The 72,089-nt window shown below is 33.8% G+C and overlaps 3 pseudogenes; 1 reads left to right on the top strand and 2 right to left on the bottom strand.

Annotated features, from left to right (window-relative positions):
* Nucleotides 1–27,647: 27,647 nt before the first annotated feature.
* LOC149533403 (taxane 9-alpha-oxidase-like) lies at nucleotides 27,648–36,560 on the bottom strand (annotated as a pseudogene).
* Nucleotides 36,561–36,587: 27 nt separating this feature from the next.
* On the bottom strand, nucleotides 36,588–38,362 carry LOC149533402 (C4-beta,C20-epoxidase-like; annotated as a pseudogene).
* Nucleotides 38,363–41,512: 3,150 nt separating this feature from the next.
* Nucleotides 41,513–42,608, top strand: LOC149533401 (putative E3 ubiquitin-protein ligase ARI8 pseudogene; annotated as a pseudogene).
* Nucleotides 42,609–72,089: the final 29,481 nt, after the last annotated feature.

The raw sequence follows: 72,089 nt of genomic DNA, 5'->3' as shown, positions 1-72,089 counted from the left end.
ACTTTTGCATGTTTTGTGATGTAGTTTTTGTTTCAAGTTTTAATCTAGGGTTTTCTCTATTTAAAAAAAAATCATTTCTAGTTTCTTTGGCATTGGAGATAGTTGCGTAGGTATCACCATGGGTAGAGCTCTGAAAAGGAGGGAGTCGGGGAACTCCAAACATTGGAAAGATGAATTAGAACTTTGCGAGAAATTGAACAAAAGTGGTCTAGTGTCGTATATGACTAGAATGAAGGATGCTAAGCCAAAAATTATTGAAGCTTTCATCAATGGCTAGGAGGAAGACAATGTGACTCTTGTTATGGATGGCATGTCAAACCATATATTGATATTACGGTTCTTATTATGAGTCTTAATAGAAAAGGTATGAACTACTACCACAACAAAGAAATTGTCAAAGAATTGGTTTATAAATTTCCTAAGGTTGAGGATGGGGTTTTGGTTAGGGAAAGTGTGGGGGTTGTGGTTGCTTCTTCCATCAAGAAAATGTGGAAACAATTGTGGAAAGTGAAGGTTTCCCCTGAAGAGTCTAAAGAGTAAATTGAGGAAATAGAGATAGGCAGTTCCCTATTGCAAACACTATAAGTGTGAAAGAGGTCCACATCAAGTTAGTAAAGGAAGATTTGAAAGGCATTGATATCCAGCCTCTACTTGGACTACTCCAAATGGAAAAATTGATTTCAATGTACACTTTCAACATGAAGTAGTGGACTTTCAACTACATTAAAAAATTCAATATTAATTACAGAGCCCTGAATGCTAAAATGGAGAAAATTGAGAATAAGTTGAATGGGGAGGTAGGGAATGGTAATGCAAGTGATAATGTAGAAGAGAAGATTCATGGCTTGGTGAAAAGAATTGAGAATTTGGAAAGAAATACCAAAAATTGATGGAAGCCTTGGTGAAAAATATGGGCAAAATTGCTAGAAATGTGGATATGTAGGTGGACAACATTATGGTATTAGACTTGGATGAGGAAAAGGTCACAGAAGAGCCTTCAGGTAAGAAGAGAACTAGGTCTTCTACCAAAAACTTGAAGGTGAAGACAAAGAAAAGAATTAAAGAGGATGTCAAACCAATTGCCGAGAAGATTAAAGAAAAGGAGGAGATGACATTGGAGCTAGCATAATGCTGGTTTTTTTATCTGGTCTCTGGTTTTTTGGCTTTTTGTTACTTATTCACATCGGTAGTATTTTGGTTTTGGTGTTGGTTGATTTTTTTTGTTTTCACTAGTTGATTAGGGGTGTTGGTTGTTGTTACAACATTGTTATTTATGCTAACTTTAAATCTTATTTTGTAATGACATTTGGAGTTCTAGGCCATATAAAAAACCTATTTTAACCCTTAAGCGAAAGCAAAAATGAAACTACCATGCAGTTTACATTGCACTTCCATACCTAGCTACATAGAAGCCTAGAATTAGATGTAATTTTATGTGAACATGGAGCTTACGTGGAAAACTAATCTAATCATTAAAAAAAAAAATTAATAAACTACAACATACAACTAGATATATATCTATGCCTGCAACTTATTGTAATTTGATTTGAATATAGATTTTACATGAGGAAAAAAACAAATCAAGAAACAAGAAATAACAAGAGAAAAATATCATTTGTATATTTCAACTAAAATTGCAATCTACAAGCAAATATCGTACATAATAATTGTATGCACTACCACCCAAGTTCAACTTTTAGTATAGTAAATTGTAATCTACAATGAAAAGTCCATATCTAAAATTCTACTTAAACTACTAATCATGGCTAACTTATAATTTCTAAATTGCACCTACTTCCACCAACTAGAACACACTAGCAACAATTTAAAAAATTTGTATTTCTGCCATAAAAATTATCACATACCTCTTGAATATTCCAACACCCAACTAATAGCCTTATTAAATAAATAAAAGTTGTAATCAAATAGAAACTTGAAGTGGATATGCAAAATATTCTAGTGGAAGTAATCTGTAGGTCATTTTGAAAACAATCAAAGATTCCATCGAGATACTCATGCTTGTCTTGTCTTTGATATGAATTCATGGCATCTAGTTCCTCCTAGCTACCACATTCTCCATGAGCAAGCTAAAAAACATCATCTTTTCAATATCATCCACCAATCACTTAACTCAATGAATATTTTTCACACAATGGCAGGCCAGAATGAGGATGAACAAGTACCTGTCATAGATCTTTCCCTTCTCAATGATGAACCCAACTCAGAAAGTTTGTGTGTTGAAGTGAGAAAGTCTTGTGAAGAATGGGGATGTTTTGTGGTGGTGAATCATGGAATGAAAAAGGAGATAATTGATAAGATGAAATCAACTACTAGAGATGTCTTTGTACTCCCAAAGGAAAGCAAATAGAAAAACATTTTTCAAAGAAGGAACTTGGGTTACATTTCAGATTTGCTTGTGATGCCCTTTTATGAGAGCTTTGGTGTACCTGGAGCCCTAGATCCAGATGTCATTCAGAAGTTTTTAGATCAACTATGGCCTCAAGGAAACCCACAGATCTAGTAATTGTTAAATGATACTTTCCTTATAGATTTTTTATTATTTTTTTTATGATCTTTACTTCTTTGTCAGTAGATTTCTACAATCTATTAACAATGATGAATAGTTTTTGGAATATGATTATGTGTAAATTTTTATATCAGTGTTTGGAATCACATTCTATGATCTATTGCCACAGTAAAAAGAATTGAAATAATTATGAATCAGAAAAGGTGAGTAGAAATAGTGACTCTATGTAGAACTAGGATACCTTCTCATGAAGACGAGGAAACTAGTCATACCTCTCAAGGTATCATCTTTATCTCATCCTTTGTCTATACAAGCACTGAAGGCTTGGACGAAGAAAAATCTCTAATTTATCTTTTTAATGTATATCAAGAAAAAGGGCTAGGCAAGATATTTTAATTACTATGTTATCACTTATTACACAACTTACAATGAGTTACCCTGGTAGCCATTTTGGGCCCTGGCCCACATTGCAAGCCACTCCCATAGACATGTACCTAGACTACCTTTCCAAAATTTGCAAACCACAATAGTGTCCCATACCACAAAAAGTAATATTGATCGAATTTGGTTCCTTAACAAGCAACCCAAAAAATAACATTGGTTCTCAAAACCCAAGTTCTCATAATTTCTCAATAGCATAAAACTCATAAAACACAAATCTCAATTCAAATAATAAAGTGCATCATGACATCCAGTCAAATAATCATTAAAGAAATCTCAAAAACCACCTCTAGTGCACATCCTAACTTGGCCAACTAAACAACCCACAAAGAAAAACCATCACAAAAATAAACATCACATGACTATAGATAGAGTATTAGAAAACACATAGTTTTTAGCCACATGATTTAATTCCACCAATTTCTCTTGTTTAGTTTGGGTCATAAGGATGTGTTTAGAAATAAAGAAGAATATATATGTTAATATAAATTGCTATGTTGATATACTTATTTAAAATAATAAGTATTTATATATACAATCATTTTGTGCATATAAAATATCATGTTATTAATTTAAATAATTTTAAATCTTAAATGATTTAATTAATAACATAAATGTATGTAAGTAGATTAAATATTAATATTAATTTCATTTCTAAAATATTAATTTGACTTTTATTTAAGTCTAATATTAATATTTACTTTTCCTTTAATTCATAATGCAACTAGAGATAAAATTATAAATTTAATTTAATTATTGATAATTTCTCTCATAAAGTCAAATAGTTATTAACTAAATTATTACAAAATGAACTCTACCACAACTTTTCTTAAAATATAATAAAATTCTAAATATTTATTTATTAACCTCCCTCTTGCATTAATAATTATAAAATCATTTATATGCAACTAAAATTTTAATTAAACTTAAATGATCATTAATACTAACATTCACTTTATAACTAAATGGACAATATTTATTTCATTTAGAAATTAATAAATTATTATTATTATTTTTAAATAAATAAATCTAAAAATTATATTATATTTTTATAAAATAAAAATAAATATGTAATTAGTATTTTCACATGTCTTTGATCTCTCAAATCATGCAAGCATTCTATACTCTCTTTTCTATTTTTAGCATATTTGTTTTCACATGCATGTAACCATACTATACTTAATTTTCTATTTTTAGTTTATTTGTTTTCACATGCATGCAACCATACTATACTTAGTTTCTATTTTTAGCATGTTTGTTGTCACATACAGGCATAAGTTCAGTTACAACATGTTTTCCTCTCAATTAATCATTTTCCTTTTTTTCAATAAATTTTGTGATTAAATTATTTTAAATATAAGAATAATATTTATCTATATTTAGAAAATTCATGATAATCTTATGATTCTAATGAAAAATTTAAAGTTGAAAACCTAACTGTTCAATTTATTATTTTCTTCCAAATTTCCATAATCAAATATTCCCTATATTATCTAAATGGGTTTAAAAGAATTCAGTCATAATAATTTTCTATAGTTTTTTCGCAGTCAAGTTATCTTGAATAATAAGTTTCCCTTTTTCAAAATCTGCAGCATAATTCTTTATTCAACAATCAATACAGTAAATTAATAAGCAATATGCAAACACCCAAAAAGACACGAAGTAGATGAATCTTTCAATAAAATTATACAATGAGTTTTCAAACCCTACCTCAAAATTACAGCTAAAATTTGAGACGATCTATGAATGCATACAAATCCAAAACCTTTGAAACTTTCAACAATTCTTTTGATCTCATTCTAAATTTTTCTCCCCAAAACTTGTGTAATTGCAAAATGAGCTCTAAATCCCTAATAAAGAGTTCTCCCTTAAATTGGGGCTATAATTGTGCAATCATGAGAGGGAACTCACTAATCAATTATTGTTTATTACTTTATTACCTTTTACCTTTTCATGCACAACTCTTTTAGATATTTAATTACAAAAGCTCTTAGTTTAAATAATTAGCTTTCTCTCTTTAATTCATTTTTGAAGCAATTATAATAATATATTTATTAAGTAATAATAATATTTAACATTTATTTAAAAATGAACTCCTAAATTGTATTTTATTTTATTTTTTGGTGAAAGGTGGCAAGCCACCACATATATATATATATATATATATATATATATATATATATATATATTCAACAAAACTGATTTGTTTGTTAAAAATTTAAATTTGTGAATAATATGGATTCACACGAAGAACAAAATAGTGAAATTGACAACTTAATGCTCCAACAGCCATAGCCTCAAATTGGCATGCAAAAGAGGATTACCTAGCCAAAAAAAAAATCACCTCGACTATACCAACATGTTATATCCATTACTATGCTCACCAAAAAACCAGCTAAACAAGTATGTATTCGATCAATATGGTTCCCACTCCATCTGAGAAGGTTCGTGATCTACTAAAAGGTCCAACCTGCCCAATGGGTTATCAATCTACATAATGTTGATAGGTTGTCAAACTGAAGACCCCACCCTTCCAAATTTTGCCAATACATCATGATCATGCATAATAATTTCATCAACTACACTAGCCTTAACTTTTAGTTGTTCACAAGCCTTAGGCAATAAATTACCTCTATAGCACTAGATTAAATGCTCCACTTGTCCTAAATTACCCGTACCCAAAGATTTGGAAAAGGATACCACAAAATTTTAGAAGTCTAAATTAGTTTTATCATGCAAAAAACCACTCACCTCTATATAGGGTAACACTCCCATTGTTAAGACATACTTACGAAGAGCACTCCTAATATCTTCCATTCCAAGTAGATTATCAAAACCAAGTCTATCTGCAATATGCTCCACTAGACTCAAATCTTGGAAGAGGTTGACAACATAAGTTAAGAAATGAGATAAAATATGTGATGGGAGAAATACTTGCAGCTACATTGAACACAAAGTTGCTGAACCCATAATTTCTCTGAAACAATGTAAGAAAACATCACAAATGATATGCAAATCTTCCTTTACCTTGTTTACTGGCACACTACTGAACCATGGGAGTTCATGTTCTCTACCCGAGATGAACACCCTATAATATCTGCACACACTTTCCTGAATCACCATGGCCCCAAATTCATAAAACACCAAGAAAACTCTAGGAAAAGCTATGTATTTAACAAGTTACATCGTGATAGTAATTAATGAAAATACATACTAAAGCCACCTTTTTCTATCTTACATAGAAGCTAGCTAATGTACCATAACTATCAACTTGCAATACGTAAATCTCCAAATCCACTACCAAATCTTGAGTTAACTTATGCCAAATTAAACACATCAAGTCTATACTGACCTTATTAAATATTGGCATGAACATCCTATTAATATTTTGTACCTAGATATAAGTAAAACCTAAGCAATTCAACCAGCGTTAACCAACTAACTCGGTAATCACTATTCCCATTCACACTTGGGAAACAATACATGTTACTTGGTGATCAGTGAACCAAACCTAACTTGGTCAACACTACATCCAGTCATTCAGACAATTCTCTAAGTCACTTAGTAATCAATAAACTTGACTAAACTCAGCAAACTCTACATTGGGTCATTCAGCCAGCTTTATACCGAGTCACTCAATAATCAATGAGCCTGACCTCACTCAGTCAACACTACATGGGGTCATTCGACCAGCTTTGTACTGAGTCACTTAATAATCAATGAACCCAACCATGTTTGGTCAACACTACATGGAGGCAATCAGCTTGCTTTGTTCTGAGACACTCAATAATTACTAAGGTCACTCAAAAAATGCTAAACCCAAGCATCTCCAAAAACTTCTAACTCAGTAGATTATGTGCAACCATCATGAAATGATAAATGGATGAAGCTGGTATTAAAAAAATTGCTTTTGCTGGATTAAGGTAAATACAGTGGGAAAGTTGGCAAGTATAAACTCTATAATATTTACCTCAGTAGCCTTCAAGTCATAGCTAATATTAGATAACTTATCTGCAACCTAGTTTCCCTCCCTAAGGGTATGAGAGAAGGACACCTCTTTAAATTTATTAATCATTTCCTAAACTTTTTCCAGAATATAACCAAATTTTCAATTCTCTAATTTTTTCTTTACACATGAGTTGATAACCACTGAAGAATCCCCCTCAATGTGAATATTAACTATGGTTAGTTGAAGTGCCAGTTCTAAACCAAGTAAGAGTGCCACGGCTTCAGCTTTTTTATTTGTACCAATCAAAAATTTTTAAGCCAACATACCCAACACCTACCCATTATGATCTCTTATACACACTCTAGCTCCCAATTCACCAGGATTGCCTCTCAAGTAGCCATCAAAGTTTAACTTACAAATTCCCCTAGAAAGGGGAGTCCATTTAGCCATCTTTCTATTAAGTTTCTCACAAGGACCTCCTAAAGTAATTATTTGGTAAGATGGAGAGGGTAAAGAAGCCCGTCTATTGGCCAAAGCAATATCCTAACCTATAACAATAAGATTTTCAGAAGTTCTTTTGATATAGGCTACCACAACTTTCCCAACTACAACTTTTAATGCTGACAACATAGATTCAAATGTCAAAGGTTGATTTCTAAAAATCCTTTTATTCCTTTCCCACCAAATAGCCCAGATAACTATTACTGGGATACACTTCCAAATACATGAATAATAAGAGTGGTTAATTAGGGTTGGCTAGTCTTGAAACATATCCCATAAGGTGTTAGGAAGGGGCATGCTGAAATTTAACTTTTGAAGAATGAAGATCTAGCATTGATATGCCAATTTACACTGCACAAAGAGATGATCAACATTCTCCTCTTCCTCCATGCATATTACACATTGTATATTATGAACAATATTCAATTTTGATAGCTTTTCTCATGTCAAGATTCTCTTTTTTAAAGCTAACCAAGAAAAATTTCCTACCTTTGGTAAGACTACCAGGTTCCAACAAAATTTGAATGCCTAAAATGACTTGTAACTAATTTTTATGTTCTTGGTAGCTAAGTAACCCAATTTTACTGAGTATCTACCCTCTTGGAGTGGGGCCCAGATCAGTGTATCTAGGAGATTAGTTACTAGAACAGTCTGTGATTTACAAATACTAACAAATTCTTTTTTGATCTAATCACGAATTGGTAACTTGTCTAGGTTTTCCCAAGTAACCCTTCCTGACATTGGATCAACAAACTAGAAATAATCAGCTACATAGGGGCCCCATTCAACACAAAAAAAAATTTATCCAGTTGTCAAAAGATTGAGAGCATGCCAAAAAAGTGCCTTGAAACCATTATTAATTTTCCAAGTCAAACAGATCTAGCAACTAAATCTTGGGATTCCACTGAGAAGTTCCAAATAGCTTACCCTTTAGGCAAGTGATCCTTAGTAAAAATTCTGGAGGGCTCAAAAGAATCTAAATATTTTCTTTAAAAAAAACTTGCATCATTTAGCCTTAGCTTTCTCGTACAAAGACCAAACTAATTTACCACCAAAAGAAATATTCCTTAAAGCCAAATTGGGAAGATTAATTTCACCTTGATATTTTTCTAGAAAAATTTCCTTTAATGAGATGAGAGGTATTTTGCTATTGCATGTTTTATTTTTTGTCCATAAAAAATCTTGAATGATACCTTCAATCTGCTTAATAATAAGCCTGGGTGTTGATAATATAGAGAAGTAATAATTTGGGGTAGTTGATAAGACAAACTTGACTAAAAGAATTTTGCCAGATAGAGAGAGCCATCTTACCTTCCATGCCATTGTTCTGGCTTTGATTCTATCTACTATATTTTTCCAGTAAGAATCTTTATTATTGCCTATGAAAAAGGGAATACCCAAGTATGTAGATGGTAACTTTTCCTCCTCAAAATTAAAAATCTTTTGAATCCTTTGTACAATAGGTGGAGCTGTATTGAAAAAGAAGATTCTAGATTTAACCATGCTGATCTTCTGACCTAAGAATAGTGAATATTGGTCCAGCAAATACTTAATGTGCTTGGCTTTATTAATGTTTACAGAACCAAACAATAAATTATCATCTGTAAAGAGAGAGTGTGTGACTACTAGATCATTTCCTCCACACTGGATGCCTTTCCAAAGCTCCAACTATTGAGATTGAATTATGGCCCTACTAAAAGCTTCTACTATCAAAATAAATAAGGCAAGTGAAAGAGGATCACATTGTTTGATTCCTTGAGAAGATTTGAAGAACCCCTCTGGAGATGCATTAATAAGAACAAAAAATGTAGCCCCTGAAATACAAGCTTTGATCCATTTGCACCAAGCTTTACTGAATCCAAAGTTCTCCAAAACTTTGATAAGAAAGGACCAATTAACTCTATCATATGCCTTCATCATGTCAATTTTAATAACAAAGGAAGGGATTTGGTTTTCTTTAATATTATGAAGAGTTTCATGAGTGACAATTGCCCCTTTTGATGTCTCTTTACCTGGCACAAAACCACCTTGTTCTAGAGAAATGATATTGGGCAACATAACTTGCAGTCTAGAATAAATTGCCTTTCCAAAAAATTTATAAATAATGTTACATAATGAAATTGGTCTAAAATCAGCAAAAATTTGGGGATTGCTAGTCTTAGGAATGATGGCAATATTAGTAGAATTAAAATTCTTGAACATATAACCCTTGCATCAGGAGGATTCAAGGGCCAAAAGTAAATCCCAACCCAGAATATCTCAACATTTCTAAAAGAAGAGAGTTGTAAAACCATCAGGACTAGGTGCTTTATCTGGGGGCAAGTATTGAACTTTTTTCTGAATTTCTTCCAAAGTGAAGGGTTTCATTAGAGCATCATTATCTTGATCTGATATAATTCTAGGGACCACCTCTAAGAAAGAGTTAAGTTGATGATTATTTACATCCATTTTCTCTGATGGATCAAGAAGTTCTTTAAAGAATCTGACCCCTTCCCTTTTGATACTTGCCTCATCTAATAATATATTACCTATAAGTTGTTCCTTGATTGAAAGAATGCATTTATTTTCCTTTTTTCGACTTGTTGAAGCATGAAATAATTTTGTGTTACAATCACCATCACTTAACCATAATTCTCCAAATTTTTGCCGCCAATATTCTTCCTCCCTATGACACAACTCCACCCATTGAAGTTGCTTCTCTTTCTGACGAGAATATGAATTTGAGTTCAAGCCAAAACTAATGATTTCTTCATTAATTTCTTAAAGTTCCTACTACAACTTATTTTTTTCTTCAAAAATATTTTTAAAAAGCTAGTTGTTCCAGACTCTAATTTTTCCTTTGAGATATTGGAGTTTCTTATAGAACCGAAACATACTATTACCTTTTTCCTGTAGAGCACTAACCCATTGGATGTATGAACCACATTATTTCAAATTTAAATGAAGATTTATAACATGATGTTGGCTAGTCCACTTTATTATCTAAGGATAATGAAACAAGAAAGTGATCCAAACTTGGGAAAGGGAGAATTTCTACTAAGAATAGGATAGGTGATATTTTCCATACATGTGAAACTAAAAATCTACCAAGTTTCTCTGCAATTTGTAGGAAACTATCTCTTCTATTGTGCCAAGTGAAGCATCCATTGGATGTTTCAATTTCAAACAATTTGTTGATAGTGATGAAGTTATCAAATTGCTCCATAATTTTTGGAGATGGAAAAATTCCTCTGTGTTTCTCCTTGTTGTTTTAAATTGCATTGAAGTCACCACCTATGATACAATTTTGTTGTGGTATAGATCTGATTTTTTCTAAAATGACATTCCATAGTTTAGCCTTACCTGAAATACTTGAGGGACCATAAATGTTAAAGATAACCATCAAGGTTTCAAAATGTTGAAACTTAAAACATTGCCAACCCAATTCTTGATCTATTAAGCTTCCAATAAGAACTTTTGGGTTCCACAAAGTGGTTAAACCTCCTGATGCCCCAGTACTAGGACAATGGATAGATTTCCATTATTTCCATTTAGCAATTGACTCCTCATACTTTTCATCTAATAACTTTGTCTCCTAAAGTAATATAATGTCACCTCTCAACTCATCAAGCATTTTTTTAATCCTGGCTCTTTTGTCATGGGCATTGATGCCCTTGACATTCCATCTTATGATCTTCATCCTTCCACCAAAAGATACTTAGTCCTTCTGGTGACTCATTTTACTGATTGAAATTTCTCTTCCAAAGTGGATTGAATGCTTGTTGCAATTTCTTCTTTAGCTTTTGTACTTTACTCTTTCAGCCATGAGTCTTTGGTGTAGAGAATACCATAGTGGGATCTCCAAGACTTCATGATTGAAAGGGTTTGTGAGAAATCAAAAGTGGTCCCACAACCAATGTTTCCATTGATCATTTGTTTAGGTTGGAAGTCTCTTAATTGACTTTGACCTTCCTCAAGATTTTCTACTAATATCTGGGACATATCTTCTTGCATGACTTCAACTACAATTAAATGAAATTGTTCTGATACCACAAATGTTGAAATCTCATTAGCTAATTGAAGTAGCTCAGATTCCACATTGCTGCCCAACTTGAGGCCTTGTATAGTCTGTTTACATGTGGGGACAAACATCTCCAGAGGGGAATAATTAAACATAACATGATGTGTGACTAAATCTATTGTAGACCAAGTTTGTTTGTTCCAATCAGGCAGCATAAAATCATAGTAATTCAACTGCCTAAAAATTGTTTGATGATATGAAATATTATGGACTTTTTGAGCATGTGCCATAAAAAAAAATTGATTTTTAAAACTTACTACTAGCAAATATATTAGAAACTGTTTCAAAAAATGACATTTCACAAGGCCCCTTCTGTCCATTTTCTTATGACAGATTTGTGAAGTGTTAGAAATCTATGATTCCGGTCCAAAGCTAGTTTGATTATCCATACAAACCTCCATTATAGGATTACCACAAGTGTAATGGCCTAAGAAGGAGAGGGGTGACAAGTCTAAATAGAGAGATTGATTATTACCCTCAATTTCCAAATTTGAAGGAAGGATATGATCTTTTGAATATTCATTTGGAAAATCCAAGCCTAAATGAGAAATAGATAGAATAGAATTACTCGAAGTTTGATGAAGATCTATACTATTCTCATCAAAAATCTGCCTAAATTTACATTTCCCAGGTGATAATGAATGGTCCTCACATACCATAATCTAGTCTAAATTAGCATTTTCATAGTAAACATTAAAATGGCCCAAAATCAAAGAATGTTTATCAATTACCTCCAGTTCTTGAATATGAACAATTTTCTTCCAATCCCCCATTTAGAATGGAAAATTATATGTTGTGGTATTGGTTTCTAATTGCTCATAAGTAAGAAAACCTTAATTGGGCAAAAAACTTGTTGAAAAGGGATGAGATCATGTCTGATAAAAATGCCCACCTTGTTTGCTATCAGTTCAACAATTTTTCTATCTCTTTATTTAAGTGGAAAATCTAGTAATTCTATCTAGTGGGGAAAAAAGATGACATCACTTGATTTAGAGGAAAAATTTGGGGGAAAGGGGCGAGTAGAGATGCCAAAACCTTTATAGAACCACCCTTTGAATTTATGCACCCAATCCCTAGACTAGACTGAAGTAAAGAGAACAATAAAATAGTTTAAAACTTGGTCATGGAATAATACCTCTTTCGTACTTGGCTAGTTACAGAGAATCCATTGTTGTATGTCCAATTTGGTTAGATTGTGAGTTTGGATCTATACCCTAAGTGCTATCTTTTTCAAAAATTCAACATGTGCTAATATCAACCTTTCTAGAATAATGATTTCCATTACTGGGAAGTCTTTAACCCTAATGTCTGCATGAGCAATATTCTTTGAGTGCTTCTTCCTCCAAATCCTTTTTGATTTGCCAACATTTGTATTAGTCGTTATCTGGTAATTCTATCTAGTGGGGAAAAAAGATGAGATCACTCGATTTAGGGGAAAATTTTGGGGAAAATGGGAAGGTAGAGATGCCAAAACCTTTACAGAACCACCCTTTGAATTTATGCACCCAATCCCTAGATTGGATTGAAGTAAAGAGAATAGTAAAATAGTTTAAAACTTGGTCATGGAATAATACCTCTTTCGTACTTGGCCAGTTACTGAGAATCTATTGGTGTATGTCCAATTTGCTTAGATTGTGAGTTTGGATTTGTACCCTGAGTGTTATCTTTCTCAAAAATTCAACATGTGGGGATATTAACCTTTTTGGAATAGTGATTTCCATTACTACCAAGTCTTTAAACCTGATGTCTAGATGAGCAATATTCTCTGAGTGCTTCTTCCTCCTTATTAAATTAAATAAATATTATCACACCCAAAATTAGACTATAACTTTATCTTTAAATGAATTCTTTTATTTTTTATTTTCCTCCAATTTATTAATTAATGCAAGCACTAATTAAAACATAGTTTATTATTTAAATTAATAATAATAATCAAAGCTCATTGTTTAAATGCACCTCTAATTTAATTATTATTAAATGAATAAGTATAATAAAGCAATATACCGATCAAAAAAATTTATAACAAAGCAATATTAAATCTTTAATATTTTAATATTTTAATTCTCTTTTGTCCAACTTTTAAATTAAAATTTTAAACTGAAGTACATATTTAATTAATTAATAATTAATTAAATATCATCATATTCTAATTTCTCTTTAAAATATTTCTAAATTTAGACTTATAAATTAAGACTTTTAAATTAAAGCACATATTTAATTAGCTTTTTGATTAATTAAATATTCTCATGTTTTAATTTTTTTTTTAATCAAATAATATTTAATTATATGCTTAATCCAAATATTATAATTAAATCAATTACCAAATAAATCAAATATTGAAATCCACATAAAAGCAACATTACCAAAATAGACCAAAGCTCCAAATCAAACAACATAGACAAAGATAAACTCACAGGTTTTAAGAAGGGTGGAAAGTCAGTTACAAGTCCTCCTTGCAAGACAAGTATTTAGGCTATGGTTGGGATTGGACTGGAACATTATCTCCCCATTCTTACCATTGAGTTATTGTGATAGGCCACGCTCATCTTGGCAATTCAGGGAAGCTGATTCCTGGTACCTACATTCTACATAAAAGATGAGCATGTACATGTATATAAATATATATAAACTAAACAAGCAATGGAAGGGAGTGGTACATCGTGTAGATCCCAACTAGCAGGTGACTACGACTCCCTCCCTTAACCACATCAAACATGACAAATAGAAAGATAAAACAAACACACACACCATACACATGCGAGTATGGGGTAAGTACCATAGTAATTATAAGTTGAACATCAAATGCCTAGATAAAATAATGCATCATTATGAATAATAATTAATCATCATTAAAGCATCATCTGACATTGCTATGAAAAAAATCACATTTATTAACTAAGAACCATTAAAGCATTATTAATGCGCTAGTAATCATAATCAACAATCAACATGTGAAATATAATAAACTAAGAAATTCTTTGTTGCTATACATGTAATCCAAATCATGAAATAATGTCATAATTATAAATCCAATCTCCTTGATACTAACACATTCTTTAAATATGCATAAATGAGTTTGGTAAACATAATGGAAAGGCAAACTATAGGTGGGCAATACAGTTATAATGGAAGATTGTGAGATTCCTCATGTGTCAGTGCTTACTACTTTTCAAATGAGGTTATTATCAATGCTCCACCTAAATTGATTGATGAAAATAATCCTTGTCTCTATAAGCCATTCAAACTTCCAGAGTTCAGAGCATTTTATGGAGATATTTCATACAAGAAATATCAAAAGTCTGAGACTTTGTTAAGTGACACAGCAGCACCCTTCATTGACATGTTTGCACTTATTAAAATAAAATAGTAATCTGTCCTTCAAAAATGGGACACTGATTACTTATAATAGAACTATATACTAGTTTTTTAGGGTTTTGTTTCAATGAAAGTAGAGATTTCATTGTGCTTACATAGTTATTAGTTGTAAATGACTCTTCATTGCTATTTTATATATAGTTTAACAATTATAGATACATATTTTTTTTTTTTATGAATAGTCCTTTTCTATTAATAAATAATATACTAAGAATAAAATTCACAAAAAAAGATTGGGGTCTACAGGATCACTCCACAAGAGTTCACACGGCCAAGGCCAGAAACATCAATGATTCATCCAAAATATATATAAAGCAACCTTCAAGCAGCTAATGCAATGCTTGTTGAGGGAGGCAATTCATCATGATCATGAAATCCCCAATCATCTTTGCAATTGGGAGTTAGACTGGGAATATTTTAGCTATCAGTAGCATCATCATCAACATCAGTGGCCTAGTCAGCATCCTTCATATCTGGTCGTGGAGGCAAAATAGCCAGCTCCAAGAAAAAAGGCCATTTCCAAAAAACCACTTGCTAAGAACTAGGAGGAGGAGTCGAGGACCAACTAGAGCCACCATGGGGTAGGGAAATTGAGTGGCGCCTCCATCCATCACCCCCACCATTGCAAGAGTGGTGGTGGGAAGCATGGGAATGCGGAGTGTGTGAGCGGCAAGCTGAGGAGTTGTGCCTCTGGTGATGGCCTCTAGGTGTTGAGATATTGACTAAGGCATCTGTAGGTACCTTGGCAATAGTACAAGGGGCATTTCCCCAGTGATTAAGAAGGTCTTGAAGGTGGGCCACCTCCAATGCCACCTTGTTTGTTTGCACTTGAATCTGCATCATTACATTATTACAAATGCATGCCTTAGTGTAAATAGCAATATTAATATCAAGAAAACTATGAGTGAAAAGAAAAACATTTCTATCTTTCCATAGAATGAACAAAATCTCCATTCTAAAGGTATGCCAAATCTAGGTAAATTTTCAAGGGATCCTGGGGGAATCACCCAAAATAACCATGTGCCAAGAAAAGGGTTCAGGCCTAAATGACTTTAAAAAATCATTAATCTAGTGCCAATAATTTTAAGCACATCTACAAAACCAAAAAATATGCAGGAAGGACTTTGGTTGGCCATAGAATGGACATCTAGGATGTAGAACCCCAATATGCTTGAGCCAAGGCCCAAGGGGAAGACCTTGAAAAGCCAAACACAAAGTCAAATGGAAATCTTGGATTTTGTAATAGCACTCCATATAGTGTCAAAGCACTTTCTCAAATGCCATCTCTAATTAAGTGTATCCACCATTGGTAGATGGGGAGAAAACCATCTATAAACCAGACTTGGTTTAAAACTAGTAAAAGGAGTGGCAGGATACCACTTCCAATCAGTCCACTAAGGTCTAACAGATTGAATACCCACTTTATGAATTAAGTGTCCTAGAATTGTAGAAAGCAATAAGTCAAAAGTTTTTCGATCTGGATGAGCAAGATGGTACTAGACTTGCATATCTTCCCAAGATCTAAAACTCATGGAGACCCTAGAACAAAGATCTTTAGGAGTCTCGATGCCTTGTTTGAAAAAATGCATAGCACTAGCACCTTGAGTCTTGGTAAGTAGAATACCCTAGATGGAAAATAGGGGAGACCACCAAATGTTCTACTAGTTCAAAGAGAGCCCATCATGGAACTCATCACCAAACCAGTGAAGCCAAGGCTTAACAGCTTCCCAAGCTTTCCATATGCTCCTGATAACAAAGTATGAGCACAGGTTCTCACATGATGAGAAGGGTGTGAAATCCAATCCCTTTCCATGCAAGCCTATTAATGAGAAATCTAAAAAAATGCAATGCCAAACAAAAATCTTCCAGGCTTCATTCCCAATGATAGCATGAATAACCCATTTGGCACATAGAGAAAGGCCGTGTTTCTATGTGGAGAGAAGGCCAAGGCCTCCCGAGTCTTTTGGGAGACAACAAAAATTCTAAGCAACTTTGTGAAATCCATGATGATCAAAACCAAAGGCCCAAAGAAAATCACAGAGCAATCACTCTAATTTCTAATATGAGGCTTTGGAAGGAGCCCAACAAGAAGAATAACAAACATGTGTTACTACAAGAACTTTTGAGAAAATTTGGAATTTTCCCACAAGAGAAAGCAATTTTGTAAGCCAATAATCCAACTTCTTAGTAATCTTGGCAAGCACTATATTCCACAGATCCACTGGTGATGCTTGAAAAGAAAAAGAATTCCTAGAAAGTAGAATATGTTCCCATGAGTGACCCATTTCCATTCAAACTAGTTAAGCCAAGGTGGTGCTGGAAAAAAAGACTACAGAAAATTGGGACAAAAACCAAGAGCTCGAAGTATAGCCAAAATGAAAGGCCATTCAATTTGGTCATAGGCTTTTACAAAATCTATTTTCAAAAAAATAACCAGCTGCTTGGACATGCGAGCCCACTCAATTCCTTCCTAGATAGCAATAATGTTGTCAAGAATATATCTAGACTTGATAAAGCCAATTTTCTTAGTTTGCACAATTAAATTTAGGAGATGGAAAATTTTGAGAGAAATTGCCTTAGCAATAATCTCAAATGACACATTCAGAAGGGTAATGGGCTGCCAATTACAAATATCCTCAGGATCTCTAGCTTTAGGTATGAATTTAATGTTTCCTTTGTTGATAATAGCTTCTAAACTTTTAGAATGATAGGCTTCAAGATAAACATTCTACAGATTAGGACCAACATGCTCCTAGAGGTGTTTGTAAAATTCACAAGGAAACCCATCACACCTAGGGGACTTATCATATGCCATGGAGAAAACTGCCTCTTTAAGGTCTTGGAGGGTAAGAAGTTACTCACAAAAATCACATTGCTCAACTGCTAGGTGGTTTGGAGTAACAAAAATAAACTTTCTAAGAGGTTCCTCCTAAGCAATCGAATTTCCTTGCGAAGTAAAAACATTCTCATAGTGATGAACAAATGCCTACAGGATGTCAAGGAGACTAGAGAGAATAGAAGTTCCTTGTTTAATTTTTTTAATCCCAAAATTGGTATGATGGTCTCAAAGAGCCTAAAAGAACTCCTTCAAAGCTTTATCACCAACCTCCAACCAATGGAGGCGAGCTTTGATTTAAGCTCCTCAAACGACATAATTATCTACAACCTATTTGTCATGGCAAAGTTTGGCAAGTTGAATTTGCAAATCAACAACAAAAGGATTAAGGGTGAGAGCATCAAAAGCTTTTTTGAGTGTCGAAGTAGTGGATTCATAAGACCACCTTCTCAAAACTAACAATTGCCTTCCATAGATGCATAGAAAGTGAGTGGTTCTGGTAATGGCATCATTCCATCACTGAATCCACCCAATATGGGAATGTGGACGTGGCTCCAAATTCTAGACATGTAGGATATGAGCAATAGTGGAAGCATGCATCAGCACAAACGTGTTGAGGAAGAATTGTGACTTGACAACTTTCTAGATAGTTGTTTTCCATGAAATGGAAAAATAAATGGGATAGTGGTCAGATAACGTCACATCTGGAAGATGCATATGTTTTGAAAGATTAAACATTCTTATTTTAATTTGTTTCCTAGTGTGTGAATGTTTTAGAATATGCCCATCAACAACCTAGCATTTTTGAAATATATTAAAACTAGCAAAAGGAAACCAACCATTAAAGGTATGCAATCATTTGAGACCCACAAAATGCTTCATTAATAAAAGAATAATGTGCAACTTCTATATACCTTATTTCAACAATATAGAGTCTCTATAACCTCTAAGATATATTTTTAAATCTTAAAATAGTGATGGATAGGGTTTATGGTTGAGGGTGTAAAGAGTCTTCATGACTAGTGGTTTATACTTAATTTCAAGACAGTGAAATGTTTAGAGATTTTATTTTAAAATTTATTCATTTATTTTGTATAAAGTTGATATTTATAGGATATATATATATTCTATGTGTTAAGTTTCCTGAGAATTTTTATTGTATTTTATTATCTTACAATTTCTATATTAAAGATTAGTTATTAGGGTTTCTACTATAATTTATTTGTTTAGGGTTATAATTTCAAATTATTATTAGTTTAAGGAGGTTAGTATTCTAGATTGTTCGATTTCTTTATGTGTTGTTTCATTGTGGGAAACACATGTATGTGATTTTTAAATTTAAATAAAAATTAATAAAAATTATCTCTATATAGTGAATACATGAAAGATATAAATACAAATATGAAACTTATGTTTTTTACATTTATAAAATAAAAGTAAATAAATTTAACATATAAATTCAATTTTCTTAATAAAAACTAAAAAATAACTAAAAATCAATAAATACTACTAAAACTACTAAAAAACATCAATAGAGGGACATAAAACACTTTTTTGGCAAAATGAAGAAGTGTAAAATGTATGCCTTAAGTGGAGTAGTATTTTTTCTTTTAACTTATAATTATATATAATATTAAATATTTTGTGTGTCACGTCTCTTATACGCATAATATACATGAATGGCATTCTTGTGCTTCGAAAAGAATGTTAAAGTATACATGCAACACATAAAATTATTGATAGATATATTATGTTCCACTCAATGAGTTTATAGATTGAATAGATGATATGAAATCAACATCTAACTTTATATTTTCCTATATATTTAGACTTAGAGTTATATCTTAGTGTAGTTAACAAGAGACAACAATTAAAATACTATACTATTATAGGTGTAACTTGTTTGTGTGTGTGAGTTAGTGTAATTGCAAAATGAACAACACACTTTAATAGAACACTAGATTGTTAGTGCATAATCATCAAATCATGCAAATAAAAGAAAAAGAACTAACAAGGGCATCCTATTGCTCTTTATCAGAGACACCTAAGATGAGTAAATGAGCTAAGTAACTAAGTGCAATTGCACAACTAAGCTATGGTGAGTATGAAATTCTACAACATAACATTATGAATGCAAGTAAGTGAATCATTTTGAAAACATATAGATATGTATGTAAAATTGTGGATCAAATAAGCCCAAAATTCATTCCTTTTATAGAAATTGAGATGAAATGAGTGGTCTAGATTGATTCTTACCTAGTGATTAAATTTAACTCTAAGTGGTCCATTTTAAGTGAAACCATGTGTGCTAATTCCAATTGGTCTATTGACAACTAATTTGTTACTTTGTGAGTAGTTGTAATTTAGGAACTTTTATCAATTCATTTTAGTTAATTACTTTACGCAAGTGGATTTAGTGAGATTGATTTAATTAAATAGTCTTAGTAATTAATAATAACTAAATGCTTAATTCTAGATTTTGATGGTTTTGATTAATTATCCAAGTGACTAATCAAGGTACATAATTAAGGAGTAGGTTCTAATTTAGAGAAAATAGGGCTCCTACTTAATTAGCTTTATTTTTTATTTTTTATTAATAAAACTATTGTTAATAGACTCTATCTCTCTCTCACACACACACACACACACTCAGGCATCCATAAGGGGTCTTAGGTACAAATGTACCTTATTTCAACAATATAGAGCATCTATAGTCCCTAACATTTTTTTTTTTAAAATCTTCAGATCTAATGGTTGGTTTAATGTGCATTATTTACAACCTAAGAATGAAGGTTTAGGGATTCTATTTTAAATATTATTTTTTTAATTTTTTATATGGTTGATGTACATATAAGATATTTATTTTGCATGTGTTAAGTTTCTATATGGTTTTTATTTTATGTTATTGGCTTACAATCTCTATATTTAAAGTTAGTTATTTACTATTTCTATAATGAGTTAGTTATTTAAGGTTAATTCCAAGTTAAAACAATTAAAGTTTGGTATTCTAGATTGCTTTATTTCTTATATATTGTGCCATTGAGTGAAATGCATGCATGTAGTTTTTACATTTTTAGAAGGAAAAAAACCACAATAAAGATTACATCTCTTGTTGGGCCCATTTGCCGTTGCACCAAAAGCCATGACTATTAGTGAACATGGAACACCACATAATTAACCACCTGTGGGCAGGGGAGCATGACACATCACCCAACAATCTCCCCCTCGATGCGCATACCAGGTGCTTACGCGGGTCGGGAAGGCACCAGGGAGATTTGAACCCATGACCAGGCCAAAACCAGGCTCTGATACCAATTGTTGGGCCCATTTGCCGTTGCACCAAAAGCCATGACTATTAGTGAACATGGAACACCACATAATTAACCACCTGTGGGCAGGGGAGCGCGACGTATCACCCAACATCTATATGTACTGAATACATGAAATATATAAATACACATATGAAACTTATATTTTTTACATTTATACAATAAAGTAAATAAATATAACATATAAATTCATTTGTTTGTACAAAAACTAAAAAAGACTATTGAAAACCAATAAATATTACTAAAAACAACAAAACATTAATAAAATTAGAGGAAAAAAGAAGAGAAAGGGCCGTCCTAGAGGGATGTTTGGTTGGAAGTGGAATAGGGTATATTAAGATTGATTAAAATATAATTTATTTATTTTTTAATACATTATAATAAAGTTCTTGGCCTTCTGTTCCATTGTCTCCATGTTCATAATACACTCTAGAAAATTCCTTTGATCACTTTTCTACTATGGATCAAGTTCATTTTTCTTTCTCTACATCATTATCTCTAGCACAGATACCTTTTGTCCCTCTAGCACCCAAGAAACATGGTAGAAAGAAGAAAACTAGTAAAGCCTCTCAACCATCCCCAATAACAACTTCTACTATTTCGGGCATCAAGAAGAGAAGGAAGAAGCTTCTTAAAATTTTGAGCATTTCAGAACAATTCAAGGAAAAAGACTTGTCTAGTCTTTCTACTAGCAAGCGTATGAGGAGCACTCCTCGAGGACTATGAAGCTCATTTCTTGGAATTTCATAAGCATCAATGCCTCCATCAAAAGAAAAATTGATGGAAGCCAGGCATGCATAATTGTCCTCCTATAGGAAACAAAGCTATCTACTTGATTCTCTCAAGATGTTTTTTTCTAAATGGAAAAAATGGCAATTCTTCTCATCATCAACTCAAGGTGCTTCTGGGGGTTTGACAATTCTATGGAACCCCAAGATAGTAAAAATAATTCACATTCACTCACATTTTCATTGGCGATTGGTACAAGTCTCCTCGTTTGACATATAATTCATGCTTGATAACATATACAGTCCTACGTCCACTAAAGCAAAAGCTAAATTATGGGACACTCTAGCTATTTCAGTTCATAATTATATTCTTGGTAGCGGGGTAAAAGCACAAACCTATCTCACCCTTTTGTAAAGAAAAAGGCTAACAAAAGTATAACTATTCACCTTCAGTGACATAAAATTGGTATTATTATTTTAAACTTGAAAATGAACTAAACTAATTAAATGTGTAGAAATGGATGAAGTTTAGGATTATAATTATTTCAAATAAGAATTGATACATTTTCCTAATTTTTATACATGATTTTTTAGCTGCTAAAAAATGTTGAAAATTAGGGGTCTAGTTCCCACCACAAAATTATATGGAAATTAACTTATTTAACTTTGATCTCAAACTACGTTATAGATAACATAATAGGTAGAAAATTCAAGAATAAAAATTGGCTTCAAACCTATATTTTTTCTTATATAATTATTCAAATTCCAAATCACCTAAAATCAATAGTTTTCATCTCGCACCACATTTTTCAAAACAAATCTATTCTAACTAGGACAAAAGCTATATATTCTAGAAGAGACTCTCTCCTTTAGAATATCATATAATTTTTAAATTTTTTTGATATGATCTAATATTTTTTTCTTTGTCAAAATTGACATCTTTTTTAGTGTTAAAATATGTGCTTGTAGAGTTTTTTAATTACAATATACTATATCTAATTAAAGCATTATAAAACCTATATGAGAATGTTCTTGAATCTGAGCTCTATAAAATGGTGTTTATATGTTATTAAAATAATATCATAAAAAATAGTAAGAGTTATTGAAATGACACTTTTCTAAAATAATTTTATTTTTTTAGTAATTGGATACAAACTAGTATAAAACATTCATTTAATAGACATTTCCAATTGGAAAAGTGTGAGACCATATATAACTTAGCTAGAATAATTTTTTCTAGATCATATGTTTGAAAATAATTGATCTTTAAATATAAATACTCAAATTCAATCATTTTGATAAGTTGGCCTGAAAGGTAACACAACTTTATACTTTTACCCAACGACTTCAATGTTATCCTCTCCCTTATAGTGAAGAAAGGAGGCATCTCCCCCACCCCCTACCCCAAGCAATGATGAATGACTTTTCATTCTTTATTCAAGATAATACTCTAGTCGATATTTGTCCCTCAAATGGTTAATTCACATGGACAAAAAAAGGAAAGGCTTTCATGAAATTGTTGAAAGATTGAATCATTTCTTGATTTCTGATTCCTGGGCAACCTCTAATATGTAGTTTGAATCTCACATTCTTCCTTTCCTATAATCGGACCACTGCCCAATTTCATTGGTTTTTTCAACTTTAAACATCAAAGTGAACAAAGGTTCTTCATTCAAGTTTGAGAAAATGTGGTTCAAACATCCACATCATGAAGATGCAAAATCTTAAAAAGAACATAATCATCTAGAATCAGGATGTGTTTAAGAATATTTTTCAACAAAAATTTGTTGTGTAATTAGATTTAGAATAGATCCACTCATTTATCACAAAACATGGGTTGTCCTAAAAAATGTACAACAAAAAACATTGCAACAAGATTGGGAATAGCTTAAAAAATGAGAGGAGATATACTGGGAGGGAAAGTCAAGAGAGACATGGGGATGAAATCACAACCTTCTTCTGTAAGGTAGAAAAATTAAAAAGGAAACTAATACCATCTTCTCTATCCACCATGCTAACATAGGAGACCTCATATCAAATGTTGAGGGAAATAAATCAAGAAGGACTAAGATTCTTCACAAGTCTTTTAGCACCACACTCCCTAGCCCCTTCATGCAACATTGATTCTAAAATTCTAAAAATAATCTCATCCCTTCTTACTCCTTGGGATAATATGCATCTCATAAATCCATTCACCACTAAACAAATAAAAGACGTGGTCTTCTCCCTCCCATCAGACAAATTTCCTCGACCACATGGATATACAGCTATATGTTTTTCAAAAGGCATGGGATGTAATAAACTTTAAGCTCATGCTAGCTATGGAGGAATCCATAAAGAATGGTGTTATGGTAAGTCATTTTAATTCCACCAATATTACTGTAATTAAGAAGGTTAAACAACCTAATTCTTTTGTGGATTTCAGACCTATTGCCCTATGTAACACTATTTACAAAATATTCACATAGGCAATTTACCTATTGCAGCTATTAATTCCTAAACTCATCTCAGTCCAACAAGGTGGGTTTGTGCTTGGAAGAGAAACAATCGAAGGTCAAATGTTATCTCATGAAGTGTTACACTCTATTAAGCAACATAAAATCCCTTCTTGTATAGTGAAACTAGATATGATGAAGGTTAACGAAAAGCTAAAATGGAACTTCCTTCACAAATTTCTATTGGCTTTCAATTTTTTTCAAAAATGGTGCAAGTGGATCATTCAATGCATTAGAGGGGTTGCTTTCTCCATCCTCATTAGTGGGTCACTTCAATAGCACACAAGGTGTCAGACAAGGTGATCTACTCTCTCCATCTTTGTTCATAATTATGCAAGAGGTAGTAAGTAGATCAATATCATAGGCTCATGATCATGGTCTTTGGAAAGGAATCACTATTATCTGGGTTGGCTGCTTTATCAAAAATCACACAGATGAAAAAAGTCCTCAAATTTTATGAAATGGCTTCTGTGAAAAAACTCTTGAGCCTCACAAGTCATCATTATTTACATTTAATGTGAAGGTTTCATTAAAAAATAAGATCGCTTCTATTCTAGGCTTTCAAGAAGCTACTCTACCCAATACATTTTTGGGAATCCCCCTCTTTATGGGAAGTAATAGAAGTAAATTCTAGAATTCCATTGTTGACAAACTGAAGGCAAAAACTACCTCATGGAAAGCATGTTGGCTATCCCTTTTAGGCATACTACTTCTGGTAAAATCTTGCCTTGATACAACCCCAAATTATGTCATCTTGGTCCTCAAAGCCCCTACTACTATCATCAAAAAACTTTATGAGATCTCCTCTCCAACTTCATTTGGACAAACAACATGACAAGCAAGAGAAGGATTCATTTGGTCTCATTCAAAAAAATGACACTGGGTAAACTATTTGGGTGTGGGACTCCACGATCTTACCCTAAAAAATCAAGCATTTGTTGCATGGAAAATGTACACACTCCCCTGAGCCCCTTGGGTTAGTATAATACAAGCCAAATAACTAGATTCTCCCAATGGATATTCACTATGCAAAATCCTACTTTTGGATCAACGATATGGAATTTCATGCTCCACTCAAGGTAACTTATCACTTCCTACATTACATGGTAAGTCCACAATGGTGAGAAAGTCAATTTATGGTTGGATTCTTGGTCTTTTTTTCCCCCTTTTGTGTCTATTCAGGAGGGTAGGGTAATTGTAGCTTTGGTATCATCAATTTGGGGCATAAAAATTGTGCACTACATTGACGCAATTCAAATTGGCACTAACAAAGTCATATGGAAAAACTTTTATGTTGCTCTTGCTCACCAACATTTACTATGTGATATTCTACAAAGCATACACATTTTCCTCTCAGACATCCAAGATGAAGTTAAATGGGCCCCATCAAATACCAGACACTATTCAGTCAAGTGAGTATATGAAGCACTCTCTACAATCCAAAATGATATCTTGTCAGTTGTAGACCCTTCAATTTTTGTTGGAGTCAACTCATTCCACCAAGAGCTAGATACTTGTTATGGTTGGCTTTGTAGAAGAGAGCATTGACAAGTGATTTCCTTGTAGACTTAATATCTCTAATCCATTTCTTTGTGTTTTTTGCAAAATTATGTATAAGAGTCAAAACACATATTCCTTGATTGTAATTTTGCTCAAGATTGTTGGATTTTTATTCTTGAAAGGCTAAACTTGAGTTTTCCCCTTTCAAAGCATCTTTGGGACTTGCTACAATCTTGGCCCTTGCTATACCAATCTTCCCTTTTTCATTCCTTGTGGATTTTAATTCTAGGGATAGTTGTTTGGGCACTATGGTGGGAGTGGAATCAAACTTGATCTTCAAACAAATGGTATCCATTAACTCAGTATTCCTTCAAAGATTGGAATTCTATTTTTTAGAATCTGTTAATTCACAAGTGTTAAAGAAAAACTCCTTGTTGGCCTTCTTTTGACTATGGGATACAGAGGTGCTTAAGAACTAGAAATATATTAGTCTTCCTCCTCCAAATCCTTTACCTTTGTCACTCAGTAGTGAAGAAAGGAAATCAGTTGGTGTACCCCCGTGCCACCTAACCCAAGTTAAATTTTGATGGTGCATTGTGTGGCAACCTAGGAGTGTCTGGTGTAGGATTTGCAATCAGAGATCATAATGGCTCCCTAATTCAAGGTTCCACAATTCCTCTTCATCACATGACAAACAATACAATAGAAGCATTTTCCCTGATATATAATCTTCGAGCAGTTTTATCCCATGGCATTTAAATGAAGGTAGTCATTGAAGGAGATTCAACAATTATCATCCAAGCAACCAAGACCAAGAAATCCACAAACTGGAGACTTTGCTAGATTGTGGTGCAGGTATGGAAGGTGTTACCAAAATTTGAAAATACTTATATTGTTCACAGATATAGGGCAACTCATTGACCGATGTATTTGTCATATGATGGGATCAATTTAGCAGTCAATGAGATGTCACCAGACTTGGAGAATTTTCAAATCATAAAAAATATATTGGCCAAAGATCATGCTAGTTCTCAGAAATGAGTGTAGATTTCTTTGTGTGTTTTTTTTGGTTATGTTCTTTGTTATTCTACTCAGCCTTTTTGGCATATTTTGTAAATTTTTAACCTATTTTAATATATAGAGGCTTCTACCTGTTGTCTTAAAAATTTATTTATATATTATAATAAAGTTTTAAGATTATATAAATTTAGAGAATCAAGAGAGTTTCAATAAAAACTAATTCTTTTTTTAATTGTGCAATTTTAGAATAAATTATAAATATTCTTATTAATTATTAAATTTTGTAGTTTCCCACTAAAATCATGTAGGAAGAGAATGGAAATTTGTGATGTTTAATAGTCAACTTTTTTATTATGTTGTTAATTTTTATAAATTGTAAATCTATTCATACTAATTGCATTTTGATAGTTATTTTGTTGGTTACTATATTTTTTCTAGATTTACATGTTTTCATCTTTTTATAAGTATTGAATGTAATGTACATGATTGTATTTTGTCATCTTTGCCTTTGTCATCTTACATAAGTAGGAGAGGTGGTTTAGAACATGAGTTTTCTTCCTATTGATACTCTCTTTACTAAAACTTTGTCTATTGTAACAAAGTAAAACAATAATATAAAATTATACAATCTAAGAGACTTGTGATATCTCCCACTTACCAATCAACGTGCTTTCAAAAGAGAAGTTAATGATATATTTTAAAACAATTTGAACAAATAAGAAACACTCTTGTTAATCATTAATTTCTTGTACTTCTTAATAAAATCTTAAGAAACATGAGAAGCTCAAAATTGTTTCAATGGACATCTAAAATCAGAAAACACACTCCAAAAAAAGACAGACACTGACAATATTTCCATACGTTCAAGGTACAATATTTAGCCAATTCAGATGCCTGTGGAATCCTTGAGGAATGCTTCTTGAGTATCTCCTAAGAAATACTGTGGACTCATAACTCTCAACTTCTTTTTAGGCATCCAGTAGTCTACATAGTCTGCATAGAAAAATGGCTTTGTATAGAAACTCAGGAGGAGCATGAATGAGAGTGGTATCTGAGTTGTAATAAAAGAATGGCACTGACACATGAGAATAACCCTCACATACAACTCTGTGTATTACATTGTGAATCCTTCCATTACTCCAAGCCTTAAAAGAATCACCCATGTAAACCACAAGAGAGTTTTCCACAAGTTTCACAACTACCCATTTCCCTGCCTTGCTCTTAATCTCAAGTCCCCCCATTTTATCTTGGTACATTATCACAATACAATTTTGGTCTATGTGAGTTGTACAACCTCCCTTTCCCTTGGGAGGGGCATTACAATAGTTTGTACGAAGGTTTCCTACAAACTAAAATGAGGAATAATATTTACTCACCCCAAAGCTCTGCAGAATAGCTTTGATGATATCTTTTTTAACCTCTTCGACTACACTTGCATAATCCTCTATGATTTTGCTGCAAAATCATACTCATTTACAAAATATTAAGATTAGGTAGAATATGTTTGAATGTTTTATGTGAGATTATACCTACTTTTTTCGACTATTTATTGATATGATTTTAGAATCTCAAAGTTTCTCAAATAGTCCACTTTAATGGCTTTGCATTATTTATATATATATATATATAAACATTTTTCTTCATAGAATACTTCTTAAGCTTTGATTCTTAGTTTCATTTGAAATAATTACAAATATTTATTGGTGGACCTCCATTAAAAAATTTGAAGTATAGTATTTAATCTAATCTTATTTTAAATTTCTAAAACAACAAACTATTATTATATTAGGTTGATTGAAAATAAATATCACAAGATATCCTATATTTTAATTTCAGCAATTCATTTCAGACTATACCAAATTTTTAGTAGAATCTATTTACTAGTGTGAAAGTACAAAACTGTTGGAACTAGATTCTCTATCACATTTTATATCATGAAACTACTCTTGAGAAATTACTTGAAAAGATTTTATACTAAAATAAATTTATAAGTAATTGTGAAAGAAAAGCTTATGTTTTCTGAGAAACCTTTAATAATGGTTTATAAGGTTCAAAACCATCATATTATGATTCATATCATTCTTTACACAATAAAAATATTGTTATAAAAAACTAAAAGACCTTTAATAACTAATTGCACCATAAAAGTAAAACAAAATTTATTTTGAATGTACCAAGTTTTTGGGTTTGAATACTGATAGTTGCCCCTTCCAACACTGTTGAAAAGAACATGTTTATATCTAGTAAGGATGGATGTAGAATATATCCCAAAGAACCAACTGTCTCCTTAAATAATAAAGAGACCTCCTTCAACTGTTGTACATAAGGATCCAAAATCATAACAACCTTGTAAGATTGATCATGTAGAGAATGGACAAGAGGGTTAGAGTATTCCCTCGCAACAACTGAAGAAGGATCTTCTTCATCAAAGAGAATATGTATATCATCAATGATGTCTCCCAAATCTGCTATGTAGGACTCCACAACAAACCTAAGATTTCTATTATGTAGTCATCCCCTAATGCTAGAATTGGAAGACAAGGTGTACCCAACTGTACTGAATTACATGGACCTATCACTGTAGAAATGTATGCATGTGGAATTTTCTAATGTTGTGACCTCGTTCTACATCTATGAATAGGATTCCTCATATCTGAACCTGTTGAATCACTATCACTATTGTCACTATCAATTTCCACAATGTATGAAGTATGGAGAGGATTAGAGGATAAGCTAGGTGAACTTTCCTCAAAGTGAACCTTCATCTCTATGAATATCTCATGATTCTCGGGATCCATAAGTCTATATGCCTTAACACTTTTGTCATATCCAATGAAAGTACAAGGCCTTGGTGGTGGCGCCTTGCATTCCCTTGAAGATATGTATGCCCATGCTGGACAACCAAAAACTCTGAAGTGTTTCACAATAGGTTTTCTTCTACACCATGCCTCAAAAGGAGTCATTCCATCTAAGACATTATAAGGAAACCTATTAAGGATGTGATTGGCACTACTTATTGCTTCGACTTCAAGTGATGGATCAAGAGACTTAGCTTGAATCATGCAACTTGCCATTGACTTAAGAGTTCTAACCCTCATTGTTGCAACACTTGTCTTTTGTGGACTAAATGCTACTAGATTCTGAAGATCAATACCCTCAAGTTTACAAAGTTCTCTAAGTCTCAAGTTCGCATATCTACTTGCATTGTCCATACGAAGAACCTTGATGGCTTTCCTTGATTTCTTCTGAACATGACTCTTGAAGGCTAGAAACTTATCAAACACTTCATTCTTGTGATTAAGAAAGTAGACCCATGTGTAGCATTAAAAGTCATCAATGAAAGTAAGGACATAGCGACCCTTGTTAACTGATGTCATTGAAAAAGTCCTGTTAGAACTGTGTGAACCAACTCAAGAACAATTGATGCTCTCCAAGACTTCCCTTTGTCAATCTTCTCTTCTAGATGCATATCCATTGAACAAGTTGAACATTCACCCATAGAAAAGTTGATTGTAGGTAGAGCTTTGACCATATTTTTTGAGCTAAGTTGATGAATATTTCAAAAGGCAAGATGTCCATACCGCTCATGCCATAATTTACTTTGTGATTGTGATTGTGTCAACAAGGCATGTGAAGGATACTTAGGCACAAAGTGGGAGAAAGAATAAAGCCTTATGTCATGATTAACTTTGGGTAAAAGTACAAAGTTGTGTCACCTTTCAGGCTGACTTATCAGAATGACTGAATTTGAGTATTTCTATCCAAAAAACAAAAAAAAAAAAATTCAAACATATGATTTTTGATAAAATTATTGCAGCTAAGTTATATATGGTCTCACACTTTTCCAATTGGAAATGTCTATTAAATGCATGTTTATACTAGTTAGTATCCAATTACTAATAAAATACAATTATTTCAAAAAATTGACATTTCAATAACTCTTACTATTTATTATGATATTTTTTTAATAACATATAGACACCATTTTCTAGAGCTCAAAGTCAAGAATATTCTTATATAGAGTTCATAGTGTTTTAATTAGATATAATATATTGTAATTAAAAAATTCTACATATACGTATTCTAACACTCGAGAAGATATCGATTTTGAGAAAGAAAAAATATTAAATAATATCAAAAAAATTTAAAATTATATGATGTTCTAGAGGAGAGAGTCCTCTTGCAGAATCTATAGTTCTTCTTTTGTTTGGAATAGATTTATTTTGAAAAATGTAGTGGGAGATGAAAACTATTGATTTGAATAAGTTGAAGTTTGAATTGTTATAAAAGAGAAAATATAGGTTTAAAGCCCATTTTTATTTTTGATTGTTCTAACTACATATATTATCAATAGCATAATTTAAGATCAAAGGGAAATAAGTTTATTTCTATATAGTTTTGTGGTGGGAACTAGACCCCTAATTTGAAGCATTTTTTAGCAACTAAAATTTATCTTTAAAAATAAGAAAATATATAATTGCTTATTCCAAATAATTATTAAAAATTATAATCCTAAAATTCATCCATTTCTACACATTTCATTATTTTACTTAATTTTAAAATTCTAAATAATAATACCAGTTTTATGTCATTGAATATGAACAACTACACTTTTGTTAGCCTTTTCCTTTGTAAAAGGGTGACATAGGGTTGTGCTTTTACCCCTTTACCCATGGAAACCAATGAATCATCCTTAAGATTTTGCACCATTATTGAATCAAGAAGAAACTCAACTTTATTGCCACCTCCATAGTGAGAGATTTGATAAATTGAAAGAAGATTAGTGCTAAGGTTAGGAACATAGAGAACATCTTTGAACTCTCCATTCTCCATCTCAACTTGTCCTTTCCCTTCAACTCCCACTTTTGTATCATTCCCTAAAAAGATGTGAGGTACCTTAGACTACTTCAATGAAGAAAAGTGTCATTTTGAAGAACACATATGATATGAGGCACCCGAGTAAAGAATCCATTCCCCTGAAGAACTTGAACTTTCCATAAATGCTTGCCCTTTTCCCTTTGAAGTGGATGGATTTGAATCCTTGGAAGTATTTGGCACATTGATTTTTTTCTTCCTAGTAAATTTTCCAACTCATCTATTCTCTTAGTCTTGCAATGATGCTCATCATGATTTAGTTTCTTGTAATATGCACAAAATAGTTTATCCTTCTTGTTGTTGTTTCCCTTATTGTTGGAAGAAGAATTTCCTTGTTGTGAGGAGGAAGATTGTTGTGTCTCTGATTGTGATTTTTGCTTCCACTACTTTTTCTTGCCATTGATAAAAAAATTTCCACATTGATTTTTTTTGTTCTCATTACTAGCCACCAATGTTGTAGACTTGGATGACTCGAGAATTCCCATATCTATCAACTTGGATTGTTCCAACATCAACATTTTTGCAAATGTATCAAATGAAGGCTTAGTGAAGGCACTTCCCATGGTCAACCTATGAGTCTTGTAACTCAAAACAAAAGATGCATACTCTAAAGGTAGCCTCTTCAAGATGTGATGAATCAATCAATCATCCTTCATGGGATTACCACAATCTTTAAGTAGTGCTCTTAATTCATTGGCTTTGTTGACATAGTCTTGAATTGTGTCAAAATTCTTAGGATCCAATAGAAGTAGATCATCCTCAATCTAGAAACCCTTTTCCTCATCCACCTTACCATACAAACTTTCAAGTTTCTCCCAAGCACCCTTGGCATCCTTAAAGCTCGAAATGTGGAAGAAGAGATCTCTATGAAAACAACTCCTAATAATTCCTAAAGCTTGGTTGTCTTTAACTTGCCAATCAACTTGTGCATCAACATCAGTGGGTTTTACAATTTTACCATCAACATATAGATTTAAACCTTTTTCCATTAGTCTACTCCATATACTATTTTTCCATATAGTATAATTGTGTGAAGTTAGAAGTAGAGTTTTAGATGAACCCATGATGCAAAAAAATAAAAGAGCACAAGAGAGAAAGAGAGACACAAGAACAGAAGACACACCCCCCCATTCACTCAATCAAAGAACACCCCCCCCCCCCCCCCCCCACAAAAAAAAAATGGTGTGTTTGGTACTTTATATGTAGTGCATTTACAATAGGCCACTTCTCAAAATGGACAAACATGGGCTTCTAATTTTGTTGTTTACAACCTCCTTTTGGAGTTCAAATTTGTACTTAGCAATGTAGCTCAGATATTCAAAAATTTTGAAGTTTTATCTTAAGCAATACAATGCAAAAAATGACCTATTTTTTAAAGTGGTATTTCTATTCAAATAAGACTATAATCTAATTGCAGATCTGGAGAGTAGACAAAAAATTAAGCACTTTCAAAAAAAATGAAACCTAAAAATGTGTCCAGATGAGCTCGTACAGAGCATTTGAAGTTGCAAAATGCAGGATTGGATAGGTATAGTCACCAAAAAATGAAATTTCTGACAAATCCATGTACCAAAACCAAAAAAAATCATACCACTAAAAAGTTCAAGAAATTCTAGCCAAATTTTTTTTAAATCACCTAATTTGGAGTGCAAATGACTGAGATGTGGCCTCCCAAATTCGAACTGTCAAATCAAAATTGAATATAGCGAGGGGTCTGATCAGCAAAACACTAGGTCAAATTTGACGTCCAAATAGTTGTCATAGTAGTGCAATCTAGCCTACTGATGACGGTCAAATGATCGCCAATTTTATTGTCGTGATTGGATGATGTCAGCAAACAATGGGTCTGCCTGATGATGTTGTAGGTCGTATTGTATTGTTGATGACATCAATTGTATAGACACTAACATCAGTCGGTGACTAGGTGTACAGAAGTGCTGATGTGTTGTTGACATGTCTTTGCTGACAAGGTATCTTAGGTGGTAGGGGTGCTGACATGTGCAGGTATGGTGTGCCGAGTTGGATTGCTTACTGTGTCACTGACATTACTGCTTACTAGGTAGGTGAGTCACAAAGGTGCAGGTACACATGGCACCACATGGAGCAAACTACATGGCACCAGAAGAGTTTTCATCACCTGTGGTGGAGTTTGTGATTGCCAATGGTGGAGTTCACAGTGGCTGAAGTATTTCTATCAGTGGGAGGTATCAGCAATCATTGCCACCAGGAAGAAGGGGTTAGCAGGAGCTAGTGTGAAGGTTGGCATCAAGAGTTAAAAGGCTAGCAGGTGTGGGATTAATCCCACATCCTCTTTGTTGTCAACTAAAATGTGTTTAAAAAACACAATTCCACAAGGGATAAAACAAATGAGGTCGTCGGATTATGTGTTGTCACCGTGGCTTAGCAATGTGGTCGGTCATGGAGTATATGTGGCTAGAAATAATGGAATATTCTGCCATGATGTTGGAAATTCCTCTATAGGGGCTAGGATTTGACCACCCAGTTCCTTCAAAAAAATTTCCTCTACATGAAAATTTGATAATTAAATTCAGAGATCTGAAATGATCATACTAAATTTGCAAATGATCATACCAAATTCACAAATCGGGCCTTTGGGTGCCAATTTACAAAAAAAAATGGCCTCAAATTTGACTATAGCCTAGGGTAGGAAAATTTATAGTCAAAATTCATCGAATTGATCCTTCGGATGCAATGGTGAGGTTCACTTTGGCTCTAGATGCTCCCAATGATTGCAATACTCTAGATCTAAATCAAGGTCCTCTATGAGGTGAAGCAAAAATGGTCTCCAATGGCTATGTGAAGAGAAGCTCCCTTAGCTCTGATACGATGTAAAAAAAATTCCTTAGGGAAAAATCACCCAAGATCAAGAAGCTCAAGCACTAGCACAATATAGACCAATAAAATATGATCAAAATAACAATATGAAAATGAATTGATGTACATGCACACTAGGAGTGTATGTATATAAAGGCCTCTAGACTAACTAGGAGTCAACAAAGTGATAAGTCTCACAACTAAGCACATGTCCACTAAGAGTGGATTATCCTCCATTGAGCACAAAAGTTAGTGCAATGATGAGAGGATAAGCTTACATAGGTGTGTCATGTAAAAAGATGTTGTAGACATCATGTGCTTATTTAGAGTGTGAACAACTATGTTGTCTACATGACAACTCAGGTAATTATGCAAACTCCTTTGTTGTAGACACCATGCACTAAATTAGAGTTGCTAACTCTTGTGTTGTCAACAAGACAACTCATATGAGTACGCATACTCCTAGGTGTCTAATCTAATAAATAATAAAATAATGCATTAACCTAAGTAAACTTTAGTAAAGTGTAATAATAATTCATTATTTACACTAACAATCTCTAATCCATTTCTTTGTGTTTTCTACAAAAATTATGTAGAAGAGTCAGACCACATATTCCTTAATTGTAATTTCACTCAAAATTGTTGGATTTTTATTCTTGCAAAGCTAAATTTGATTTTTCTCCTTTCAAAGCATCTTTGGGACCTGCTACAATCTTTGCCCTTATTGTACCAATCTTCCCTTTTTGGTTCCTTGTGGATTGTAATTCCAATGATAGTTGTTTGGGCACTATGGTGGGAGCAGAATCAAAGGATCTTCTGACAAATGGTATCCACTAATTTAGTTAAAGAAAACCTCTTTATGGGTTATCTTCTCACTATGGGATGCAGAGGTGCTTAAGAACTGGAAATATATTAGTCTTCCTCCCCACAAGCCTTTACCTTTTCCCATCAGCAATGAACCAATAGAAAGGAAATTCATTGGCATATCCCAACTCCCCCCTTCCACAAGTTAAATTTTGATAGTGCATCATGTAGAAACACATATGTGTGTGCAGGATTTGCAATCAAGGATCATAATGGCTCCCTAATTCAGGGCTCTGTGATTCCTCTTCATTCCATGAGAAACAATACAACAAAAGCACTTGCCATGTTATATGGTCTTCAAGAAATTTTATTCCATGGTATAATGAAGGTAGTCATTGAAGGAGATTCAATGATTATCATCCAAGCAACTAAGACCAGGAAATCCACAAACTGGAGACTTTGCTACATTGTGATGTAGGTATGGAAGGTATTACCAAAGTTTGAAAATACTTATATTGTCCACACATATCATGAGGACAACTCGTTGGCCTATGTGTTTGCCAACCTAGCATGTGACGGGATCAATGAGATGTCGCCAGCCTTGGAGGATTTCCAAATCATAAAAAAAAATATTGGCCAAAGATCATGCCAATTCTCATAAATGAGTGTAAATTTCTTTGTGTGTTTTTTCTAGTTCTATTCTTTGTTATTCTCCTTTTTCCCACTAAAATCGTGTAGGAAGAGAATGGAAATTTTTGATACTTAATAGTCAACTTTTTTATTATTATCTTGTTAATTATTATAAGTTCTAAATCTATTCATACTAATTGCATTTGATAGTTATTTTCTTGGTTAGGATATTTTTTCTAGATTTACATGTTCTCATTTTTTTATAAGAATGTAATGTACATGATTGTAAATTTTTGTCATCTTTGTCTTTGTCATTTTGCATAAGTAAGAGAGTTGGTTTAGAACATGAGTTTGCTTCCTATTGATCCTATGTTTACTAAAATTTTGTATATTATAACAAAGAAAAATAATAATATAAACCTACATAATCAACAAACTCGTGATATCTCCCACTTATCAACAACATGCTTTCAAGAGAGAAGTCAATAATATATTTTAAAACAATTTGAACAAATAAGAAATACTCTTAGTTAATCATTAATTTCTTGTACTTCCTAATAAAATCTTAAGAAACAGAAGTTCAAAATTGTTTCAATGGACATCTAAAATGAGAAAACACACTCCAAAAAAAGACAGACACTGACAGTATTTCCATACGTTCAAGGTACAATATTCAGTCAATTCAAATGCCTGCAAAATCCTTGAGGAAAGCTTCTTGAGTATCTGCTAAGAAACACTGTGGACTCATAACTCTCAACTTCTTTTTAGACATCCAATACTCTACGTAGTCTGCATAAACAAATGGCTTATAAAGGCGAGGATGATCATTGTCTACAAACTCAGGAGGAGCATGAATGAGAGTTTTTTCTGAGAAGTAATAAAAGAATGGCATTGACACACGAGAATAACCCTCACATACAACTCTTTGTATCACATTGTGAATCCGTCCATTACTCCAAGCCTTAAAAGAATCACCAATGAAAACTACAAGAGAGTTTTCCACAAGTTTCACATCTACCCATTTCCTTGCCTTGCTCTTAATCTCAAGTCCTGCCATTTTATCTTGGTACATTACAACAATACAATTCTGGTCTGTGTGAGTTGTATAGCCTCCCTTTCCCTTGGGAGGGGCATCACGGTAGTTCATATGAAGCTTTCCTACAAACTGAAATGAGGAATAATATTTGCTCGCCCCAACGCAGAATAGCTTTGAGGATATTTTTTGTACCCTCTCTGACTGCGCTTGCATAATTCTCTACATTTGGCAATGTCTATACAGCCACGAAAATGCACTTCCTTATGAAGGAGAGGACTTAGAATTTTTTTTTAAAGGTGTGAAAAAGCAATGTAAAGGAAGTGCATTTTTGTGGCTGTATAGCCATGGGCATGATTTTGTTGCAAAATCGTACTCATTTACAAAAAATTAAGGTTAGGTAGAATATGTTTGAATGTTTTATGTGAGATTATACCTACTTTTTTCAATATGTGATTTTAGAATCTCAAATTTTTTCAAATAGCCCACTTTAATGGGTTTGCATAATTTATATATATTTTAACATTTTCTCAATAGGATACTTCTTATTTGACTCTTAGTTTCATATGAAATAATTACAAATATTTCGTGGAGGTTATATTGTTTAATCTAATTTTATTTTAAATTTCTAAAACAATAAACTTTTGTTATATTAGTTTGATTGAAGAGAAATATCACAAGATATCCTATATTTTAATTTCAACAATTCATTTCAGACTATACCAAATTTTTAGTAGAATCTATTTACTAGTGTGAATGTACCAAAACTATTGGAACCAGATCTTCTATCACATTTTATATCATGAACTTCTCTTGAGAAATTAGTTAGAAAGATTTTAGACTAAAATAAATTTATAAGTAATTGTGAAAGAAAAGCTTATGTTTTCTGAGAAACCTTTAACAATGCTTTATAAGGTGCAAAACCATCATATTATGATTCATACCATTCTTTACACAAGAAAAACATTGTTATAAAAAACAGAAAAAAACTTTAATAACTAATTGCACAGTAAAAGTAAAACAAATTTTATTTTGCATGTACCAGGTTTCTAGGTTTCCTCGAGGCCACAAATGCTCTGAAAAAATCTCTGTTGCAGTAGGATCTACACAGATGCTCTCGTAAAAGGGCAGCCCATGCAAGTCTGCCAAGTAGCTAACATTCCATGGTCCAGCATTGTATTTTTGTTTAGTCTCTTTCGGAAGTGAAAATGTTTGTCTGGCAACTGAATCCATTTGATGAATAGTGTCTTCCTTGATGCCATGATTCTTAACCACAAAAATCCCCATTCTTCACAGGCTCTCCTCAATTCAGCATAAGCTCTTTCTTTATCATCTTCATTTAGGCCATGACTTAGATGAGAAAGATCAATAACAGGAATTTGTTCATCATTCGTATCACAAGATATGATTGTTGGGTTTTTCATGGATCAGCTAAAACTCAAACCTAATTTTAAGGATCATCTAAAATCTAATGAAACCTAATTTTCATGGATCAACTAAAACACTAATCTTTTTCTTTTTAAATCTATGACAATGGTTAAGATGCAGAGTGAGTAGGGAAATAAACTAGTGATCAGGACTCTTGTCATATCTTTTGGAGCATTTGAGTAGGAAAGAGATTCCACTGCAATTAAGAAATCAGTGAACAATTCATAATACGTCAGAGATAGTTGATGCAAAATGTTTTGTTAGTCATGATATTCTAAAAATGGTTCATCTGATAAAAGAAAAATTCACCCAGTTGGAATATTCAATCAAATTTCTATCAACTTGAAGACAACGGATAAAGATTTCAATATGCCTTAGATCCAAGATTTCATTACTATCCAGAATAAAAATCATCTATTGTGATTTTCTTCATTGAATTCAAACATTGTTTATTTGGGGCAAAAATACATTTAGATTTCCATAGCCTGATTTTATTTTATTGGATTTAGTTTATTGACATTTATACTGAAGACCACAAGTATTAATTTAATTCTGATAATGCTTCTCAACGATAATCGTTATGTAATAATGGCATATAAGAGGCATATTTATGAATTAAGAGTTCACATGTTCTATAGATCTAGTTTATTTAACAATCAATATAAATTGGTTCAAACTCCAGTTGCATATAATTTACCTACTTAGTTTAAGATCATAGGACAAAATCAAACTTAGTTTGATATTCTGGTGTATCTAATCATATTTCTATGTTGAAATATAATGTAATAGTACTTATCATTAAGATGTAGGTACAAGTATGCAGTCAATAGACAAAACCAGTCAGTAAACATTGGGCAAAATGGCAGTAATGTCAAACGGGATGCATATAATAAGTCAGATGTAGCAGTTAAGGTAAAGGCCTCGCCTGCAAAAGCCATAGCAGCCGTATAGTAACATTATTCAGGGGCATCCCTTTGATATGGGGAAAAGCAAGTCAAAATCCATAATGGATGCAAGGAAGAAACCAAGATTTTGAGGACCTTTTGTCCTGTAAAGTTGGAAAGCCTTCGAAGCATGCAACAACAACTTTTATCGAAAATGGAGAAAATTGAGTAAAATAGTAAATTTCTTACCGCATGTATGAGTGAAAGGTATAGAAAGCTCTTTAATATGAGCAGCAGGCAAACCTAAAACAACAGGGACTTGTATGGTGTTTCCCACACTGTGATTTCCATGCATGAATGAATGGAAGAAAAATAAATGTATAGTAGTATAATATATTTAATAGGAAAATAAAGAGTAGAAAAGTTCACAAATCTAATAATAATAAATTAAAAAGTTTTCTAGATTGGATCTAGATAGTAGAAAAATATATCTATAAAATAAAATATACATATATTTTCTCAAATGAAAAATGAAAACACACATCATTACTTTTGAATTAAATAGCTCTATATTCTTCACATTTAATCTATATAAAATCAACCGCATTTATTATTTATTTACTATCATTAAGATTAATTTTTGTCTCTTAGATTAAAAAATTACAATTTAAGATTGTATTTATATAAACACATATTTTTATTATTATTATTAAATGGGTTCTATTGATACCAATTGATCTCAAACCATAATATCCAAACTTAATAAAAGAAACTTTCATGACATTCTTTATACACATTTTTATTTTAGAAGTGCAACCAATGCATTCCGATTAAATCCCAAACTATATTTATCATTCAAATGATCTCAAACCATAGTATCCAAACTAAATAAAAGAGACTTTCATGACATTCTTTATACACTTTTTTTTTTTAAAAGAAGTGCAACCAATACATTCAAATTAAATCTCAAACTATATTTACCATTTTTTTCCTATTTTCAACAAGCACCCAAATTAAAAAATGTGCTTTGAAGTCAGCCCAACCAATTCATCACCTTCTATAGATAAACTTCAAAGACAATAAAGTCATTTAACAATTGTCAAACATCATCATACTACTAATAATATTAAGCAGTTCATAAAATGTTTTATTATTTGGGGACAAGTTTTGTTCCTTCAAACTTCCTCATCTGAAGGTGGCCTTGTCATGGTAGAAGTGTGATTCATAGTACAGTGAAAATTATGTATTTCTTCTCTTATACAAATGCAAAAACAAAAACAAGTATTGAGACTCTTAACATTGGTAGAAAGGTTTCATAAGTCAATTTGACTGATTATTATTATTTCTATTTAGAAATCAATGGAAGGGGATCCAGGGGTTAAATCCACACATTTTGCTAGTTGAAAAATGGAAGGGTTTGACCAATAAGCATAAGCATTAGGAATTTGGTTCACAGTTATTTGAGAATTTATAATAAAGAAATTTTTAAGAATATGTATTTTTACATAACAGTTTAAGTTTGATTGGAGTTAACAAGCATAATAGGTATAACACTATAAAAATGATTATTAATAAATTAACAATAAAAAATTAATATGAAAATATAAATTTTAATTGAATATATATATATATAATAATTATTTAAAAATTAAATTGTAAATTTGTAAATTTAAAATGGTTATTAATAAATTAACAATAAAAATTTAATATGAAAAGATGTATTTTAATTGAATTTGAAGAGACGCACTTTTAAGAAAACAAATAAATGGGGCATGTAATCATCTGTGTATGCATCATAATCGATTTGCTCTGTAAAGGACCTAATAAACCCGTATCAGTAGCATTTCAATTGCGAGGAAGACGCTGGGAAGATGACGGAGTACGCAGAACAGAATTAAACTTACTCTTACTCTACTCATTGTAATTCTAGTGCAACGTCTACACAGGTACAAATCTCCCTGCCAGAGCAGAGTGAGAGCAAGAGAAAATCATGGTATAAAGTTATAACACCACAAGACATCAGTGAGTGACAAAAGGAGGCCATCGGCTCTGTTTCTTCCCTCTGCTCTAATTTATCCCCTTCCCACTTCAAAATCCTCCTCCACCATTTCAAGTGGAATGTCTCGAATTTGCAGGATGAATGGTTCATGGATGAACAAAAGTTGCAGAAAGATTTGGGGTTGTTTGAGAAAGACAAAGCTTTCGTAAAGGATAGAGTAGTTATACTGCTCCATTTGCATGGAAACCCACTCCATTACTGACATGAAAGCTCTTCATGGTTGTGCCCATTATTTCTGCAATGAATGTTGGACAAAGTACATTCAGACCTCAATTAGGGAAGACAGAATGGGGTGTCTCACTTTGAAATGTCCAGAGCCAAAATGTGGGGCTGCCGTGGGTGAGGACATTGTGCTCTCTTTCATTACAGATGAACAGGACAGATCAAAATATGGGCAATTTCTTGTTGAATCATATGTTGGGCAAAACGGAAGAATCAAATGGTGCCCTTTTCCTGAATGTGAGTATGTTGTGGAATTGCATATTGGAATCATGGAATGCTACGATGTCACCTGCAGATGTTGTCATCATTTTTGCTGGAGTTGCTTGGAAGAGATGCATCGCCCTGCAGATTGTGACACGGCTAGAAAATGGGTGTTGAAGAACAATGACAATGGAGAAATGGAGAATTGGAAGATTGTGAACACAAAGCCGTGCCCGCGATGTGGGTGGGCAATAGAGAAGAATGAAGGTTGCATGCATATGACATGTGAGGAACTGTGCAAATTTCATTTTTGCTGGTTATGCCTTGGGGATTGGCAAGGACATCCTAACTTTTATGCCTATGACAGATTTAATGTTGATGAAATCAGAAATCAGAAATCAGAAATCCGAAACAGGGGAAGAGAAAATAAAGAGGGAAGAGAGGGAAGCCATTAAACAATCCTTGGACAGATACAGTCATTATTATGAGCGATGGGCAGCCCATGAAAAGTCCAAAGCCAAAGCAGAGTTGAATGTGAAGCATGCTCAGATCAAACAGTTGGTTGACAAGCAATTCGTACTAGTATCACATGTTCAATTGGTGAGAGATGCATGGGCTCAGATTGTTGAATGCGCAACAGTGTTGAAGTGGACATATGTTTATGGGTATTATCTCGCTGAAAATGAAAATAAAAGTGCCTACAAGGATCTGTTTGAATATAACCAAGCTTTTTCCGAATCTCATTTAGAAAAACTTCAGCAGTGTGTTGAAAGTGAGTTGCAGGTTTTTATTCAGAGTGAAAAGCCTACAGAAGAATTCAATGAATTTCAAATCAAGCTTGATACTCTCACAAATGCCGCTGGCCATTACTTTTGAAACCTTGTCAACACTATCAAAAAGGAAGCCAAAGCGAGAGAAGGCTAAAGCACTATTTTTTGATGAATAGTCATTTTCTATTAAAAAAAATACTCAGAATACAATTCACATAAAAGGGGTCAGGGGATACAAGATCACCCAGCAAATGCATTCACAAAGCCGAAGCCAAACTAAAAACACGGCCACAGCCAAAAACAGAAACTATTCATCAAAAGAAACATACAAAGCAACTTCAAGCTGCCAAAGCAGTGCCAGCCGAGAGTGGTGGATCATCTTTATTAGGAAAGCCCCAATCATCTCTGGGATTGGGGGGCGGGCTAGGAATAGTCCAGCCACATCAGCAGTAGCAGTAACCAGAGGATTAGTGGCAACCTCCACATCTTTAACCTCTGGCGGCAAAGGAGAAATCACCAAGTCCAGGTGAGGCCACTTCCTTGAATGCACCCGACAAGTACTAGAAGGAGGAGTCGGGGACCAACCAAAGCCACCATGAGGTGGGGAAGCTGAGAAGTGCCTCCATCTTCCATCACCACCACTGGGAGAGTGGTGATGGGAAGCTTGGGAGTGTAGGGTGTGCGAGTGGTGGCCTAAGGAATGGTGTCAAAGATGGCAGACATGAGGCGTCGAGGTATCTACCGAGGCATTAGGAGGAACTCAGGCAATAGTGCAGGGAGCATTGCCTCAATGGTTCAGCAGCTCCTACAGGTGAGCTACCTCAAGGGAAACTTTGTTAGCTTGCACCTAAATCTACATAATTACATTATTACAAATGCATGTCTTAGTGTACATAGCAATGTTAACATCCAAAAAATTGTGTGAAAAGAACTGGATTCCTATCTTTCCATAGAGAAAACAAAATTTTCATCTTGAAGGTATGCCAAATCTGGGTGAACTTCTAAGGAATTCTAGGGGAATCACCCAGCAAGATCATATGCCAAGAAAAGGGTTTAGCCCTGAATGGCTTGAAAAAATCATGAATCCAGTGCTAATAATTATGAGCACACTTACAAAACCAGAAAATATGCAAGAAAGACTCTAGTTGTTCAGAAAAGGGGCATCTATGATCAAGAACCCCAATGTGTTTGATTCGAGGCCCCAAGGGAAGACCTTGGAAGGCTAGGCACCAAGCAAAATGAGCAATATTGGGTTCAGTTATAGCATTCCAAATGGTATCAAAGTGTTTTCTCCATTGAGAAATAAAAGATTGCAAATGACATCTCTAGTTGAGCGTGTCCATCATCGAAAGATGGGGTGAGAGCCATCTTTATCCCAAATTTGGCTTGTAATTGGAAAATGGAGTGGCAGGATACCACTTCCATTCATGCCACCATGGTCTAACAGACTGAATCCCCACTTTGTGAACTAAGTGCACAGGGATGGAAGAGAGTAGAAGGTCAAAAGTCTGCCAATTTGAACAAATAAGGCGGTATTGTACTTGCATATCTTTCTGGGTCCTAAAACTCATGGTGACCCTTGAGAAGAGGTCCTTAGGAGTTCTGATGCCACGTTTGAAAAAATGCAGAGAACTGGCACCTTGAGTCTTGGCAAGGGGAGTACCCTGAATGGCAAATAGGGGAGACCACCAAATGTTCTATTGATTCAAGGAGAGACCATTGCAGAACTCATCTTTAGCCCAAAAAAGCCAAGGCTTAATAGCTTCCCAAGCTTTCCATATGCTCTTGATGAAAAAAGAGCCCTGAATGGCTACTGGCTCCCACATGATGAGAAGGGCTTGGAAACCAATCCCCTTCCATGCAGGCTTGTTAATAAGAAAGCCGGAAGAAATGCAGTGCAAAACCAGAATCTTCCAAGCCTCATCTCCAGAAATAGCTCGAATAATCCATTTTGCAAAGAGAGCAAGGCCTTGTTTCTATGTGGAAAGTAGACCAAGACCACCAGATTCTTTTGGGAGACAACAAAAATCCCAAGTAACTCTGTGAAAGCCATGATGATCAGAACCAGAGGCTCAAAGAAAATCCATGGGCAATCTTTCCAACTTCAAATATGAAGCTTTGGAGGAAGCCCAATAGGAGGAATAATACACATGAGTGGCTGCCAGAATGTTCGAGCAAATCTGGAATTTCTCACCAAGGGAGAGTGGTTTTGTGATCCAATAATCAAGCTTCTTGCTAATCTTGGCCAGCACAGCATTTCAAAGTTCCATAGGTGAAGCTTGGAAAGCAAAAGGAATGCCAAGAAAGCGGAAGATTTCCCCATGCGTAACCCATTTCCACTCAATGAGCTAGCAAATAGCCAAAACCTTCAGCAGCAAGGACATAAAGCATTGCAGCTAAAGGGCAACCTTGCCTAATTGAATAAAAAAGGCCAAACACCTCTGATTGTGAATTATTGATGGTAATGCAAGAATTAGTATCTCCAAAGAGCATCTCCATGGACTGAAGGAAATTGGGACCAAAACCCAAAGCCTAGAGCATAGCCAAGATGAAGGGCCATTCAATGCAATCATAAGCTTTAGCAAAATCTATCTTTAAAAGATAGCCTTTTGATTGGACTTGTGAGCCCATTCCATGCCTTCCCAGATAGCAATAATGTTGTCAAAAATATATTTGGACTTGATGAAGCCAATTTTCTCAGGTTGCACAATTAAAGGCAACATGTGCTTGATTTTCAGAGAGAGTTCCTTGGCAATAATCTTATAAGACACATCCAGAAGGGTAATAGGTCTCCAATTGCATATGTCCTCTAGATCACCAGCTTTAGGTATGAATTTGATATTTTCTTTATTTATAATGGCTCTGAAGCTTTTAAAATGATAGGCTTCAAGATAAACTATGTGCAGATTAGGACCTATATGCTTCCAAAGGTGTTTGTAAAATTCATAGGGAAACCCATCACACCCAGGGGACTTGTCATTAGCCATGGAGTAGATTTCCTCTTTAAGGTCTCAGAGGGAAAGAAGTTTCTCACAAAAAGCACGTTGCTCAACTGTTGGGCGATTTGGAGTAATAGAGATACACTTTCTAAGAGCTTCCTCTTGAGCAACCAAATTTCCCTGCGAAGAAAACATGTTCTCATAGTGATGAACAAATGCTTGCAATATGTTGGGGAGACTGGATAGAACAATAGTTCCTTGTTTGATTTTTTTAATCCCAACATTGGTATGACAGACTCAAAGAGCCTGAAAGAACTCCTTTGAGGCTTTATCGCCAACCTCCAACCAGTGGAGATAGGCTTTGATTTGGGCTCCTCAAGTAGCATAGTTATCAGCAATTTGTTTATCATGGCGAACCTTGGCAAGCTGAATTTGTAAATCCACATCAAAGGGAATGAGGGTGAGAGCCTCAGAGGCTTTTTTGAGGGCAAGGGTGTTGGCTTCATATGACCATTTTCTGAACATTGCCAATTGACACCCATAGATGCACAGGAATCGAGCAATTCTGGTAATGGCATCATTCCACCATTGAATCCATCCCCTTTGAGAATGTGGATGTGGCTCTAGATTCTAGACACATAGGATGTGTGAGATGGTGGAAACATGCATCAACACAGATGTGTTAAGGAAGAATTGAAACTTGGCCACCTTCGGGACAGCTCTTTGCCAAGAAATGACAAAATAAATGGGCTAGTGGTCAGATAACATCACATCTAGCAAGGGAATGATAGGTAAATCTTGATCCTTAGAAAAATAGAAAAAAGATTGTGCAATGATCATAGCATGATTGAGATGTTCTAAAATGCGGTTAGAGCTAGCTCGAAAGTTGGACCAAGTGTGTCAAACCCCACTATCCTGACAATGGTTGGTATTGGGATAAAAAAGGCCCAATTTATTATGCATGTAGTACCAGACTTCTCTTACCCCAGATGTCCAGCGAAAAGGTAGAATATCATCTTTGTCAGAGGCCACTTCAACTATATTGAAGTCCCCACACATGACCCAAGTAGCTGGAGGCAAATTGCCAACCAGCCAGGCCCACATCTGGGATCTTTCCACAATATCATTGGAAGCATAAACATTAATGACTCCAAAAGAATGATTGTTAATGGAAAGCAAAAGCTAAATAATTCTATGTGTGGGGTCAGAACCATGCGAAATAATAGTAGAATGAAGGCAAGGTGACAAGAGAGTAACTACACCACCTCGGCCATCTTCATGCTAAGAGGAAAACATAACGCCATCCTACCAAATGATGTGGCACGCTAAAGAAAACATGAAACCAAAAATCTTAACTTCTTGCAAATAGAGAAAATCTAAATTAACAAGTCTATGATAGGCATCTTGGACATAGTACTTTTTGGGGAGGTCTGTGAGACCTTGAACATTCCATGATAGGAAGTTCATGAAAACTCTTCCATATCATCCTCGTCCTCAAGAGAGGAGTAGCTATTCTGCAAGAAGGTAGAAACCTAGTTGAAGTCAAACGAAAAATCTTCTAAACTTACAGCCTATCGTTTCACCTTTGGTATCTCCGTAAAGCACTATTTAACTTATGCGGGCCAAGTTGTAATGGATGAAGGTTATGCAGACCAAGTTGTAATGAACATGATTAAATATTAAATAATAGCAAGTTACACACTTTTGATCAAATTTATATGTTCAATCAAAGTTATTAGATTTCTACATTACATAATAATTATGGAAAAAAGTTCAAGCTATAATCAAGTTGAATTCTCTCATTGTCATGAATAAATCTTAAAATATAATCTGAAATATTGATATTGTTAAAAACAATATACAATAAATCCTCCAAATATTATAGGGTAGTCAAAACTTAGTATCTTTATTATAATTTAATTATCAAAATTAAATATTAATTCATTGGCATCTTATGTAAGCCATACATGGAAGCAAAAGACGATACAAAATAATTGTCAGAAACTAGAAATACGAAAGGGGGAGGAGCAGGTAAAGGATAATTGAGCTGCTCGGCAACATAATGGATTAAATCACTTAGTCCACACAATGAGCTCAGCTAGGTAAGGACAAGTCACTCAGTCAATAGGGACTGAGTAACTCGGCTAAAACATAAGTCGAGACAAGACTAAGTAATATTCACACTGGGCAACAAAAGCATGTTAACCCAGGTGAGAAGCAAAAACAACATTTCAGAAAAATGCACAAGCAAAGAGATTTGTTGCTTAGTTTTGACAAATAACTAAACACACAGTGGAATAAGTAATAAAAATAATATCAAACACAATATGCTGGAGATGGGTAAGTTTTTTTTCTTGCTTGCTTTCTATTAACCAAATCAAACTATTAAAAATCTAGAGTGTATACAAATCTAGAAAAAAAATAAGCCTAGAGCAATCACTGCTCATACATGAAAAACTTTTCTTTACATAAAAAACTCAAAAAACACATTCACTCATGTTGCTCATGTTGCTCTACTGAACTATTCTTAATCACTAAGAATGTCTTTGCCCTATGGAATCATCCTCATGGAATGAAACATTCCTTCCTATTATCATTTTGCTGCTCACAAAGATTTCCTCCTCATTATCAAATTTGAACTTACCTGCCTGAAATAAATGCCTTGATTGTTGGGGCTGCAATGCTAGAGGAGATCTAGGGCTCTCAATCTCTAACTGGTAGGTGAACAACAGGCTCTAGGGACAACCAATTAGTTTGAAATTTCAATAGCCCCCCTTTGTCCTGAGCCAACAATGCATGAATCCACCAACTATTGCTCGAACTTACAATACTCCATCTTAATTTCAATATTCTCAACTAGCTCTTTAATAAAATTATATTTTATTTCAATGTGCTTCCTTCTTCTATGAAATATTGGTTTCTTTGTCAATGCTATTGAGGAAATTTTTTCACAATAGATTGTGGTTCCGTCCCCTCTTTTTTTTTCAAATCTACCAAGATTCTTCTCATCCAAATAGCTTAACATGCTGCTACATTTTCTGCTATATATTCAGCCTTTGTTGTAGATTGAGCAATAATTGGTTTCTTCTTGGATGCCTATGAAATTGTGCTCAAACCCGTATAGAATACATATGCAGAAATGCTCTTCCCATCATCCAAACTTCCAACTCAATCACTATTTGTATAACGAACCAGCCCAAACTTATTTTCAGCACTATACAAAATACCAAATCCTTTGGTGTCATTCACATACCTCAAGATCCTTTTTCCCACTTGCCAATGGGAGTCCTTTGGAGTTTTCATAAATCCAAAAATCAAACTTACTGCATGCATCATATCAAGTAGAGTTGATGTCAAATACATCAAGCTTCCAACCATACTTTTATACAATGTTGGATTCACATTGTTGTTGCAATCTTCCTAGCTCAACTTTTGACCTACAGTTGTTGGTGTTGGGACTGCCTTACTATTTTGCATTTTAAATCTCTTTAAGATCTAATTTGCATATTTTTCTTGAGAGATAAAGATGCCATCATGCATTTGTTTTACTTCTACGCCTAGAAAGTACTTCAAGAGACCAAAATTTGTCATCTCAAACTCACTTTTCATGGCCTCTTTGAAATAATCAATTAGGAAATCATTATTTCCAATAAAAATTAAATCATCTACATAGAAGACAATAATTAAAACTTTACCATCAACTTCCTTGATGTAAAGAGTGGGATCACCATCATTTTTGCTAAAGTCATTTATCATGGCCTCTTTGAAATAATCAATTAGGAAATCATTATTTCCAATAAAAATTAAATCATCTACATAGAAGACAATAATTAAAACTTTACCATCAACTTCCTTGATGTAAAGAGTGGGATCACCATCATTTTTGCTAAAGTCATTTATCATCAAATATGAGTCAATATGACGCAATGGAGCCTGGTGGAATAGTCCTTTGGTGAGTAACCAGTCCTTAGATCTCCTTCACTGAAGATATGCCAAACAAAATTGTCCTTTATCTTGTCCAAATGTTCTTAAGCACCAATCACAAGTTCTCAATTAGGATGTTAGGTTATCACAACCAACCCCCTATAAAAGGAAATCCTAATCACAAGGAAGACCCTTCAATCTAGACAATTTATCCCAAATTGCCCAAAATGCACAAATTGACAACTTCTTGACACAAGACTCCAAAATGCAGAATAAGACCAAGGGAGACTCAAGGATGAACTTGTAGCCTATCTAGGTCCAACATAAGGTGGAATGATGGTTAAAACCAAACTATGCAACATTTATCATATGGTTGCTTCACAAATCCATCATATTAGGCTTGTAGCCCTTTCTCATGAAAAATTGACTTAACTTCAAAAATCTCCAAATAACCCTATAGTTCAATCACAATTCAAGTACCCTTTTGGGGTTTACTAAACATACCCAAAGACTAGCATAGGAAGATACAAACAAAGTAGGGTTTTCCCAATTTCTTCCCTAAGCAATTAGCCTTATTAGGTCTCCAAATACAAAGGAGATATACTTTACAAAGGCCCAAATTTCAAACCAATGATTGGAAAATGAAGGGACAAGAATAAACAAATACCAAACCTGATTTCAAGACTTGGTGTCACTTCTGGAGCAAGTTATGGGAGATGTTGACCAGCATTATAAGCATTCACATGGATCTTGCATGCCTAGGGCATTAGGTTTATATTGGCCACCTACACATACAATTCTGAGATCAAGCACATCTTAAAGTACATGATCCACACTTAGATTTCACCAGAGGCCATCAAATTCTCATGGTGAAATCCTAAGATGTGGAAATTTATTTGTGAAACCCAAGGTATGAAAACTTTTTTGAACCACTTCTACAAAATCCTAGATAAATTGGGTTAGGAGATTGATATGGACCTAAAACTAAGTACATTGCAAATATGATTAATTCACCTTTTTGAAAATGTAGGTTAAACATCGTGGTGCATTTGTACAAGTCTATACATGTTGCTACAACATCAAATTGGCTAGAAGTCTTAGTTATTTTTATTGATTTGAATGCAAAAATACATGATTGTACCTACCACTCACCTAAAAGGGATTATGTAGGCCTCCCTAATAGTCATAATAGTATTTCAAACCATTTATGGCTGTTGGGAATCAATTTACAAGATTTTGCAATTTTTTCTTTAAAATTGCTTACTTGACAACTTTTGGAGAAATTTTTGCATTTTATGAAACTTTTGCAAATTGTGAGCAAAATGTGTTCAAACATTTACTTAATATGTTCAAATCTTAACTAAATGATCCAACTAGGATCAAAACATGTCAAAAACATGAAAACATGAAATATCCTAATATTTTAAGTCATTTGACCATAGTTGACCAAGGGTTTATAATTATGTCAATCCTAGAACTAGGCCTTACAAGTAGGTCCAAATCCTTAGATGTTAAAATTAACCTATCCTATAGGTTCTTAGGACTTATGAGATTCTTCATTTGATGTAGGTGCCCCTGCACCATACTCCCCTCAACTTTTTGAACTCAAGATCCTACTTGACAATAACTATTCCACAGAGGTGTCATATTGCTTGATTTGATCCTTTGTCATCCAAGTTGCATCAATGTTAGGGAGTCCTTTCCATTTTACTAGATGTTACATGTACTTTTTATGCCTTGTTTGTTTCAAAAACTTGGTATCCAATATTGCCTCCAACTCAACTAGTTTGCTTTGAGGGAGGTTAGTAACATAGTCTTCATCCATTTTAGTTTGTTGATCATGTTAACTTGTTGAACTTTTCAAACCTTTATAAGGAGAAAGGTTTGCAATATTAAAAATTGGAGAGATCTGCAAGGTAGGGGAAGAGATATCTCATAGGCATTCTCACGCATTTTGTTGAGTATGGAGCATGGCCCAACCTTCTTCATGTGAAGTTTTGTATACCTACCCTTAAGTAGTATCTCTTTCCTCATGAATACCCTACATTGTCTCCAACTTTGAAATGGACTTTCCTTCTTCTCTTGTGTGCTTGTTCTTTGTACTTCATGGTAGATTTTTGTAGTGCTTCTTTCACTTCATGTTGCACCTTGGTGATGAGCTCTGCAAGTTCTTCTCCTTATGCACTGACCTTAAAAATTAGATTGTAACTCAACTAAATCCAAAGGACCTTTCGGATGAAGACCATAGATTGCTTGAAAAGGAGTTTTTCTAATAGACCTGTTCATGGAGTCATTAAAGGAAAACAAAATTTGCAGTAAGAGAAAATCCCAACTTTGAGCATGTTGCTTAGTTAGGCATCTTAGGAAGTTTCCTAGTGACCTATTCATCATGACCTTAGTCTACCCATCAATTTGTGGGTGATAGGCAGAGCTATAGGTCAAATTAGTTCCCAACTTTTTGAAAAAAGTCCTCCAAAAATGCCCTTGAAAATTTACATCTCTATTTGATACAATGGTTTCGGGTAGGCCATGGATTCTGACTACTTCTTTAGAGAAAATATGTGCAATGTGGGATGCATCATTGACCTGCTTTTTCATGGTACAAAGTAGACCATCTTGTTGAATCTATCCACTATGACAAACACACTGTCAAATCCTTGTTTAGTTCTAGGAAGACCCATTACAAAGTCCATTGAAATGGATTCCCAAGGCCTTGTGGGAATTGGAAAAGGTTGATACAATCCCTAATTTTTAGATACTCCTTTGGCTTGTTGGAAAATGGTACATATTTCAATGAACTTCTTGATATCATTTCCCATATTTGGCCAAAAGTAACTCCTCTTTACCATGTATGTTGTTTTGTCTATTCCAAAGTGACCACCTTAGCCACCACAATGCTTCTGCCTTATAATGTTTGTCCTCATGGAACACTTGGGAATGCATAGTTGAGCCCCCTTAGATAGGAGTCCATTTTGAATTAGATATTCAAAAAAATTAGCATGGTACTTGTCTACCATTTTTGTGCATACTTCAAAGGCTTCTCCAAAATCTAGATCACCTACATACAAATACTTTAGTGAGTCTATTCCCACACTCTAGAGTTGAACTTCTTCAACTAATCTCACTCTTCTACTAAGGGCATCAACCACTTTTTTTGTTATACCTTTCTTATGTTTTATATTGAAAGTGTATTCTTGTAGCTACTCCATCCATTTGAGATGCTTTACTAATAATTTTTCCTTAGAATTCAGAAAACTAAATGCATGATTATCAGTATAAACTACAAATTTCTTAAGGATTAGGTAGTGTCTCCATTTCTTTAGGGCTTGCACCATAGCATACAACTCTAGGTCATATGTAGAGTACTTCTTCTTTTCTTTATTCAATTTTTTTGAGAAGAATGCTACTGGTTTTCCCTCTTGGTTTAGGACTACACCTATCGCCAAATTTCTTGCATCAGTCTCAACAGTGAAGATTTTTTTGAAATCAAGGAGCACTAAGATAGGATATTGAGAAAATTTCTTCTTCAAATATTGAAAAGCATCATTAGCCTCCTTTGTATATGCAAATTTGTTCTTCCTTCCTCCTTTGATGGTGTCTAGCATAGGAGCACACGCATGACTAAAATTCTTGATGAATTTCCTATAGGAAGTGGCATGGCCATGAAAGATCCGTACATCACCTTGATTCTTTGGTGGAGGTTAGTTGATAATGGCTTCAACCTTCTCAAGGTCCATTTTTGGGGTGCCATGTGAAATAACAAAGCCTAGGAACACAAGTTCCTTCTTCATGAAGATGCACTTTTCCAAGTTGATCACCAACTTATGCTGATGAAGTATCTTGAATGCATTTTCCACATGATCAAGATGCTCTTCTCTACAATGACTCAATATTAGTATATCATCAAGATATATGATAAAAAAAACTCATATTAAATTGATGAATATCTCATTCACAAGCCTCATAATGTATTAAGTGCATTACTTAACCCAAAAGGCATTATCAATCATTCAAAGAGACCTTTAGTAGTTTTGAATTTTTTCTTCCATTCATCTCCTAGCTTGATCTTAATTTGATGGTAGACTAACTTCAAGTCAATTTTGGTGAAATAACAAGCACCACCTAGTTGATCAAGTAGATCCTCAATTCTTGGCATGGGAAATTTGTATTTTATTGTAATTTTGTTTATGGCCCTACTGTTAGTACATAACCTCCACTTTCCATCCTTTTTGGGAGCAAGGAAAAATGGGACTACACAAGGACTTAGACTTCTCTAAATCAGTCCTTTCTCTAGCAGATCATTGACTTTCTTTGCAACCTCTACATGTTGTACTGGTTTCATTTTATAGGGTGTCTTGTTAGGTAAGGAGGAGCTAGGGATCATGTCAATCTAATGACTGATATCTCTTATGGGAGGGAGGCTTGAGGGTAGATCATAGGTGGTGACATCATTGTATTTGAGTAGTAGATCATTGATTTCATATGGAATAGGTTTTTTGTCCCTAGCACTAATGTTCTCCTTAGGTTTAGGAACCAGTATGAATCCTTGGGAGTTAGGTTCTTTCAATGTCATCATCATTTCCTTCTCTCCTATGGTGACTATAGTAGCCTTAGGATAAAGCATAGGTTTCATTATAAAGGTTAACCCATTCTTTGTTATGAAATAGGTGTTTTTTCTACAATGGTGTGTGGAATCTACATCATATTTCCATGGTCTACCAAGGAGAATGTGGGAGGCATCCATCTCAACTACATCACAAAGAACTTTATCTTAAAATGTGCAATGGAGAATTTTACCTAATCTTGTAAAGTTACTAAGGTTTTCTGACCTTTTGTGAGCTAAGAAACTTGATAGGGGAAGGGATGGGGCTTCGTAGGAAACTTAAGTTTCTCAACCATCTCAGAGGACACTAAATTTTTAGTTGATCCAGAATCAATTAACAAACTACATACCTTGCCTTGGCGTTTAATTTTTTTTTTTAATAGATTCTTCCTTTGGGTGGCTCTTGGGACTGAGATATCTACAAGAAGGCTTGTCTCATCATCAAACATGCACCTTCCTCAAGTTCAAGATCCCTGTATTCAAGTTGATCTTCTTCAACAAGTTGAGTTCACCTCTCCCCTTGATTGGTGTTCCTCTTCTCAGGACACTTTACTGCATGGTGACCTAACTAATTGCAGTTGTAGCACTTGATGGTTCCATTACCTCATCCTCTACCTCTTCCAAAGGTATTTCCTCCTCTGTAGTTCCCTTTGGAACTAGATTCTCCCTCATCTTTGTTCTAATCAGAATTTTTGTCATTATTGTTCCCTTTGCTCCAAGACTTGTTTTTTCCCTTGAAGTTCTTGTTGTTGCTATTCTCCTTCCCTTTGTTTTGATCCTACATTCTCTTCCATTTATCTTCCACATTGATGGCTCACTGATAGCACTTATTCACAAAAGTGGGAGTGTGAAGGCTAAGTTCCTCTTGAATGGGTATATTGAGGTCATTCATGTACCTTGCAATTTTTTCTTCCTCATCCTCCATAGTGTTGGTCTTCATACACAACTTTAGGAACTCCTCTGTATAGGAACTGACATCTAGATCATTTTGTCTCAATTTTTTCTTCCTCCTATTGAGTTGTACCCCATAGTCTTCAGGTACATAGGTTTATCTAATTAGTGCCACCATTTTATCCCAAGAAGAAATCATGCTTCTTCCTTTCTTCACCCTTTTAGTCTAAATGAAGTTGCACCAAGTTAGGGATGCCCCCTTCAACTTGGACTTTTCCATTTTTACTCTTTGTTTCTCTATAATGTCATCACATTCAAAGAAACTGGTTAGGGCCTCAATCCAATCCAAGGCCACATCAACATTCATCTTGTCATTGAAAGTTGGCAGTTCCAACTTCCCCTCTGTGGTTCTCTTCTCCATGGACTTGAGATCATTCAATAGAGGTTTTTTTTTTGTAGGCACTTCACCATCTTCCTCAAGGTCTTCAACCTCATTATTCTAGTCTTCTTCATATTGTGCCCCTTTGTTCTTGTCCAACTTGCTTTCAAGTTCCTTCAACCTCTTTGCTAGAGCAGCATTAGTTGCCCTTTTTTCTTTTATGTTTTTTGCAAGTTCAGCATTGGTTACCCTTGTAGGTATTTCTTTTTCTTAAGTAAGAGACATGAATCTGATACCACTTGATGCAATAGAGCCTAGTGGAATAGTCCTTTGATGAGTAACTAGCCCTTAGATCCCCTTCACTGAAGATATGTCAAACAAAACTATCATTTATCTTGCCCAAATGTGCTCAAGTACAAATCAAAAATTCTCAATTAGGATGTTAGGTTATCATTACCAACCCCCTATACAAGGAAATCCTAATCACAAGGAAGACCCTTCAATCTAGAAAACTTATCCCAAACTATTGAAAATGTACAAATTGACAACTTCTTGAAACAAGACCCCAAAATGTAGAATAAGACTAGGGGAGACTCAAGGATGATCTTGTAGGCTATTTAGGTCCAACATAAGGTGGAATGATGGTTAAAACTAGACTATGCAACATTCATCATATGGTTTCTTCACAAATCCACCGTATTAGGCTTGTAGCCCCTTCTCATGAAAATATGACTTAACTTCAACAATCTCCACATAACCCATTGGTTCAATCATACATTAAAGTACCCTTTTGGGGTTTACTAAACATACCTAAACACCAAGACAAGAAGATACAAACAAAGTAAAGTTTTCCCAATTTTGTCCCTAGTTAATTAGCCCTATTAGGTCTAAAAATACAAAGGAGATATACTTTTAAAAGGCCCAAACTTTAAACCAATTATTGTAAAATGAAGAAGCAAGCATAAATAGATACCAAACCTGATTTCAAGACCTGGTGTCACTTCTAAAGCAAGTTATGGGAGATGTTGACCAATGTTATAAACATGCACATGGATCTTCCATGCCTAGGGCATTAGATTTCTATTGGCCACCTACACATAAAAGTTTGAAAACCAAGCACATATTAAATTACATAATATACACTTGGATTTCACCATAGGCCATCAAGTTCCCATGCTAAAATCCCGAGATATGGCAATTTACTTGTGAAACCCTACTTATGACAACTTTTCTGAACCACTTCTACAAAAATCTATTTAACTTGAGTTAGGAGATCTATCAAAACCTCAAACAAAGTGTATTCAAAATATTATTCATCCACCTTTCTTAAAATGTAGGTTAGACACCCTAGTGTGTTTGTACAAGTCCATACACATTGCTACAACATCAAATTGATAGGAAATATGACTCAATTTTATTGATTTGAAAGAAAAAGTGCATGATTATACTAACCACTCATCTTAAAGGGATTATTTAAGCCTCCACAATTTTCATAACATAATTTCAAACCATTTCTTTCTATTAGGAATCAATTTACAAGATTTTACAATTTTTGCTTAAAAATTGCTTGACAACTTTTTCAAATTGTGAACAAAATATGTTCAAACCTTAACTAAATGATTTAACTAGGATCAAAACATGCCAAAAAAATGAAAACATGAAATATCATAAGATTTTAAGCCATTTGACCATAGTTGACCAAGGGCTTATAATTATGCCAATCTTGGAACTAGGCCTTACAAGTAGGTCCAAAATCTTAGATGTTAAAACTAACCTATCCTATAGGTTCTTAGGACTTATGAGATTCTTCATATGATGTGGGTGCTCCTACACCACAATCCTACTATACCATGCTCATGGAGCTTGTTTCAACCCATACAGAGCTCTTTTCAACCTGTACAGCTTGTATTCTTCACCCAAAACTTCATAACCAAGTGGTTGCTCCACATACACCTCTTCTTTCAACACTCCATTTAGGAAGGCAGAATTCACATCCATTTGAAATACATTCCATTTATGGTCAGATGTAATTGCAATGATAGTATGCATGGTTTTCATTCTTGAAACTGGGGCATAAATCTCATCATAATCTCTACCATATTATTGTTTGTACCCTTTGACTACCAATCATGCCTTATGCCTATCTATTTTTCCATCAACATTGCACTTGGTCTTATAGGATCATTTAACTCCAATAATTTATTTCTTGGGAGGTAAAGAAGTTAGCTCTAATGTCTCATTTCTATCTATTGCATCTATTTTCTCGTCCATAGCCTTACACCATTTTTTTTCTTTCATATCTTCCTCAAAATAAATTGGATCAGTGTGAGAAAATAATACAATGTTAACACTCTCATCAAAATCTTCATCATACCTTTCATCTTGGTATATCTTCCTTAGACTCTTGATCTTTCTTGGAAATAAGGAGGCAAAAGTGGGGTCTGAAATTTCACTATTACTACTACTACTACTATTATGTACCTATTGTACACCAATCTGGAGTTGTTTGGAGCTACCTAGAGCTAAATTTCTTGATGTCTGTGATTGCTTGCCTTTATGCCTATTTCTATCAAGAGCAATCTGAAACTGTCTGGAGCTATCTATATTTGTTGTTTCTTCATCATGTTGATCACCAAGTTCATCTTCTTCATTAATTATTGGTACTTTATGAAGTTCTTACTAATTAATCCACCGAGCCATCCCATGACTCATTTTTAATGAACTCGACATGTCTTGAGATGATGATCTTCTTGGTGACAAGGTAATACAATCTATATGCCTTTGATTCTAAACTATAACTAGTAAAGATGCACTTCACACCATTGTCATCCAACTTTTTCCTTTTCTCCTTTGGCATGTGTACTTATACTATGCATCCAAACACCCTCAAGTGTTCAACCATCCATCTATGTCTTGCCCATGCCTCAAGAGGAATCTTGTCATAGACTTCCTTTGTTGTAGACATATTTATCAAATATATTATTGTTGCTACAGCCTCTCCCCAGTATTTAGTTTGGATTACCTTTGCTTTCATCATGCTCCTTGTCATCTCAATAATCATCATATTCTTCCTCTCACCCACTCCATTTTCCTAGAGAGTATAGCTGGTTGTAAGCTCCTTCTTGATGCCATTTTTCTAGCAAATTTTTAAAAAAGAATTGGAGGTATACTACCCCCCTCTATCTAACGTTAGAAATTTTACATAATGTCCACATTTTTTTTCAGCCTAGGCTTTAAATTCTATAAACTTATTGAATGCATCAGATTTATTTTTCAAAAAATATACCCATGTCTTATGGCTGAAATCATCTATGAATGTCATGAAATATGTACTCGCCCCAATAGAAGTGGTTTGCATTGGACCAACTAAATTAGTATGCACCAACTCTAATGGTACCCTTGCCCTTCTAGAGTTACTGGAATTAAAGGGAAGCCTATGTTGCTTACCCAAAATACAAGCCTCACACTTGTCACATGACTCTATAATATTAGGCAAACCATCTACCATTCTTTTCTTGGACAATAAATTCAAACCAACATAACCAAGATGTCCATACCCAAGATGCCATAGCTTGGAGGGGTCTTCAATCATGCTCTTTAGAGTTGATTGTTGATGCACAGTTGTACATGCATACTTGGGAGGTGTAGAAACAATTTGAGAAGAGAAACATGTCTCTATACTTAAGGGGAACATTCAGTTCCTTTTCATTTGGACTACTACAAGAATCTTCTTACTCTCATCTTTCTCATGAATGACACACTTGTCATTTTCTATCAACACTTTGTAACCATTTTGAATGAGTTGTCTAACACTCATCAAATTATGCTTCATGCCCAGGGAAAATAAATATTTTGAATCTCTCTTTTCTCACCTTGCTTGGTGTAGACCATAATAGATCTTTTTCCCATAATAGGAATGGTTCCATTGTTTCCCATTTTTATTTCAGATTTGAAATTCTTATCAATAAATGAAAATAACTTTTCATTACCACTCATGTGGTTGTTGCAACCACTATCCAAATACCATACCTCAAGCTTGTCTTCTTCACCAGTGTTGCACATAATGAAGGATATGGGATTGTTTTCTTTACACACATTTACATCAACCACATTTTCACTTTGCCTTGACTTATCACCTTGTTTTTTCCACCATTCACTTGCATAATGCCCAAATTTTTGGCAATAGTAACACTCCACATTGCTCTTATTAGAGCTGTAATTTTTCTTGCCTCCTCTAGAGATATTTTGACTCCCTCTTGGCCACCTACTCATCCTGAGATTTCTCCTCCATCATTTCTTTGTCTAGAGTTTCCACAACATCTGCCTCTAGAGCTTCTACCAAAGCCATTTCTTCCTCTCCCCCTACCTCTTGCATTGCCCTAAGCTTTAAAATCTTTCTCTTGGGAAGATGTTGCTGATCTATTGATATGGTGCTCATGGGTTTGGAGAGTACCCATCAACTCATCAATTGTCAAAGTAGTGAGGTCATTTGCCTCTTCAATGGTCATCACAAGATTATCATACTTTAGAGGTAGACTTCTCAATATCTTTTCCACTATTCTTTATTCCTCATAATCTTCTCCATTTTACTTCAATTGGTTTATCAAACTAGATATCCTTTAGCTAAAGTTTGCAGTAAACTCATTATCCTTGATTTGAAGGTTCTCAAACTCCCTTTGAATCATTTGTAGCTTCACTACATGGACTTTATCAGTCCCTCTAAATTCATCTCAAGGATATCTCATACTTCCTTTGAATAATTTGTTGTTTTTATCTTGGTAAAAATCACCTTTGTCATGGCTACCTCGATCAAGCTTAACACTTTTGCATCCTTCCTTCTTGACTCCTTCAAGTGAGTATTTTGATTGTTGGTGAGGGAAGTATATTGTGCTAGGTTCATGGCATCATTGAACCCATTAACCACATACTTGCACAAGTCATTTGCTACCACAATGGTTCTCATCTTCTTTTCCCAAGTGTCATAATTTTGTCCATAAAAGGATGGTGGTTGCTACCAAGTCTTTCCTTCATCTCTAGCCATGTCTTCTACACCACAAACTTCAATACTCGAAAGAAGAAAAAACAATAATGCCCAAACTCACAAGGATGTGGGGAAAAATGGCTTAGATACCATGTTAGAAACTAGAAATACAAAAGGGGGAGAGCCAATAAAGGATAGCCAAGTTACTCAACAACACAAGGGAATGAGTCACTTCATCCACACAAGGAGATCAACAAGGTAAGGACTGAGTCACTCAACCAATAGGTACCAATTACTTGGCTAAAAAATAAGCCAAGACAAGACTAAGTAATATCCACAGTCCACAACAAAATGGTGTTCACCCACGCGAGAAGCATAAACAATATTTTAGAAAAATGCACAAGCAAAGAGATTTGGCGAGCTCAATTTTGACCAATAACTAAATGCACAATAGAATAAGTAGATGGAGACAAGATGAAACACAATATGCTAGAGATGGGAAATTTTTCTTTCTTTCTTTCTATTAACCAAATCAAACTATTACAAATCTAGAGTGTAAAACTACAAACCCAAAAAAAAAAAACTACTACTTCTAAAAGTAAAGTAAACTTGTAGCTATGTGTGGCTACATACAATAATCTTGGAGAAATCACCGATCATACAAGAAAACTTTCTCTTTACACATAAAAATTAGAAAACACATTTACCTGTACTATTGTACTCTAATAAAACCTTTTGCTCTTGCTCCTCTGTTGAAGTATTCTAAATCACTCAAAATATCTCTACCTTATGGAATCATCATCATCATGGAATGAAACATTCCTTCCTTTTATCATTTTTCTACTCACTAAAATTTCCCCCTCATTTTTGAATTTGAACTTACCTACCCGTAATAAATGCCTTGACTGTTGGGGTTGTAGTGTCAGAGGAGATCTAGGGATCTCAACTTCTAACTAGTAGGTGAATGGAAAGCTCCAGGGACAACCAATTAGTTTGAAAATTCAAAAATAATAACAAATTCAAGAAACCCAACTATAGTCATGAGAATGATAAAGACTTGGGATAAGGATTCTTATTGAAGTCTTACATGGAGGAAAAGGTTTGGGCAAATGTAAAAATGAAAATGGAGGTTGTAGCAAGCACATATATTATAGTGTGCTAGGGCCTTGTAAAAGGGTATATGAAGAAGTCTATCAATCTAACCCTCCATTTTCTCCTGTAACCTTCAATTATCTCTGTAAATGGGCATGCCCTTGCATAGATTGTCCCACAAATGAGCCACCTGAGCATCATTTCCAAAAGGTATTATATAACAACATTTATGATGTACACCATTATTATATATAGCCTAGACTGGCCTATTTGGTCCCCGACAGATATTCCTTAAATCTTGCTTTCAAAAAAACATGATGAAAATAGAAGACTAAAATGATTATTCTATAATGATTAAAAATGATATTTTTGTGAGCGATTGGGATCTCATTGATAAGCAAGCTGGTTTTTAGAAGTTCATACTTCCAAGTGAGAGAGATTGAACAATTTGAAGAAAAAAATGAACATTCCAAAAAATGAGCAATGTTGATGTGTCTAATCCAAAATGATATTAATTACAACAAATTTTGTATGCTTCTTCAACACTTCCCTTGAATCCTTTAATTCTCCCATGAAAATTAGCATTCACCAATCTTCAATAACAATTAGTAATGTAATGGGGGCAGGCCTCTAAGAGGAATCTTCCTCAATCAACACAATCTCCTTCAAAAAGTAATGTAATAGGGGCAGCCCTCTAAGAGGAATCTTCCTCAATCAACACAATCTCCTTCAAAAGACAATAACAATTCTTCACACTTCTCAATCCACAAAATATTTTCCCAAAATAAGCTTCAACGCTTATCACAATATTTCAATCATGGCCTCGATACAATGAAAAACATATTAAAAATATTGATGAAACATAAAAAAGTTGTTGAAGTTAATATCATTTTGGATTGGACACCTCAACACTGCTAAAGGTATGTTTTATTCCAGCTAAATTTTTTTAAAGGAATAGATATATTTGTGCTAGTGTAGTTGAAGAGTAGTTTGAGTTATTAAATATTGGAGGAATAAGTGTCTATTTGGAGAATAAATTTACATGTTTTTAAGCTTCTATATTCTATTATGATTTTTAGAACACAGTTTGAATCTTAGAATTTGCACTAATATTTTGTTTGTTGAGATATGTGGTTAATATACAAAATGTGTGTGTCTATGGGTTGTATGATGATATGAAAATCAAGCATATTTGAAAGATATTATTGTAAGTGTCCTTTGAAAGATTTATGTTATTGTGAAGTGGTTGATAAAAGTGCAAAGTGGCGACTTTGTGCTAAAGTAAAAAGTTCCATAAAGTTTTTCTAATCTTTATAAGCAATAAGTTTGTTTTGAACTCCTTGTTTGTTTGGCTCATAAGAAGGCCAACATCAAGGCATGTTATTTTCTAGAGACTTCTTTCTTGTTTGATTTTGTACTTGTGAGTTTGGGATATAATTATGGCTAACTCTAAGATGTCTAATATTGTGGTAATTGAAATATTGGATGGTTCAAATTATGCTAATTGAAAATGTGAAATGGAGTTAATTTTACAAATGAAAGGTTTATGCGAAGTAGCCACAAAAGAAAAGCCTATAGATCAAAGTCAACATGATAAATACAATAAAATGTATATGAATGCATGTACTACACTTTTATGACAATTTAGTCTAGTGATTCGGCATCATGTTCAAAGCTTTAAAATAATAATAGAAATATGGGAAACTTTGCAAGCAATGTATGAAAGAACAAGTTAAAAGTGATGGATATTAAGAGGACATTAAATCATTTGAAAATGAAAGTAGGAGATAGCATGAATGATCATATTTCTAAATTGAAAAAATTAAGAAATCAATTTGCAATGATAAAGGTTGTGTATGAAGATGATGAAATCATAGAATTCTTAACTGAAAGTCTTCCAAAGGAGCATAATAATTTCATCCATACTTTGGAACTAACTAAAAAATTTGAGAATATAAAACTGGAAGAAGTGTATGTTGTTTTGTTGAAAGAAGAGGAAAGTCTTAAAAGGTTTACAAGTGAGTCTAGCAAGATTCAAACATTTGTAGCTAGAGGAAACTATGAGAATTGCAACCAAGGAAGATCATATCAAAATTAAAGAACTAATCAAGAGAATCAATATAGAAATACTCAAATCCAATAGACTCAACAAAGGGATAATCAAAATAGGTAAAATTATTAAAGACAAAAAAAAATGAATGAAGAAATTAAAATAATAATTTTAAAGGAAAAGGTATTGTCAAATGTTACAAGTGTGGATAAGAAGGGCATAAAAGTGATCAATGTTCTAAGAAATGGTAAAGGAGATTTAAGCAAAAAAGACAATCAAATTTTGATAGTGATAGCTTCTTTAGCCACTCAAGGTGATTCAAGTAATGCATGGTATATTGATTTAGGAGCTAGCCAACATATGACTCACAACAAAAATATCTTTATCTCTTTAGAAGAAATAAATGATGCAAAAATATTTCTTGGTGATGATAGTTCACATGATATTGAAGGAATAGGTACAATTTCAATGAAAGGAAATGATGGTGAAAGTTTAGATATAACTAGTGCAAATTTTTACCTAGGTTGACCAAAAATCTTCTGTCAATGATTTAAATAACTCAACATGGTTATAAGGTGGATTTTTATTTAGATAAGTTTTTAATAATGATGGATATAAAATAGTGGCTAGAGGAATTGAGAATGATGAAATATACAAATTTATATTATTTGTTGATAAGAAGGCTTATGTTACTAAAAGAGCATCTTTAGGTGAGTTGTAGCATCAAAGATATGGTCATTTAAACTATCAAAGTTTGGCTATTCTTTCAAAGATGAATATGGTTGAAGGATTGCCTTGGATAAAGTTAAACACAAGTGTGTGAAGGATGCATGGTTGGTAAACAACATAGACATACTTTTGAGAGGTCTACCTATAGTGAAGGAAAGAGTCTTGACCTTATTGATAGTGATTTGTATGGTCCTATGAATCCAACATCAAAAAGAGGAGCTAAATATACCTTAACATTTACTAATGATCTTTCAAGGAATGTTTGGGTTTACTTTTGAAATAGAAGGATCAAGTGATTAATAAATTTCAAGTGTTTAAATCTCTTGTGGAAAATGAATGTGGGAATAAGATCAAGTGAATTAGAACTAACAATGGTGGAGAGTGTGTAAACAATAAGGCCAAATCATTTTGTGAGTATCATGGAATCAAGAGAGAAATGACTATTCAATATAGTCCTCAATAAAATGGTATTGTTGAAAGGAAGAATAGGAATTTAGTAGAAATGGCACATTGTATGATAAAATTCAATAATCTTCCTTTGTTTCTATGGGTTGAATTTGTTAATAATGCATCTCATGTTTTGAATAGATCCCCCACAAGTGCATGATATTACTCCTTAAGAAGCTTGGAGTGGGAGGAAACCCAAAGTTAAGTATTTTAGAGCATTTGGATGTGAAGTGCATGCTCATGTACCAAATGAGATTAGAGAAAAAAAAAAATTGATAAGAAAAGTATCAAGTGTGTCTTTGTTGGGTATGATGACCAAACGAAATGATATAATTTGTATGATGCTAGTATGGAAGATGTGTGTACAAGTATGGATGTCAAGTTTAAGAGGGGTTTGAAGATGTAACAAGATCCTCTCATATTCCACAAGTGGCCATAGATAATCATGAATCTCCCTATGATTTTGAAATTGGTGAAATTTATAAGGAGACACCTAATATAGTTGAAGAGTCTAATCCTCCTCCAAAGACCAAAAGTATTCAAGATATTTATCTAAGGACTCAACAAATTAATTATCCCTTAATGACCACCATAATGACAACTAATGATCCTCAAACATATGGAGAGGCTAAAAGAAAACATGAATGGGAACAAGCTATACAAAATGAGTATGATTCCTTGATAACTTGAATAAAACTTGGGGATTGGTAGAGTTGCCAAAGGGTAAGAATGTGGTTAAAAATAAGTGGGCTTATAAAAGTAAGTTCAAGTCAGATGGGAGTATTGAAAAACATAAGGCAAGACTAGTGACTAAAGGGTATTCACAAAAGAGGGAAATGATTACTTAGAAAAAAATTCTCAAGTAGAAAAGTTTAGTACTATCAGAACTATTATAGCATTGGTAGCTCATTTCAAGTGGTATCTTCACCAAATGGATGTTAAAAATGAATTTTTGAATGGTGATATTGATAAAGAAATCTATATGACTTAGCCATAAGGATTTGAAATTCTAGGATAAGAACAGTTACCTAAATTAAGTCTTTTTATGGTTTTAAACAAGTTCTAAGGGCTTGGTATGCTAAAATTGATGAATATTTTCAAACTCAATGCTTCCATAATAGTCCTCATGATCCAAATTTGTATATGAAGGATTTTGATGATTGTGTCATCATAATTATTGTGCTTTATGTTGATGATCTTATTATTATGTAGCACATAACATGAATCAAATTACTAATAACATAAAGTTAATCTTGCAAGATACATTTGATATGATAGATCTTGGTTTTCTACACTATTTTATTGGCATACAAGTATGGCAAAAGGATGATGGTATTTACCTTTCTCAAACAAAGTATGCTCCAAACTTGTTGAGAAGGTTTAGAATAGAAGACTGTAAGAGTTTGTGTACTCCAATTGCTTCAGGATTCAAGCTAATCAAGGAGATGAAAGGTGAAGATTTTGATCCTACCTTATATAGGCAATTGGTTGGTAGTATTGTATATTTTACACACACTTGTCCAAATATTTCTTTTGCAATTAGTGTGGTTTCTAGATTCTTGAGTTGCCTTAAGGTCCCACATTGGATAACAACTAAAAGAATACTAAGATATGTGAAGTGGATTTTAAAAATGGGCATCTATTATTCATCTCATGGAGATCTTCTTATTGGTTATTCAAATTCTAATTGGGTAGGATGTGAAAATGATCGTAAGTCAACTATAGGTTATGTTGTCTATCTTGGTACAAGTCTGAGTTTTTTGGTGTAATAAAAAGAAATCTACCATTGGTTTATCTACTATAGAAACTTAATATACTATGGCAAATGAAATTGAAAAATAAATAACTTGGCTATAAGTTATTCTATCTATGCTCAAGCAACATAATATAGGACCTTCTTTACTTCATTATGAAAATCCAAGCACCTCATCTCATTATCTAAGAATCCATTGTTTCATGCTTGCACTAAACATATCAAGTTTTATAATCATTATATCCAGTAACAATTGATTCATCTACAATATTAGAAAATATGAGGACCAAATTGTTGATCTCTTCACCAAATCACTATGTGAAACTAAGTTTGTACATCTTTGACATCTTTTGGACTTACAAGCAATAACATGAATGTCTCATAGATTTTCTTCAGAAGGAATTCTAGTGAATTCCAACCATTATATTTAGGAAATACATGATTGTAAATGGGTACCCGAAAAGACTAAGTTATGTTGGGACCTATCATATCTAGATAATGAGGGGATATTTAGATAGTTAGTATAGCTAGTTTAGTTCATTATTGGGAGATGGGTGAGTTCACCAATATGGTGTACAAAAAGGGAGGTATAAGTGGACACCTTTTTTTTTGGAATTAGGTAAATCTAAACTTGAACGAGACATTTGAGGCTCATCCACTCAAAATAATAATATATGTAAAATATATAAATTGTAGTACTTTGAATCTAGTTTCTAAACTACTGGAGTTTGTGCAAAATGGATAAGATTAGGTGGGTCAAACCCTACACACACAAAAATAGTTCTTTATTTTTTAGAAAATATAACATAGTTGTTTTCGTGTGCAACACAAAAAAAACATATTTATATTTAGTATTTTGCATAACCCTTTGGTAGGATGATAGTTAAGAGTCATATTTAGAATTTGTTTATATTTTTGTAATTTTCGAATGATTATTTTGTTTTATGAATTATTGAACTGACTACATCCTAAAATTTTGGTACCTATTCTTGTGTTAAGCATAACTGACACAAACACAATAAAAAATGAAATTGTTATTTTTTAAGTTTAAAGAATCAATTGTAGAACAGCAATATATAATTTATTTTGAATTTGGTTAAGTATATCAAAAGTTATTAAAGAAATGGTACACATATGTCTATGAGGAATGTCAAGGCATTGGTAAAAGTAATCAAAGTTTACAGTATTAATATTATCCAAAAATAGAAAAAATTATATGGTTAGAAAGATAAGAAGATGTGTAATATTATGGTAGTAATTTTAGAGATGCCCACTTCACCATTAGCAAACTTAATGAAGGAAAAAATGAGAATTCATCTTAGAAGATGAAAAAATGTCTAAAGGAAAAAAATTGGAGGGAAAACAATCTCCCAAGACTTTGGGTCATTTCCCTATGCTATCAACAAGTCATAACCCAATCGGGTTTCTAGGATTAAAATAACCCAATTGGGTTATGAAAATTAAAAATTTATTTCAAAACCCAATCAGATTTTGAATGCACTTTCAGGTTATTCAAAACCCAATCAGGTTTTGAAGAACTACAAGTAGGTATTACTCTGAAGGCTATAACTTTCACATACAGAGTCTAATTGACTCTGTTCAAAATTTGTTGGAAAGATATTGAAGTGATATACAATATTGTGTAGATAAATAAATTATGTTTCATCAAAATATTTTATTTTCCATCAATTTGAATTAAGTATAATCTAAAACAAGTAGTCATTTTTTCCAAATGCATAATCAATAAGTGAACAGGAATTCTAACATATTGTTAATTCTTTCCCTCTCAAACACACATAAACACACTCACAAACTAACTAAATAAATCCTAAGATATCTCTCTTACTAACTCCTAACCTATCATATTCTTTAACCAACTCCTAACCTCTCTCTATCTAACTTGTTATCCTTAAGTGTTGTTTCTCTCTAAGTAATCCCTAATCCCTCTCTCTCTCACCACCCCCTCTCTATATCCATGTTATCCCATTCTCTCCATATTTCTCTCTCCCTCTCCATCATATCCCATAATCTCTCTCTCTCATCACCCCTTCTCTCCATGCTATCACATTCTCTCTCTCTCTCTCTCTCTCTCTCTCTCTCTCTCTCTCTCTCTCTCTCTCTCTCTCTCTCTCTCTCTCTCTCTCTCTCTCTCACACACACACACACACACACACACACACATCCCCTCTCCCTGTTCCTATCCCCTAATCTATCTCTATGTAAAGTTTCTATTTCAAGGATCAGAGGTCAAGGAGAGAGAGGGGGTTAGGGATTAGGGGTCAGAGAGAGAGAGAGAGAGGGTATACAATAAGAGAGAGAGAGAGAGAGAGTGAGAGATAGAGAAAGAGAGATAGAGGTTAGGATGGAGATATTAAGAGGGGACTAGAAATAGATAGAGAGCGAGAAATATGGAGAGAATGGGGTAGGATGGAGAGAGGAGGGGGAATATGTGTGTGTTAAAGAGAGAGAGGGGGATAGGATAGAGATAGTAAGAGAGAGAATGGGATAGGTTTGTGTGTGTGGGAATGGGATAGCTCTGATACCAGAAAACATTCAAATTTGAATTAAAATAGCTATTTAATTCAAATTAAAGGAATGAGATAATGGGAGTTGAACTCCTAACCATAGGCCTCCTAAAATTAAGGCCAACCAATGGGCTATTCATGGTATATAGAATATTAAGGGAAGAGTTGTTATCTATTCATAAAAAATCCGCCCAAGCTTATTTAATTAGGGGTATTTGTTGAAAACAAACCCTTAATTTTGGTGTCAAATCATATCCAAATAATGGTAAAAGGGGTAAATTCGAAATATGTAACCAAAATGGGGGATTTTGTTAGTTAATTGTTTTAGCCCATTTTTGGCTAAATTTGATGTATAAAATGGGGGTAGTAGGCTTTGGAAAGGCATCCAGGTGATGAGAAGGAGGTTATGATTTTGGAGACTTGATGATTATTCTTGCACATTGGAGAGTAATGCTACAATTGTGCTTGAAGGGAAGATCTTGTACACTTGTAATTGATTTTGGAGCAAATCGGATCGGTCCCCCTATTGGAGCTGGACCCGGAGACGTAGTCCATACGGATGAACTCCGAGATCAAATTGTTTGCATCTTCTTTCTCTCATTGTCTCTTTTATCAGCTTAATCTTGTTGTTCTCTTATTTCATTTACGTTAATTTGATTCGTTAAAAGTTTTAAATTAACTCTATGTAATAAATTAGCATTCCTCTGTAATAGTCCTAGATCCTAATCAGATCAAATTTGGTATCAGAGCTTTTGTTGGACTAGTATTGCAGATTTGAATGTTAACAAGATCCAGGATTGAGAAAGGCGAAGGAAAGCTTGAGGAATACAATCCTGAGATTGGAAAACGAAGGACTAAACCATCACCACAAATGGCAGACGAAGGTGGACAAGCTTCTCAAGATAAGAGTATTCAGAAGACTCTTCAAAATTTGCAGACAATGGTAGAAGTTTTGGTATGAGAAAGAGAAGAGAAGATGCAAAGACGTGCAACTCGAAAGGACAAAGGGAAAAAGAAAGGTGCTGATCGTGATCCACCAAAGATACCTCCTTCTTCTCCTTCTTCTCCCTCTTCTCCTTCTTCCCCCTCTTCTCCTTCTTCTACCCATTCTGAGTCTTCTAATATTTTCAAAGGAGGACATAAGCCTCGAATTAAGTTGGATATAAAGTTTGACTTACCAAAATATTGTGGGGAGTTAAATGCCGAGAAACTAGATGACTGGATTCAACAAGTAGAAGTCTACTGTAGAGTTCAAAACCTTGTAGATGATGTTGATAGAATTCAGTTAGCCACTCTTCGTTTAGGGGGTGTAGCCCTAACTTGGTGGGAGAGTAGGTCTCGGGATGAAACTCCACAACATGGTAAGTTTAGTTTGTCTTGTTCAAAATTTGTTACTGCTTTAAAAAAACAATTCTACCCCCTAGGCCATATGCAGCAATTAATGATGAACTGGCAACATTTTAGGCAAGGGAAAGGTCAGTCTGTCCAGGATTACACCCATGAATTTCGCAAAAAGGCTATTTCATTAAATGTCCCATTGTATACCCAGGACACCTTACTCAAGTACATAGGTGGTCTTCATTCTTACCTAAGGCATTCTATTCTCGTCCTAAATCCTTGTAATTTGGATGAAGTATGTGTCCAAGCAACACATTTAGAATCAAGGGGTAAGGGTACTTTCATTGATAAGTCTGATAAAAATCCATCTAAGTCTGAGGAAAAGTCCAAAGGAAAAGGAAAGGGTAAAAAGACAGCAACAGTAAAGAAAGAGGGTGAGAAACCCACATGCTCACATTGCAAGAAAGAAGGGCATGATGATTCTAAGTGCTGGAAGTTACATCCTGAAAAGAGGCCAAAGCGATATGGTGGAAACAAAGGTAAACAGAAAACTGCTGCTGTAATTCAACAAGATCTTGGATCTGACTCCGGAGATGAGACAAAGATTGTTGCTACTGGGATTCAAGGTAAAGGAAAAGGTATATCTCTTTCATCAGCTCCAAGTTCTTCTAGCATAAGTGCAAGTACAAGTAAAGAATCTTCTCCTAAGAATGATAAGCAAAGGAATGAATTATTTCACATCCGAGTTGTTATCAAGCATACTAAGGTTGATACATTATTTGATACTGGTTCTCAAGTTAATTTGATATCTAAAGAAGTTGTTAAAAAGCTTAATTTGACTACAAAACCTCATCCAAAACCATATCCTCTTGGATGGGTTTGCAATGATGCACAGTTACAAGTAACTAAACAATGCAAATTAAGATTTGCTATCACTGCAAACTTTGTGGATGAGATAGAAGCTGATGTAGTCCCTTTAGATATTTGTGGTCTTGTACTTGGGAGTCCTTATTTGTATGATCACCAAGCTATCTTCTATAGGGGGGAAAATAAATATCATCTGTTTAAAGACAAGATTGAATACATTGTACGGGCACATAAGGTTAAGACTAATCTGGCATTAGTCAATGCTGGTCAAATGAAAAGGTTAGTCAACTCTAGTAAGAATTTTGTGTTAATGCTTGTAAAAGCCACAGAAGATGAAACATCTGAGGCATTTAAGGGATGTGATCCAAAACATAAGGCTGAAATGGTCAAAGTTGTTTCTTCTTACGATGACTTGTTTCAGGAACCAAAGGGATTGCCTCCTAAGAGAGAGATACAACATGAGATTCAGTTGTAGCAAGATGCACCACTTCCTAATATTGGCATGTACCGCTTATCAGTGTTGCAGAATGAAGAAATCAAGAAGCAAGTTCAAGAGCTGGTCGAGAAAGGAGTTATCTGTCCTAGTACTTCTCCGTGTGGTTCTCCTATTGTATTAGTTCCAAAGAAAGATGGGACTTGGAGAATGTGTATTGACTACAGGGCTCTGAACAAGATAACGGTAAAGAACAGGTACCCTCTTCCTAGAATTGATGATTTACTTGATCAGTTGAAACATGCAATTTATTTCACTAAGCTAGAATTACGTAGTGGATATCATCAAATAAGAATTGCAGAAAGTGATATTTGGAAAACTGCTTTTAAGACAAAACAGGGACTTTTTGAGTGGTTGGTCATGCCATTTGGGCTTTGTAATGCACCAGCTACATTCATGAGAGTCATGAATGATGTCTTTTGTCCCTTTATTGATGACTTTGTCATAGTCTATTTAGATGATATTCTTGTATTTAGTAAGTCTTGGGATGATCATGTAATTCATGTAAAGAAAGTATTTGATATACTGAGAAAAGAAAAACTATATGTAAAGATGTCAAAATGTGAATTTGCAAAG

This window comes from Cupressus sempervirens, chromosome 10 (assembly GCF_028749045.1).
Source record: "Cupressus sempervirens isolate cs-2001-9-10 chromosome 10, ASM2874904v1, whole genome shotgun sequence".
Lineage (NCBI taxonomy): Eukaryota > Viridiplantae > Streptophyta > Pinopsida > Cupressales > Cupressaceae > Cupressus > Cupressus sempervirens.
Note: the sequence above shows the minus strand (reverse complement) of the source record. Positions and strands in the feature narration are given on the sequence as shown.